This window comes from Peromyscus leucopus, chromosome 9, assembly GCF_004664715.2.
Source record: "Peromyscus leucopus breed LL Stock chromosome 9, UCI_PerLeu_2.1, whole genome shotgun sequence".
Classification (NCBI taxonomy): Eukaryota; Metazoa; Chordata; class Mammalia; order Rodentia; family Cricetidae; genus Peromyscus; species Peromyscus leucopus.
Genome location: NC_051070.1, coordinates 54,040,169 through 54,112,257, shown reverse-complemented (window position 1 = coordinate 54,112,257; position 72,089 = coordinate 54,040,169). Strand labels below are relative to the sequence as shown.

Below are 72,089 nucleotides of genomic sequence, written 5' to 3'. Positions count from 1 at the left end.
TCTACAATACTCATGTCATATTTAATATGCCATATTGGGTGAGGTGATAATTTTAAGTGTATTTTTTTCTTATTTTCTTTTCAAATTTCAAGAAGATAAGAGAATGGCTTGGTGGTGATACTTGCTGCGTTAGCATGAATGTCTGAGAATGGAACCCCAGCATACCCAGATAAAAAGCATGTATCTGTGATTCTAGCATTGGGGGCGGTAGCAGAGAGGGGGATGGAGACAGATAGATACCCAGAACTGGACTAGCCAGTCAGTGAGATCCAAATTCAGTAAAAGATTATGTCTCAAAACATATGGTGGAGAGCAGTAGAGGAAGACACATGATATTGACCTCTGACCTCCAAATGTATATACACATGCTCACACATGTTCATGTATGCACACTGCACACATATACCACAAATAAAAATAAATAGGACCAAGGAGATGGCTCAGTGGATAAGGTGCATGCTATGAAAGCATGGAGAGTAGAATTCAGAATCCAAGAACCCATATAAAAGTAAAAGCATAGCAGCTGCCTATAATTTCAGCATTTGAGAGACAGAGGCAAGGACATCCCCCCATCACCCAGTAATTGGTGGGCTCTGGGTTCAGCAAAAGCCCCTGCCTCAATTAGTAAAATGGAGAGTGATCAAGGAAGACATAAACTTCAGGCCTCCACACACCCATACACAAGTGCATGCACACCCCCACACACATGCATGCATATCACACATACACACGTCCAAAAGTATAAATAACTAATAACTAATAAAGGATTTTCTAAGTTATTTGAGGAACAGATGTGTATATTCAGTTCCAAAGCAGCTGAGAGGAAGCAAGTATCCAGATGTTCCACCAACATTGGTTGAGTGATTGTCCAGTGAGGAATATTGCCCAACTACCCACGGATGGGATTTGTCTAGAGATGGGGATTTAAAGACGTCATAATGGCCTGTAATGGAAGAGTCATCCATTCCTCTACTGGACACACGTTATCATTTTGTTTGTGCCCCGCTCAGCAAAGTCTGCTTTCATATTGGGAAGAATGTGGCTGGTACAGCAGAGCATAAGGAATCACTCTTCCTAACGAGCCTCATTTCTTGTTCACAGCACCAGCATTATCATATGGTATATCTATTTGTCTCTGTGTTTCCCTGCCTCAACTGTAACACGCTGAGAGGTAAAAACCATTCACCGCAGCCCTGTCTATTTCTCCTAAATGTCTATATGACTGCCCCAGTTCCATTCTGGTGTTATAAAATACCCCGACATAAAGTGCTCTCAGGGATAGAAGGTTTGTCTATTTGCCTTGAAATTCCAGTCCATCATTGAGGGGAAGTCAGGGCATGAACCTAAAGCATCACACCCACAGTTAGGAGCAGAGAGAGAATAAATGCATGGATCCTTTCTTGCTATTCTACATGGAATTGCCTCTGACTGAGGAATTCATACATTTCACAGCCAAAGCAACACAGCAGGAACCACGAATGATGCTGCTTGCTCTCAGGCAAATAGACAGGCTCACATTCTGCTAGCTTTCCTATACGTGTAATTGAGGATCACCTGCCTAGGGAATGGTACCACCCACAGTGAACGGATCCTTCCCATATCAATTATCGATCAAGAAAATCACACACACACACACACACACACACACACACACACACACACACACGTTGCTGGAGGGCTTCTCTCCAGGTTCCCCAAGCCCCGCAGTCCCACAATCCACGTATAAAATAATCACTCAGACGCTTATATCACTTATAAACTGTATGGCCATGGCAGGCTTCTTGCTAACTGTTCTTATATCTTAAATTAACCCATTTTTATAAATCTATACCTTGCCACGTGGCTGGTGGCTTACCAGCATCTTCACATGCTGCTTCTCCTGGCGGTGGCTGCAGCGTCTCCCCCTCAGCCTTCCGCTTCCCAGAATTCTCCTCTCTCCTTGTCCCACCTACTTCCTGCCTGCAACCTACTTCCTGCCTGGTCACTGGCCATCAGTGTTTTATTTATATAGAGCAATATCCACAGCGCGCGCGCGCGCGCACACACACACACACACACACACACACACACGCTCACAGGCCAATCTGACCTAGGCAATTCTTCAAACGAAATTCTCTTCCCAGATTATTTTAAGTTAGGTTGACAATTAAAGTTAACCAAGACAGTTACTTATGACTTAGATATGTTATATTTCAAATACGTAATTTCTACTTCATCTTGTCCTATTTTACTTCAAAAAATTAGTGAACATTGACTCCTCTCTAGTAGAAGTGGTACCACTCTAAACTCTCCCATAATTTAGCATGGATGCGGGGAATACCTGACCAGGAAAATCTGTTTATTTACAAACTTTGTGTCCATATTTTATCTAGCAAGTTTTCTTTGCTTTTAAGGCTGATTTTCTGATTCATCCAGTATCTAACCTCTGGATATTCTTACCATACAAGGGTCTCTGATGGGTCCTATTTTTCAACATCCTATTTTTGTAATTCACCAGCTGGGTTTTCATTCTACCATTTACCTGCTAGCATGAAATTGTGCCCAAGAGCTCTGTCCTTTGGCCTAGGGTGGCCTGGCAGAATAAGGCTCTAGTTACCCCTAAGCATTGATCATCTAAGTGGCATGATAATTATCTTTTTTTTTTTTTTTTTTTTGGTTTTTTGAGACAGGGTTTCTCTGTGTAGCTTTGCACCTTTCCTGGAACTCACTCTGTAGCCCAGAGAACTAGGCCTCAAACTCACAGAGATCCACCTGGCTCTGCCTCCCGAGTGCTGGAATTAAAGGCATGCACCACCAACACCTGGCTGATAATTATTATTCTTTGTTATCATATTGTACAATTAATATACAACTAAGCTCTACAATGGTGGAAATACGCTACCCCTGTACTATCCAATCTGGTAGCCACTAGCCACACATAGCCCTTGAATTCCAGGACTGACACTTGAAACTGATGAATTTTTCATTTCATTTAAGTTTAATTAACTTAAATTTAGACTGCTGTAAAGGCAATGGCATCTGTATTGGTTAGTGGAAGGGGGAGACCAATGAGTCAACAGGCTCTGTGTAGTGCGGGGTCACTTGCTGCTGGAGGCTGGGGAAAATTGGCGTGGCCACGAAACGACAACTTAGAGGACAAAGAACATTTCGTCAGACTAAGAAAACACCATGAATGACTGCTCTAGAGGAAAGACGTATCATTACAACACAAGGGTTTCTGGAGAACAGATGAGAGAATCAGCTGGAAAGACTGATCTGAGCTAAAGAGTGCTAGAGATGTGCTAACAAAGGTAGCACACACAAGCCACGCCACCACTTAAGTTACAGGAGAACTACTCGACTCATCAGCTGTCCCAGCTTCCTTTCCAAAACCCACTAGCCACCTGTGACTATGGCTGACATGCTGGCTACCACAGAAACACCCACTGGTGGGGCTTTTCTAACAGGTTGGGCTGCTACAGGGTTTAGCATTTGTTTATTGCATTTTTTGTTTTGTTATCTTAGTAAATTCTGTTCTTTCAAATTTTCACTCATGTAAACTAATGTCTTTTGGTCTTTTCTACCTTACCTATCCTCTCCCATAGCTTGTCTACCCTTACCAATGCCCTCTCCTCCTCCCTACAAATTTCTTTCCCCTACCTGCAAATTTAGCTTTGGTAGTGTCCCATGGAGTTTATCTAGGACCATGTGACCCTGGTGGACTTTGTGGGTAAAGAACTAGGCACCATGCCTCCCCAGCTCCAAGAATCTGTTGGTTGCCAGCATATCTCAGTGTGTAGCTGGTCTCATGAGTCCCCTCTTCTCCTTACCTAATTGTTAGGATGCCCGACTTCTGGGGACTCAGTGCTATAATGCTCTATGTCATGATTGTGTCCTGCTTAGATAGTATTAGCCAGCCCTTCTCTCCATCGTGTGGCTCCCCCATTCTTTCCAGCCTCCTTCGCCAGTGCTCTCTGAGCTTTGGAGGGGTAGTATAAATGTTTTGTCTAGAGCTGGGCCCTCGAGTGATGAAATAGGCAAGCAGGAAACAAGAATCAGAGATTGAATAAAAGAACAGTGATTGAGAAGGGGTATGTGCTTATTATTTAAGAAAGAGTTTGAAAAAGACAGGAACTAGACATGTGCCGTTTCAGGAGTTGGAAAGGAAGCATTTCAAATGCTTTTTCTGGTCTTCTTTCCCTTTTAGCATGAAACAGCTTCACACTAACCCATAGTTAGCACATGTTCCTAGCTTTCAGTGGACTTGATTCAGGCAAGCAGTCTTTTATAGTGGAGTGTTGACTTTCAAGGACACACTAGATACTCTGAAGCTAAATACACCCTAGTTTCTGAGTTGGAATTTTGTCTTTAAATTCTATTTTGTTCTCCTACTTAGAGAAGCTCAGTGCAACCATACAGAATTCTGTCCCCCTTTTCTCCTCCCTTAAATGTAAAAGAGCATCTTGTACAGTAGGACACTATGGGATAGTGTCTTACGTAGTGAGACACTTGGGGGAGTGCCAAGGTATCAGTGGGTCTGTGGTGTCATTCCCAGATCCCATGATGAGCTAGAGGAGAAATTACTGACACTTTCCAGTTGACACTTGATGGATTAAAAAGCTGGTTACAGAAAACAGGACCCCAAGAAAGACACGAGGATCGCCCAATGACGGAGAAATGGCTGAGATCTACATGAACAACCTGGACATGAGTGGGAGCAATGAAGGGCGAGGGTCGAGGGAAAGAGAGCGGGAGATCCCAGCTGGATGAAGAACAGAGAGGGAGAACAAGGAATAGGAGACCATGGTAAATGAAGACCACATGAGAAAAGGAAGAAACAAAGTGCTAGAGAGGCCCACAGAAATCCACAAAGATACCCCCCACAAAAGACTGCTGGAAATGGTTGAGAGACAGCCCGAACTGACCTACTCTGGTGATGGGGTGGCCAAACACCCTAATAGTTGTGCCAGAAACCCCATCCAAGGACTGAGGAATCTGGATGCAGAGATCCACAGCTAGGCCCTGGGTGGAGCGCCGGGAGTCTAATTAGCGAGAAAGAGGAGGGTTTATATGAGCGAGAATTGTTGAAACCAAGGTTGGATAAAGCACAGGGACAAATAGCCAAACGAATGGAAACACATGAACTATGAACCAAAGGCTGAGGGGCCCCTAACTGGATCAGGCCCTCTGAAAAGGTGAGACAGTTGATTGGCTTGATCTGTTTGGGAGGCATCTAGGCAGTGGTACCGGGTCCTGGGCTCGTTGCATGAGTTGGCTGTTTGAAACCTGGGACTTACGCAGGGACGCCTGGCTCAATCTGGGAGGAGGGAACTGGACCTGCCTGGACTGAGTCTATCGGTCGATCTCAGTCCTCGGGGGAGGCTTTGCTCTGGAGGAGGTGGGAATAGGGGCTGGGCTGGGGGGAAGGGGAGGGGGGCAGGAATGGGGAGAACAAGGGAATCTGTGGCTGTTATGTAGAACTGAATGGTATTGTAGCTAGAGTTTTCCTGCCTTGCCCACAGTCAGGACAAATCTTTGTCACCCACCAGTCCCACAGCCGCTCAGACCCAACCAAGTAAACACAGAGACTTATATTGCTTACAAACTGTATGGCCATGGCAGGCTTCTTGCTAACTGTTCTTATAGCTTAAATTAATCCATTTCCATAAATCTATACCTTGCCATGTGGCTGGTGGCTCACCGGTGTCTTCACATGTTGCTGGTCATGGCAGCAGCTGGTAGTGTCTCTGCCTCAGCCTTCTGCTTCCCAGAATTCTCCTCTCTCCTTGTCCCACCTACTTCCTGCCTGGCCACTGGTCAATCAGTGTTTTATTTATTGACCAATCAGAACAATTTGACATACAAACCATCCCACAGCATGGTATTGTAAAATAAAATAAAATAAAATAATAAAAAAAGCTGGTTACATGACCCTGCTCTTTCCTAAAAGTAGTGATTGATCTGCAAACACAAAAACTGAGTTAGCATCACCTCTGCAGAACCTCTCTATTGTATACAATCGATTGAACTGTCCGCATGGCTTAGCTTCTACCAGTTAAGGATCAAAGGAGATGATTTATATAAACGTTTGGCAGCAAACAGAAGTTGCGCCAAACTGTTCGAAGGGTCGAACAACTTTTAAACATCTTATGTTTTATCCTAGACCAACTATGTTCCCATTCACACTGACGACTGAGATTGCTGTTTACTTAGCAGGCATCAAAGACGCGACACTGCACTCTCTTAGTGGGCCACATTCAATACTAGAGGCTTGCAGGGATGAGAGATGCCTCTTTTAACTGGGGAAGATGGTTGATAAAGCAGGAGAAAGTGGCAAAGTTCTTAAGTGTTGGCCTCTGAGGTTCCCAGCCCTTCAGGATCAGGTTTTGCAGAATGGGGACTTTGCAGCCCATCTGCCTGTGCAGCCAGAGGCTCACAGTCAATTCCAGAGCCTTTGTGGGGTTCAGATATGAGCGCAGAGTCACATAAAATGTAACATTTTTACTTTATTAAAAAAGAAAAACCCGCCAGAACACTATGGGTTTTTTGATCTGTGTATTTAGAAGGCATTTTCTTAAAACCCAAAGAAGTAGACCTGCTATTTACAGAAAAATGACCACCAATATTTGTTATGAATGCCTTTTCTTATGTGTATTTTTTTTTAATAAAACCAACCAATCATTGAAAGGTGGTCATGACTCAATGAATCACTGGAGGAAGATTACAAAATCTTGCATGAATCGAGTTTTATTTGAAGTGGACAACAGATGGTGTCAATTTCAACTTTGTGGTGTACAAAAATTCACTGATGTGGTTCAATATTCCCTATTGTGCTAATCATTCAGAACTCTATTGTAGGGCTTTGGTGATGTAACCTTTCTCTAAAAGGTAGAGTAACCTTTCTCTAAAAAGGCTGTTAAAATCCTTCTTTTTCCAACCTCGAATCTGTATGAGGCTTTCATCAAATGTGCTTCAACACAAACACTGTATTTCAGGAGCAGATAAGATAAAGCCAGTCTTCCATTAAACACCCCATGAAAGGATGTTGCAAAATGGAGTTGTCACTCTACTTATTAAATAGCACATTCTACAAATGCACTCTTTGTATTAAAATATGTTTTCCAGTGACAATATCCCTCGGAGGCAGCAAGTGCTCTTAACCATTGATCATCTCTCCAACCCCAGGACGATAAGTGTTAGTACTGTACCACCCTCTTCAGCAGCCTCTAGGTGAGGGAGCCTGAGACAAGGTGAGCTCTCTCCCTAGGCTGTGTGCTCAGAAACCTCCAAGCAATACTGCATTTGTGGAGGAAGAAAATGTTGAAAGTGATAGTCCAGAAGATCTTTATTCTGTGTTGTGAGAAAATCTGTGTGTGTGTGTGTGTGTGTGTCTGTGTGTGTGTCTATGTCTGTGTGTCTGTGTCTGTGTCTGTCTGTGTCTGTCTGTGTCTCTCTCTCTCTCTCTCTTTCTCTCCTCTCTCTGTCTCTCCCCCACCTCCTTCCCTCTTTGGCTTTCATTCTGATAAAATGTTGCATTGTTACCAGACCCTGTTAGCCTCAGAGCCAGCATTAGCTGATTCACAGTTGAACAAGATGAGACATTTTTGATACACCCGTATGGGGCTCTGGCATGTCTCCAAATACACTGTTGAAGGATGTGGATTCCATACAAAGGACACAAAGGGAGTCTTGTACTAATAACTGCCTTTGTCTCTACAAGGTATGTTGAATGTCCAGCACCCTGGTGGGGACATGCCCCCATTGTTTGGATGGGGCAGAACTAATGGGAAATCTAAAGCCAAGCCATGCTGCTGCAGCAATAAGTAGTTTTCCAGGGAGTCTGCTCCAAGGGCCTGTGATTATGATTCTGTCTCCAAGAGCCCCTCAGGAAAGGTGCCATTTCTCGTGTGGCATTTTCCAACTCAGGAAAGCTCAAGCTAAGCCCCTTCTTAGCTCGGTCACCCTGACCCTTCTCTCCCATCCCTTAAGGAAACCACTCTTGTAGGCTTTGGCACCCTGGCTGGGATGGTGCTCAAAGCCTAACAAGTATCCCTGTTTTATTGCCTCATTGATCAATTTGATACTTAGAAAAAAAAAAAACAAATTAAATTTGAGATACCCCATCCAGTTGGGGGAAAGAGGAATGATCAAAGAACTGCTCCAATTAAGCAACTGGATTCTGAATTTTAAAACTTACCTCCATCAGTCCACTTTTCTGAACCTCTAAATGAGTTGTCCAAAGGTTCTGCCTAGCCCAGCTCTCTGACACAAGTTGAACTGCCTTTTGAAATGTTCCTACTGGTGAACTATAAACTTTTTAAGTTTATAGCTGAACGTGGATGTGTGGCCTCTTTGGAAGCCATACCTTGTTAAAACGGAATGTGTAATGCTACCCCACCATGCCGTACCCTCAATGTATCAAAGGTTCTCTCGGGATGAACTGTTAGCTAGCATTTTTCACATCTAGTTTCCTTGACAAGACAGTTCTGAATTTGCAAGGAGATAGAACGCTGCATTTGAAGAAAGGTCAAAGAGGCTTTTGGACGAGGACCATCTTGGACACAAGGAATGGTACTCTCTTTTGGACCTCTAAGCACTAAGGGTCAACAAAGTAATCAGACACTCTAGGGCTCCATTCTGGACCATCCCTCAATTCAGAGGGAGTCTGAGAGGGTAAAAGACAAAGTAGGAGCCAGGAGAGCTCAAAGTGTGGCCGTGGTCAGGAGAAAGGACAAATGTCACTTTTCCCACACAAGTTTCACATTGAAGTGTTCAGGTTATATAGCACACATTGCCTTAAGACTAGTGTACATGCATGGTGAGACCATACCTCAATCCCCAGTACCAAAGTAATCAGTACACAGGTGAAATAAGGGACAGATTCCATGCTTTATCTTATATGTTGGATCTAGATTTAAATTTATACATATATGTGCATATGTATGTATACGTGTGTATGTATATGAAGGCTATGAAATTAGAAAGCAGATAATAAGATAGGAAGAAATGATCTTAAGGAAAGGGGGAAAGAGGTGGCTATGGAATGTCTGTGATGTGAAAACAGAAGAAAAGACAAGGTAGATAGGAGGCGAGCTAAGGGTAGTATGGGAGAAGGACAAATTAGAAAAAAATGCAATGACTTCCGAGCATGGTAACACATGTCTTCAATTCTAGCACTTGGCAGGCAGAGACAGATGAATCTCCATGGATTCGATGCCAGCCTGGTCTACACAGGAAGTCAGTGTCATAGTAAGACTCCTTTCCCTGAAGAAAGGGGGGGGGGATATAAAAATGCCATAATGAAACCCATTACCTTATATACTAATCTCACAATCAATTTAAATTTTAAAAAATGAAACAAGTATCTGCAGAAAAGAGTGGGAATGGATGGGGATATTGGAAGTAATGAGATTTCTTTGAATGTCTTTTTATATAGTTTTGATTCTAAGCCCATATTAAATGGTTTACATGTTCAAAAATAAGGATAAATTCTGTGCTCTAAAGGGATGCTCAAGGGGCTACAACATGTACTGTTCTTTTTAGAGGCCCTGAGTTCTGTTCCTAGCACCCATGGAGGAAGACCTGGGTTCTATCAGAACACCAGCAGTCAATGAAAGAGAATAAGAAATGTAGAGACCATAGGCTGAAGGACGAGGTAGCCTTGAACTAGTCCTGAGACCCTTTCCAGCAGTCAGTACCCAGTGAAAGTGTTCAGACCCCTTCCTGAGGATGCAAAATAATTGTCACAGGGAAAAAGAAACCACTACTTTGAGAACTGAAAGTTGATTATCCTTGCCCCACTGTGCTGCCCATATAGCTATTGGACCTTGGGCAGGTCACTTTATGTCTAGAATGAGGCTCTTTCATCTTTAAAATGGGTGCATAGGATTATACAAAAATGCCAAGTCCATTTAGACTTGTGTTTTTTTCCCACATATATACTGCAGCATACTCAACTAAATTGGCCCTTTCTTCCAGGCATAGTGACCTAAACAGGAGTTCTGACATCAATGTGGATTTCCTTCTGCTATCCTGTAAGCTCTCTGTGAGCAAGGACTTTACTTCATTCCTTTGTCCCCACAGCAAACTGGCTAGCAGAGAACAGGCATCCAATGAAATGATGACGGATGAGTTGAAGTCCACAGCTCAGTTCACATACATAAACTCTGAAGACGTTACATCAGAAATGAAACCTCTGCACGTGGAAAATATCTCAGGCTAGAATGCACTTAGAACACCTGACCTTATAAACATTAGTCCAGCCTGCTCTATATATGCTCAGAAAACTTCCACCAGCCTGCATTAAACAAAGTCAGCTAATACAAGAGCTAGTTTGTAATCCAGTGCCCAGTATCAAATGATATCAATTTATTTACTGTCCTGGACCAAGTAACTTACAGATTCACTGCATAAAAAAATTTTTTTTACCCTTTTCACCTTAAACAGCCATTAGCTGCCCTTGCCAAGGCCTTTCATAGTGTGGGAAACTCCAGGCTGAAAGCCCAGCCCTTGAAAAACCTGTTTTGTTGTTTTCTCTTTGAAAAGAACATACTGCCTTTATTTTTCCTTTAAGCCAAGAATGAAATAAAAGCTTTATTAAGTCTCCAACACAGGGACCTGAATGGGTTTGGGGTGTACTAAATCAAACCTCAAGCCAAAGCTATCTCTGTGATGAGAAAGGTAGGATATGAAGTCAGCCCCTTTGTCCTTACTGTGTCTCCAGCCACGCCCATCTCTGCATCCTGGCTCAGTGTTCTCAGCAGGCATCTGTGCCCTAAACTGTAACATAAGCAACTGTTAACAAAAGCTGGTTTTCAGAACTGCACTCGGCTTTCTGCAAAGCCAGGATCCTGGGGCCCTGACCTAGAGAAGGCCCGGAGGAAAACTACCAGCCTGTCTTAGTCCACCCATCACCAGCCACCATGCAGCTGGTGTTAAACAATCCAGGGAACTTGTACAAAGTCATTTCTCAGGCAAAACGAAAACAGCCAGGTGACTGACCAGCAGTGAACAGGAGCTACAATTAATAATAACCAAGTCTTCGAGCAGGAAGGTTTGGATGGAGTTCAGATAATTACCCACAGGTTGAAAGACATTCTCAAAACCTTGTGGGATCCAAATTTAGAATGCCACTTGGCTGAGAACAACTTGAATGACATTTTCTTGGATGAAAGCCATAGTTTCTATTCCAGGTTGGACTCAAAGACAGGCAAAAGACAAAGAAAAGGATAGATTGTAGCAGGTAGGATGAAGTGTGGGGGTTGAATAACAGTTTAGATTAATAGACGATGGCTAGATGGATGGAGGACTAGTGCTGTAGGGTAGACCTTGAATGTCTTTAAAGGCTCTTATGCTCCAGACCTGGTCACCAGCCTATGGCTCTATTGGGAAGTCACAGATGATACATAATAAACAGGTAGGTGATAAATTAGATAGATAATAGATGATGATGATGATGGAGAGAGAGAAAGAGAGAGGGGGGCATCTTTATTTTCATGTTCCTCAGCCATTCCAGGGTATTCATACTTAATGGAAATGAATGAAGCTAGATCTTGGAGCAAAAATTTGAAAAAAGGAATTTAGATCAATAAACTGTCATGGTAAAAAGTAAATAAGTAAGGCTGGGAGGTGGTTGTGCATACCTTTAATCCCAGCACTCGGGAGGCAGAGCCAGGCAGATCTCTGTGAGTTCGAGGCCAGCCTGGACTATAGAGTGAGATCTGGGCACCAAAACTACACAGAGAAACCCTGTCTCGGAAAAAAAAAAAAAAAAAAAAAAGGAAGTAGCATAGAAAGGCCAGCATAGATACAGGTATCTATGTCACTATAGTTGTAGATATCAGATATATTGTTAGTTGGAGGGTAGATAGAGATCATTGCATGTCCACACACATTGCTCAGCCCAGAAGTATGGCTTACAATCCTACCAAACTCAGAGCAATGGCCTAAGGAGATCATTCATAGTTCTAGATCCAGGTATTGGTCATGGTCTTCCTTGCCCTGAGAATGCAGTTAAGAACAGTATATTCCCAAAGGAGGGAAGAAACTGCACAATGCCTAGAGTGTGTGCCCAGAAAATTCACACTGAGGGGAACACATCTGCATGACTCTTTGTTTTCAACTGAAGACTACAAAATTACTATAATAATCTAAGTTTTAGTATTTTAAAATAGGCAAAATACATTGTGCTGGCCACCCAATGAATCAGACAGAGATTTCTATTGCTGTTGGGTTATTTGAGGGTTGTTCTTCCCATTTAAAAGACAAACATTTAAGTACTTTAAATGGAGATACACCCAGTTAAGGGTAGCTGGAACTAGAGCCCAGAACCTCTATGTTAGACAATTTCTTTACTCGTTGTAGTATATCCTATGATCCAAGGAGTCCCCAGAAGGTGACCCTTGGAAACATTTGAGCTGGAAGTCATGCACAGGAGGTGTGCCTGTGTATATTTGCTCATTTGGGTGATTGTGTTGTTGTTGTTGTTTAATATGTCAATTTAATATGTTTAATATGTAATCAGAATCCCACCATTTCCTTTACTAGGTATTTAAGCTTCTTTACCAGCTTCTTCTTCAAGTTGAGCATCAAGCTCAGTGTTGCAAAAAAAAAAAAAAAAAAAAAAAAAAAAGTAAAGATAACATGTGCTTTCAGACTCAGAATCAACTCACATCTTAGGAGCATCTCATATGTCGGGTAAAGCAGATGTTTGCTACCTGATCCCTACAATGGCCTTGGAATGTACATATGGCTTCCCCATTTCCTAGAGAAGGAAACTGAGACTGAAGAGTGGTGACTTGTTAAAGCCAACCCATGTGCCAATTGCTGTGTACCATTAGATGTCACGGTCAAACTCATGTAAATGCCATACCCCAGAGAGGTGGAACAAGAGTGGACATATATTCTAGACTATTTGACACTGGAGGTGATCAAGGGGGAAGATAGGTAGGCAAAGGGAGGCAAACATGGAAAGCAGCTAACCAGCAGGATCTGAGCTCTCTGAAAACCTTGAAACACACTATTAATGGCAGTTGCTGTGCTTTGTGAGAAAATAGAAGAGTGAGAAGCAAAGACGTGTCTCTAATGTCCTGAAAGACTATTCTGCTGGTGTTTATTCTTACTCCTAGGGTTCAAATGTTGTCTCTCAAACCACACAGTAGAAAACTACCCCTCATCCCCAGATCCATGATCTGTGAATAAGGAATACAAATAAAAAGTTATACTGGGGAGGAGATAGCAGAATTTAAGTGAGATAATAGTAGAGGGGGGATAGTGGGGGTAAAAATATAAGTTGGCATGAGGGCATGGAGATGTGAAAGATGAGAGTGGTGGGTTAACCAAAACCAAGGATACATGCTAAGGCCTTCTAGAATCATACTACTTTATGAACTAATTTTTAAAAGGCATTTGAACAGAGGTGCCTTGCATGAGTAGACAATGCTTTCCCCCAGAAAACATGGATTATTAAATGAAAATATCAGTGCTAGGCATAGGGTACTTCCCTTTGAGTAATAACTGGGGTCACAGAGGCCCCAGAGAGCAGAAAATACACTTTGTTTGAGGGACACAGATAAATCAAGCTGGAGCTGAACTGAAATCTCCTCTCTGCTGGCTAGCTTTCATGGTACTATAAGAAGCTATGCATTCTGCAGAGGGGAGGAGGTCATCAATAATTTCACCCAATGGTGGACCCTATATACTATAACTATACTAACCCACCAGGCAACCATGTGCCCACTGGTACAATACTGGCATGGCTGTTATAGGGGTAATCAACAACTTTCGATTGGCTCTGAAGCCTGTTCCAGAGGAAGGAATTCTTGCCTTATAAGGTAAACCTGGTCAAGCGTTCATGGCTGGAGAAGTCATAGGTCCATCCATAGGAAGGAACCCACTGTTGTTGTTTAGATGAGTAAACATATTGTCAAACTTTCTTCTTAATACTAATGCTTATATCTATAGATTAGGTGTGCTGCTTTCAACTTTGGTCTGAGATGCTTCTGTTTTAAAGTAGTGGAGAATCATAAGAAATCAAAGTGTTGATAATCAGTGACTGTTGAGTGCTCAGTTCTAAACATGGTATCTAACACGAATGCACACACACACACACACACACACACACACACACACACACACAACTCAAAAACATCTCAGAAGGGAGCAAGGGTAAACAATGTAAGAGCCAGGGGATGTGGATGAATACTGTGGAATGTTGTCTTCTGGACATATCATGACCATTTCACTCATGAACCCACAGCAGCTGTGGTTACCTGCATAAGACCCATACAAGATTAAGTCATTGAGCAAAGTGGCAGTGGCACACCCTTTAATCCCAGCACTCGGGAGGCAGAGCCAGGCTGACCTCTATGAGTTCGAGGCCAGCCTGGTCTACAGAGCAAGATCCAGGACAGGCACCAAAACTACACGGAGAAACCCTGTCTCAAAAAAACAAAAACAAAAACAAGATTAAGTCATTGAGCATCTAGCATGAATAAAGTAGTTGGTGACTATTAAGAGAGGAGGAGTCATTTTCCTTTGGGAGTGTGGTCAATAGGAAATTTCCCATGATCAGTCGATGACAGCACTCCTATTGGCATGTGGGCAGCACTAACCGGACCCCCAATGTTACAAAGGGGACATAAATGTCAAATGGTGTGTGTTGGGAGGGTCCTGGAAGGGGTGGGAGAGGGTCTTGGGGATAGATCTGATCAGGATATACTATATACATCTATGAAATTGTCAAAGAATAAATAAAGATATTCCTTTAAAAAAAAAAGTTGTGTGTTGCTATCATGGGTAAGTTCAACGGAGTTCACTATTTTAAGAAATTTTGAGACAGACAAAACTGAACTAAATTGCACAAGAAATGAAGAAACATGTAGATATGCTGGGCAGACATGTACTGAGTAGATGAATCATCAAATTCAAAGGTTAATCATGTTCAAGAGACAGTAATAGGGTGTTCACAGAGAAGTGAGGGAAAGAAGCAAAGCTAAAAAGTGGGATCAAAGCCATGGTCAAGTTTCATCTCTTTCCTTTGATGATTGCTGAATTTCTTTAAAGTTTAAGAGGGATCAGCACGATGGTTCAGTGGGTAAAGGTGTGGGCTCCAAGCCTGATGACCTGAGTTCAATCCCCCAGGACCCACAGAGTGGGAAGAGAGAACTGACTCCCACAAATTGTCTTTAACCTCTTTAAAGAAGACACTCTGTCATCTACCCTGTGCATTAACCTGATGGTCATTATTGCTAAATATTAGTTTTTAATAGTCAACTGGGTACAACCTAGAGTCACTAGGAGAGGGGAAACCTTAACTGCAGTGTTACCCAGATCTGACTGGCCTGTGGCCATGTCTGTGAGAATTGTCTTGATTATCTATTGACATAGGAGGGCCTAGTCTACTGTGAGTGAAACTATTCTTAGGGCAGGTATCATGCTCTATAAAACAGGCTAGCAAGGAGTGAGTCAGTAAGCAGAGTTCTTCCCCTGCATCTGCTTCGGGTCCTGCTTGATGTCCTGCCTGACTTTGTTCAACTATGAACTGTGACCTGGAAGTATAAACTGAAATAAGCCTTTCCCTTCCCCGAGTTGCTTTTGGAGTCATATTGCCTATCACAGCAACAGAAATAAGTAAATAAACTTAGCATGGAAAGGCAAATACCAAATGTTCTTACTTGCAGGCAGACTCTAAAGGACAGAATACAGACTGAGAATTACCCACAGGTGTGGGGTGGAGGGTATGGAGAGATGTCAGTTAAAGAGCACCATGTTTCATTTAGAAGAGAGGGAAAAATAAGGCCTTGAAAATAGATTCTTCTTGCTTTCTGTAGATATTCTTTTGTCTGACTTCTTGAGTTTCTCGGTTTAATTCTGTTCCACTCTTATTGTTCATTTCTGAATGCGTTCGGAGTAGTGACATTTCCCGTGAGAACAAGGTTGGCATGAGTTTGATGTGTGCTATCCCATTGTTGGGGATTTTCTAAATGGTCTATTATTGCAGTCATGATCTCTCTGTTAACCCAAGTATTACTTAAGATCATTTTTTTATTTATTTAAAACTTGTACTGGTGATTTTAATGTATATCATCTTATAAGTCAAGAAACTCCTCCTCTATTTAAAACCAGTGGGAAAATGTTAAAAGAAACCAAATATGTGAACAGCTGTTGTAAGTCAAATTGAAACACACACATGGGGGGGGGTGAGGAAGGGAGGGAGAGAGAGATCCATCCTGCAGTCTTGCATCCCTGCAAGAGCTCGCTGCCAGCTGTACAGCTGCTGCCCTGCAGCCAATCTGGGGAGGCAGCTGAATACTTTTGCAAGGAATTATGTGGGAACCTTTCTCAGAAACCCCCATCTGTTCACTCTTGAGACTTGCACAGGTTTTTTCACTCGGTTTTCTCCCCTTCCCAAGGAGGTGGGTAAGAAACTGAACACAAATCTGTGTTCCAGGAAACCCTTTCTCAGGTTGCAAGATCCGCTGCCAGCCTGATTCCTGGGCTTTCAATGGAAAAGGAGGTAATGGTGTTCAGGGCAAGTAATAGTCGTGTTCCACAAAGTAGAAGCAAGATTACTCAGATGCCCAGTGGATTGTAGAAGCTGTCACCTGGATATATATATATATATATATATATATATATATATATATATATATATATATATATATGCATAGACAGAAGGACATGGGAAGAAGACAAGGCTTCAACGTCTGCCTAGTGCCTGAGTTATATGGGAATTTGCAAAGACTCTCCCATGAGGTGACCCCAAGTGGCTTTCTAATATCAATAGTTTCCCCCTTGAAATTCTGCCATATCCCTTTCTAAGGAAACAAAAAGTTCAGGCAGGATATCATTTTAAATGCGTGAGTTTGTGCCAAGTTCTGCTCAAGTCGAAACGAGAGGTCAGCTAGGGACCTTCTGCCCCTTTGCACTAACTTAAATTCCTTGAATGACTACACTCCACACACATTGCATCAGATATCAGTCTGGGGGAAGTGTAGAGTTGGTTTCCTACCCACATTCATCCCTCAAGATTCAGGGATGTGACAGAGATGGGCAGACCCCAGATCTACCTACCCACAGAAGCAATCTCTCCCACCTCCTGACAAGAGTCCATCACACTAGGCAACTCTGAGCACTTGAGAAGTCAATACATGGGTAGAGGTTACACCACCAAGGGCATAGAACCTGCCATCATACTCAGCATGGCTCCTTGTCCTTTTCTCTACCCAGGCCTTGCCTCCTTCCTCCTGTTCCAAAGACTTTACGCTCTGCTATTCAAATGATCTTTCTCTTTCTGAAACCTGGGCACTGACCCAGAATGTTCCATTTCTATCCCAGGTGGGTTTAGAAAGTGTTTTCCTGGGAAAGGAACCAAAATGTTGCCTCAGAGGGATTCTGACACCTGCCGTGAGATGGAATCATTGGCTCCTTTTAATTAAAGGAGGAGCACCAGATTCAAGAAACAGTCATGAAGCTATTCTGTAGTTAATTTCTACCAGCTGCAAGGCACTATTGTGGAGCCTAGCAGTGCAAGGTGGCCCTGTCCTTGAGACTCGACTCACGAAATAGGCTATAGGGAAGCAGTAGGTCAAGGAGACGAGTGTCACTTCCTTCTGTGAGCTCCAGGACAATGAGTCTGTTTGGGCTGGTGGGATATCTCCACAGTTAAGAGCTCTGATTGCTCTTTCAGAGGACCTGGGTTCGATTCCCAGAACCTACATGACTGCTTACAGCCATCTATAACTCCAATTTCAGGGGATCTGTCATCATCTTCTGGCCTTCTCTGACACCAGGCATGCACGTGGTACACAGACATGCATGCAAGCAAGACACCCATACAAATAATAAATAATATTGAGGTGACTATGAATGTGCTATAAGAATCCAAGGCTCAGCAAAGAGTCTCAAGTCAGGTTGCATCTGACTGTTCTTAGTTTAAGGTACTTTGATGCACGCACAGAGAAGCACATTGGGGTTTTCTGCTGAAAGAATTGCTCATCTTTCAAAACAAAATGGGAGTGAGCTTTGGACGTGAGAGAATGAGATACATCAGAGTCGACACAGCTACAAAGGGTCAAAGGCAATGGTAGTTAACGGCCTGCGACACAGCCTTCCTGCAAAGGGACCAATAGCTAGAATCAGTGACATCATGGGTGATGCAATGACCTGTAGTTCTAGAACCTTGGGTTCTTCTGTGTTGAGACAATTTGGATGGTGTAGTATGGAGATGTGAGAAGAATGACTATAGTGCAACAGACAACTTCTCCTTCATGACCCTGGGGCAGTAGAAATGGCCTTCAGAGTAAATATAATGGAATGACTTTTAACACATTCTTTTGTTTATTCCTTTTTTCAGTTAGCATACAAAACGACAGGCTTCATTGTAACATTTTTATACACCTATATCATTGTATTTTGTTCACATTTACACACTTCCACCTTCTCCTTTAGTCCCTTCTCCCTCACTCTTGCTTGTTTCTGCCATGTTTACCTTCTATGAGATGAATATAACAACATCTCAATTTATGGGTAGAAAAAAACATGAGATACAGTGTATGGATATAACTTCCCCAAGTCATATGGTATAGTCTCTGGAAGACGTGGCTGGATTTTCACAGTGGAGCTGCCCTACTCCAGAGCCTTAGACTATGAGCATCTAACAGGAGAGTGTGACCCACTCAGGAGATTATGAGAAGTATATTTCAAAAGAATAAACAATTTGTGTGACAACTTTCCTGGACAGGAATATTAATATTGCTTAATAAAATTAGTACTGAGCCAGGCGGTGGTGGCACACGCCTTTAATCCCAGCACTCGGGAGGCAGAGCCAGGTGGATCTCTGTGAGTTCGAGGCCAGCCTGGGCTACCAAGTGAGTTCCAGGAAAGGCGCAAAGCTACACAGAGAAACCCTGTCTCGAAAAACCAAAAAAAAAAAAAAAAAAAAAAAAAAAAAAAAAAAAAAAAATTAGTACTGAGCTTGGAGTATAGCTCAATGGCCCAGTGCTTGCTAGGACTTGTATGGTTCTAGGTCCCATATTCAACACTGACAAATATAAATAAATAATTGTACTGATCATGTTATAACAGAACAAAGGGAGAAGACACCAGAGACATGAAAGAAGAAGTTACTGAATCTACTTTTAAATGAAGGAGAAACCCAAGTTAAGACTAAAGACCATCTCCTTGCTTATTAGTTCACTCAAAGCAAAAAGCATCCTCAATGTGTCATGAGAATTTTTCAAGTTCAGACATTCCCATCAGCCTGTGGTGTATTCTTACAGGAAAATCTAGGGGCCACAATGTCTACAAAAAGGAGCTCTAACCTGGATGATTTCCAAAATCTCTGCCTGCCTTCAGCTTCAAGGGTTCAGCACCACACCATGGTTTCCATAGACCATCTCACATAGAGAAGAGTCCATCTGAGATGAGGACCTTGCAGGGCATGACCAACCTGCTTTTTCCACCTGAGCAATCCGAAGTTTTCAGGCTAGGGCCGTTGTCAGGCTGCCCATCAGATACAACATTCCACCTCCCAGGTGGATGCATTTCACCGGGTCGCCAATAAGCTGCAAAGAAATCCCTGCTTCCATGATCAGATAGTCTGAAATAGCACAAGTATTAACAGACTGTTAATTGTTGACGCAGCTCCCCTGCAGAATCAAAAGTTAAGTGGGCATCCTGGTGCTGTTCAACATGAGTCCCATGTTTGGTATTTAAACTCCAGGATTCTATGCCACTTGTAATTAAAATTTGGGTTTTCCCCTACTGAACTTCATTATCACTCATTCACTGATGGCAATAATAATACTAATAATAAGTTCTTACGTCAGTGCATTTCAGCTTTTCAAATCGCTTTGCCGTGCTTTATCTGCATAAGGCAGGCAGTGTTTATAAGTAGGACAAATATTATTATCTCCATGCATGCTAATAATAGCTAATGTTTAGGTGGCCCTGTGCATTTCCGGAGTGCTTTCATACATACTTTCTCGTTGTACTAGAGGCTGAATTCCTGGGCACAAGGGCCAGGTCTTACCTGCAGTGTATAAATGAGGTCACGCAAACACAACTCACTTGATATACGCAGATAAAAGTTTAAACTCATTTGACCATCATGCAAATGCCACTGGTTGCTTTGGAGGATGGTAGGTAAATCCTTTTTCCTAGTTTTCAGACCATAAATTTGAGTCTCAGAAAGTTGAACATGTCCAAAGTCACACAGAGAGTATCCAAACAAGAAAATGGTAGTTTCTAAGTAACCTCTAACTCAATTCTTGTCTCCATACTAGTAGTTATCACACTTGAACATCTAATGTGTTGCTTACCTTCCTTGTGGCAGTGATCAAATATACCTCACAAGAAGCAACTTAAAGGAGGGAGGTTTTATTTTGGCTCATAATTTGAAGTCCATCATGGAGGGGAAGGCATGGTGGGGGTGGCTGCTTGCTCACATCTGGGCAAATCAGGTACCAGAGAGAAATTAAAGAAACCTAATACTCAACTTATTTTCTCCTTTTTTTTTTTCTTTTTGATTTGGTGCATAGCACAAGCTCCTGGAATAGTGCTACCAATATTCGGGGTGGATCTTCCCTATAGTTAAACCCTCACAGACATGGTGAATCCTAATCCAGTAGACAGGGAAGATTCACCACCACGCCTAGAAATGTTGACAAAAATGGAGATTGGATTCAGCAAGTGGGGCACAAGAGTTTAAATTTCTGCTTACAGGTGATATAGAGCCTGCTAGTTCAAGGACCACTTGAGCATCCATAGCCAAGATCATTCAAGTAAATTTCCCAAGGCCACACCCTGAGTGAAAAGTAGAAACAAAGTGATCTTCATTCTGCCCTGAATACACGCAAGACATTCACCCTCATGAGTCAGTGAAAGGGTCCTCAAAGGACATACTTTGCCATATGATCATAGTTAGAAAGTTCCTGGACCACTGACCCTTCACAGGGTCATAAATAGCATCTCAAGGCTGCTTAAAGAAAGCCAAGAACTCTAAGGAGGGCAAAAGTTGTATTTCAAGAAAGCAGGTTAGATTCCTGTTGTGTTAGTAGGCTATACTAACTTGCTAAGGCAAGCCCCTATTGACTACATCCTTAAAAAGAACAATCACCCTACTGCCCTGTGCTAAGAGATAACAGAGTCCCTAATGGTCCCAAAAAGTCCTACCTGAGAAACACAAACTAAGTGGGATCCAACTCATGGTCACACAATGCTTGAGGACCAGAAATTCTGATTCCACCCAACAAGAAGCACAAGACAAGTGATGATCAGGCACCAGGCAGGACCACAGGCACTGCCTGAGATCCTTCTCTGGGAGCCCTGTATCTTTATCAACCACAGGGACATAACACCAGGTCTCAAACTATTCTCAGGGCTATACTCAAACTATACTCAGGGTCTCTCTAGAGACCAGGCATATTAGGGTCTCTGGAGCAACAAAACCAATAGCACACATATATATGTACATGTGTGAGAAAGAGAGGGGAGGGAGAGAGAAAGAAAATAATTGTAGACTTTAGGTCAGCAGGCTCAAGAACCAGAGAACAGTGATGTCTCATTTCAGGTTTAAAGCAGGAAAGATCCAAATGTCCTAGATCTAAAACAACCAAGCATGAAGAATTCTTCCTCACTTGGATTAAGAAAGCCTTTTGTTCTATCAGGGGTCTCAACTGATAGGATATGGCCCAGTCACATGAGGGAGGGCAGTCTATTTTCCTCAATGTTCTCCAATTTAAATGCTAATGGCATCTAAGTTTCTTTCCTATTGCTGGGAAGAAACACCATGATAGAAGCAATTTATACAAGAGTTTATTGGGGCTTACCAATCCAGGAGGTGAGTTCTTCCCCAAAACAATTCCACCAACTAGGGATTAAGCATTCAAATATATGAGTCTGTGAGAGCCATTTTTATTCAAACCACCACAGGATGATATGGAATGATTAGGAGGTGTGGCCTTGTTAGAGGAGGTACATCACTAAGGGTGGGCTTTGAGGTTTCAAAAGCCCACACCAGGCCTAGTCTCTTTCTTTCTCTCCCTCTCTCTCTCTCTCTCCCTCCACCCTCTCTCTTTTTCTGCTTGCTGCCTACTGATCAGGATGTAAGCTCTCAGCCACTACTCCAGCTCCATACCTGCCTGTCTGCCACTATGCTCCCCACCATAATGATCATAGACCCACCCTCTGGAACTGTAAGCAAGCCCCCAGTTAAATGCTTTATTTTTTAAGTTGCCTTGGTCAAAGCATCTCTTTCACAACATTAGAACAGTAACTAAGACATATCCAGAAGCACCCTCACCGACACACCCAGAATAATGTTTGACCAAGTATCTGAGTACCCCATGGCTCATTCAAGTTGGCATGCAAAGCTAATTCTCATTCCAAGGAGCCAACCTGTTCAGTTATCAAAACAGAGTGCCAAGACTCCAGCACACCTGTCACCTGCCACTCTGCATTTCTGAAGAACCTTTTTTTTTTTTTCTGAAGAAATGTTCTACAAGCATGGCTTCTTTTTGAACACCAGATGTGTTCCTTTTAAGATGGAACTATTTGGTGCTGAAAACAGACAACAATCAAAGCAGCTTCCTGGGCTTGAGACATTCCTAACCCTGAATTCCTTCCCTCCCACCACTGTAGTCTATGAGGTCTTCTGGTAGGAGCTGGGGATAGAAGAGTACAGCAAAAGGCACACTTTCCCCTCTTTATATAATACCCTGGTTATGAGAGTACTGTCTGAATTTCTCTCTGTTCTGACCAAGCACCTAAGAGAAACAATTGAAGGGGGAAAGGATTTATTTGGCTCACAGATCCAGAATTTTCAGTCCATTATGGCCAGAAGGCTGTGGCATAGCATAGTGGCTCTCATCTGGAAACTGAGAGACATGCTAACAGTCTCCAGCTCTGTCCTTTTATTTCATCTGAGTCTCTACCTTTTGAGATGATGCCACACATATTCAGGGCAAGTCTTCTTTCCTTAGTTGATCCTCTCTGGGAACACTCTTATAGGTACACACAAAAGTATGCTCTACTAATCTCCTATGTGCCTTCAATCCAATCAAACTGACAGGCAACATTAATCAGCACATACCAAAAGTCTTTCACTGTAAAATATAACACAGTGAGCCATTGCTGGATAGAAAAAGCAGCCAAAACCTCCAAAGACATTACCACAAGGCAGTTCTGATGAGGACATGGACAGTCATTGCAATTGTTCACACTGAGGTCACAAAAAGACAAGACCATTTCATCTGAATAGAAAGCTAGTCACTAACATAAAGTTTATCAGGTAGCCATACATCTTGTAGAAACATGATTAAGTGGCATCACTCCAGATAATATTTTCCAAACAATGGGTTGTGAAGGAATGAAAGGCAGGTTTGTGTGCTTGGGTGTCCTCAGGCACCATGGGATAAGCAGAATGAGTAAAAGATTTGTTCTAGTGTCTCCAGGAGTCCATGGTTGAGTTAATACATGCACTCAAGTTACTATTAGATACTAAATAACTGCAGTATGAGGCTTGCTAGGAACACAGATGGAGTTGAGTCAGACTGAGAAATACCAGTGCAAGAAGGAAGTGGAACTTGAGCTATACTTTAAAGAAGTCGGAAATTTTAAAGAAAAAAGGACATTTTTTTTTACATGACAAACAGACTCTGCCAAAAGTGCAGAGGGGGGATTCTTCCTCCAAATGAAAGTAAATAAGAGAAAAGATCAACCTAAGATGGGGGGCTTTGTGTTATAGAGATCAGGCAGGTCACACAAGCTGTCCTCACCTAGTCAGAAGAGCCTGGCCTTGACTTTGGGACATTGTGGAGCCATGTTATAGCTATTTAGATTCCGGCATGAACTCACTTCATGGTTTAGGAGTGTGTTTGAATTGCTACTGTTAAAGAAGAATGAGCCAACATTTGCTAAGTGGTCTGTAGTACAACAAACCTTCTTTTGACTTTAGTAAATGTACTTTAGCAATGTACTTGTGGCCTTTTTACTTCTGGGCACAATATGATGTCGTCTTGAAGTAGAGATTAGCTTAGCCAGGTAGTCATGGTAACCAATTACAGAAAAAAATACAGCAAGGTAGCTAGGTTCTTAGTAATGGTACCGAAGGTGTTTACATTCCCTACTGGAAAGAAGTAAGGTGGCATCACCAGACCCTCACCTAAGATTCTAGCCAGTATTCCTTTATGCCCCTCCTAGCAGCTGCAAGTGATCCTGGGAGATGCTAGAGTATATAGAAAGTGGAAGGTAAACTGAAAATGAGATTCTGCAATGCAGTTTCCATGAGACTGCCATACATGGTGGAATGGGGCTTTGTGATGGTGATCTGTGCGCTACAAGAAGGCCTAATAAACTCATTAGCTCACCAAGGTGACTTTTGGCAGAATCATTACTTTGGATTGTCTTCAGTACCCTATCTTTGGTGAACGGACATTTATTCATATCTCCCCAGAAAAGTTAACAAAACAATACTAATCACAGTTCTCCAGAGTAACAGACTCAGTGAATGCACACACAGAGAGAAAGAAGTTTTAGAAAATTAGCTAAATTTAGAACATTTGGCTTATTCTGTTGTGAGAAAAGCAAGCCTGGTAGGTCAGTCCTGCTATCTAGACACTCAAGGAGGGATGGATATAAGTCAAACCTGAAGACAATGGCAAAATTCCCTCTTCTTCAGTGAATCTCAGTCATTGTCTTTCCAAGACCTCAACTAATCAGTAAAGTCACTCACACTCACACACACACACACACACACACACACACACACACACACACACACACGCACACGCACACACACACACAGTGAGAAACACAATCTGCTTTATTCAAAGTTTACCCACCAGTTTAAATGTTAATCTTATATATAGAATATCTTCATAGTCACAATAATACTGATGTTTGACAAAACATCTGGGCACCATGGTCTAGTGGAGTTGATGTGTAATATTAGCCACCCCAATGAAAAAAAAACAAGGAGAAAACTGCCAACTCTCATTGGACCAAGAGGCGAAAATATCATCCTGAGTGAGGTAACCCAGACTCAGAAAGACAAACATGGTATATACTCACTCATAAGTGGATACTAGATGTAAAACAAAGGATAACCAGACTGCAACCCACAGCTCCAGGGAGGCTAGCTAGTAAGGAGAACCCTAGGAAAGACACAGGGATTGCCCAGCGACAGAGAAATGGATGAGATCTACATGAGCAAACTGAGGGGGGTAATGGAGGGCAAGAGTTGTGGGAAAGAGAGCTTAGGGGAGCAAGAGGTTTGAGCTGGATCAGGAACAGAGTGGGAGAACAAGGAAAGAGATACCATGATAAATGAAGACACGGTAGGAATAGGAAGAAGCAGAGTGCTTGGGAGGTCCCCAGGAATCCACAAAGATGACTCCACCATAGACTACTGGCAATGGTTGAGAGGGTGCCTGAGCTGACCTACTCTGGTGATCAGTTGGCTGAATAACCTAACTGTTATCATAGAACCCTCATCCAGTGACTGATGGAAGCAGATGCAGAGACCCACGGCTGGGTCCCAGATGGAGCTCTAGGAGTCCAATTGATGAGAGAAAGGAGGGATTCTATGAGCAAGAGATACTGAGACAATGATTGGAAAAAAGTACAGAGACAACTAGCCAAACTAGTGGAAACACATGAACTGTGGACCAATAGCTGAGGAGCCCCCATGGTACTGGACTGGGCCCTCTTCATAAGTGAGACAGTTATTTAGCTTGAACCGTTCAGGGGGCCCCCAGGCAGTGGGACCAGGACCTGTCCCTAGTGCATGAGCTGGCTTTTTGGAACCTAGTGCCGATGATGAGACACTTTGCACAGCCTTGGTGCAGAAAGGAGGAGCTTGGACCTGCCTCAACTGAATGTACCAGGCTCTGCTGACTCCCCATGGTAGGCCTTGCCTTGGAGGAGGTGGAAATGGGGGATGGGTTGAGGGGTAAGACTGGGGGGTAGGAGGAGGGAGGACAAGGGAATCTGTGGTTGATATATAAAATGAGTAGAAAATCTCTTAATAAAAGAAATAAAATAAAAACAAATCTTAAAATAAAAAAAAAACTTTTTAAAAAGAAACAAGGAGTCTCCATCTTGCTAAATTGTCTTCTCTGGCCTGGGTGTCAGCTTCCTGCTTGCATTGGATGTTTCTATCTTTCTTGAAGAAACATTAAAAAGTAAATGTTCAGGCTGGTGAGATGGCTCAATGAATAAGGCTGCTAGCCATCGAGGCTGATGATCTGAGCTCAATCCCTGGACCCCATGGTAGAAGGTAGAAACCAGCTCCCACAAATTGTCCTCTAACCTCTACCTGCACACTGTGGCACATGTGCATACACATATATACACAAAGCAAATAAACAAATAGCACTATTCCACCAACGGGAAGTACAGTCAGGCCCTCTGCTTCAACAGAGCCTCCCCCCCCCACCCCATCTTCCAAAAAGTACTTCTTTAAGATTCATGCTAGCTTGCCTCCTGCCATTTGGCAAATTAGTCCCCACATCACCTCCGAGAATCCAACCTGTCGTAGGAAACAGCCTGGCAAGACACTTCCCATTAAACTCATGCTGTTTTTTTGGTTTGATTCAAAGATTTCTGAGCCAGCTCCCAAGCCTCCGTGTAGCTTGTAATTCACTGTGGTTTGACATGTCTGATGTGGGTGGGAGAGGGATGACTTTCATTTAATATTAACCAAGCCGCCCTCTGCTACTTACTATGTTCCATTGTTCACTTCAACAAACAATGGAGTTAGCGAGCTGTTTTAAATCAATGGAGCTCAGAAGCATTTTTAGAGCCATTCTGACTTACACGTGGCCTTCTGATGACTTTTATTCAGCATGTGTTTACACACACACACACACACACACACACACACACCAAACACACAAAACCCAAATAAACTATACATTGTTCCTCAGTTAATGGTCATAGGGTAGTTGATCATTCTTGAAGGGGGAAATACTAAAGCCAAAGGAAGATAATTGTTTTATCCTAAATCACTCATGTTGAACAGAAGAAGAAAAAAAAAAACATTGAAGTAAGAAACATTAACCCACAATTCATAAATCCTTTGTAGCTGAGTAGGAACCACTGATTAAAGACAATGTGCAAAACTTCCTGGTTAAAATGGAACCCAAATTCCCTCTGATCTGCCACTGAAGAGAGACACAGAGGAAGAGGAGAACTTACTATACCAGAACCTAAGATCTATAGAAAATGTAGCATCTGACTGTAAGGTGAGGAGAGCTGAATTAAGAATTTCAAATCAGATCTTACCTCCTGGCAAAACTGGCCTCCACTGCTTGAAAGACAGTTTTCATAAATAAGTGGGCTAAAGGGATTACTGCCTTCCAGGAAAGGGCATGAGTTTCTGTACACTAGAAAAAGAAGAGAAATTCCAGAATCAGAGCTTCCCACTGTCTATCAGTTCTGTGTACACACATTAAAACAAGGTGATCCTAGATTCTAGATCCTAGATTCTGTTCTACAATAAAAGAATGGGAAAGATGTGCTAGTTAGGGGGCAATAACTAAAGCAGGGCTAGCTGTGTTTGTGGCCAACAGACTAGAATGCCGAGTCAAGACCCTGAACATCAAGAGAGATTTCCAGCACAAGGAGCATCTGAATGGCACAGATGATCTTCAGCACTACACTGGACTGCAAAATACTTAAGCATGTAGTCTTTACTTCAAGGGCTGGGAAGATAGCTCGGTAAAGTGTTTGCCATGCAAGCATGAAGAGCTGAGCTCAGATCATCCCAAGAGCACGTGTAAAGGCTTGGGTTGGCAAAGCAGCCAGCCTGTAATCCTAGCCCGTGGGAGGAGAGACAGGAATCTCTGCAGAAAGCCAGCTGCAGTAGGAAGAAGGTTAACTCCAGGTTCAGAGGGAGATCACACCTCAATATACAAGGTGGAGATCAACCAAGCAAGACACTTAACTCTTTTCCATTGTGTGGACCTGCAGGTGCACACACACACACACACACACACACACACACACACACACAAAGATGCATATACACATGTACATATATCACACACAGAGAGATAGAATCATCTAGTCACAAAAACATGTGTGTATTTGATCATCTTTTAAAATATCCCAGGCTGTGTAATGGAGCATATTAAGAAAGGATGTCTATGTTTCTCGTCATTTGATAGTAGGAAATCAGGACAGAATTGTTACTCTAAGATAGCAGAAACATGTCTTCTGGGAGTCCTTTGTCATATTTTTACTCAAATGCTGGATGCTTAACCAGGGAAAGTTCAGTTTCCAGTGAAATCCTCCCAGTTCAGACACTTCTGGATAAATATCCATGGAGGATAAAGAACACACCTCTGGAGTGGGTCTGTTGCCATAGAAACAGGAGTCATACCTACAGGCAGCTTACATAAATGAGAGGGCCAGGTGGGAATTTTACAAAATGCAAAGCTCCAAGCCACCACAGAAGCAGCCTCATTCTTGTGACATGACAATGTGGTCCCAATATTGTCAAACCTTCCCATGGATGAAAGGAACCACAAATCCAGACTGGTATTTTGAGCATCATTCATTGACTCTGAGGAATACATTATTGTCACGGTTTTTAAATCAGGACATATCTTACAATCAATAGTGTCCAACAATTATAATTAGCAGCATACTTTCTCTTCCTGGCAGAGTATAAAGTAAGAGTGTGTCTCTTAATCAGTTGTAGCATCTTAGATGCTATGGAATATGGAATGTAAGATCTTCAGATAGCTAAAAGTTGGTAATGGGTGCATGCAAAAAGTTAATGAGAAAAAAAAAAAGAAACACTGTCTAGGCCTTTATAGGCCAAACAGGATCAATGCATGTGTGAGCTACTAGTTTGCAATCTTTCTTTTAAAACATCTTTGGAGCTGATGAGGTGGCTCAGTGCATATAGTGTTTGCCGTGTAGGCAAGAGGATCTAAGACTGAACATCCAGAACCTATGAAAAAACAAGACATAGTCACTCCCTTCTGAAATCCCAGTACTTCTACAATGAGGTGAAGGATGAAGACATGATTCCTGGAAGCCTCCTGGACCAGCTAGTCTGGGATACACAGTGCCAAAGAACAAAAAACTTTATCAAAAGATAGAAAGTCAACACCCAAGGTCATCCCCTGACCTCCACACATGTAACATGTCATGTGAGTGCACACACACACACACACACACAGACACGAGGAAAGGGATATCTGTTAAAGGCCGTTGGCACTCTTCTCTGGAACACAATTAGCAAAACTTATGTGATACAATTTAAGAGCTCAAAACCCACCCCACCCACACACAAATAGAACATCTCTCTTATTCCAGTGACCAGAGGATGTATGAAGTTAACCTGGCATCAAAGTTTGACAAAAAGTTACTCAGTTGCAAAAAGTAGTAGAAACCAAGGGTCAGAAAACTTTGACCCACAGACTAACTCTAGCCCTCCATCTGCCTTTGGATATAAGGTGTAACTGGAAGTAACAACTTGCAACATAGATTATGTGCTTACAAGTTGTCTATGGCCACTTCCTGACCAGACAAAGAGATGGACACAAAGTATCTACAAAGACCTCCTACAAGATCCATCATAGAAGCTTGCCCAGCCCCATCTAGATCAAGACCTATCAACACAGTATGAGTTCTAAAACATACACACCAAAATAATTATAGCAGTCATTTCAATTCATGAGGGAAAAACAGGAATTAAAAACCCAATGATATACAGTACAGCAGTTTCTATATAAAACTAGAACAAGGATCCACAATTACAAATGGTCTCCAGAGACAATAATATATAAGCAATATTACTAAGCTAACAACTGGGATGATATTGTTCTCAGGAAAATCATTTCCCCAAGAGGCTTTTCTTACTAGACAATAAAGGCTTCAAATTGCCAAGGAAAGATAATTTGTGTGATTTTCAAAATATCCCAAGCCATAAGAAGCAGTAAACAGCTAATTGGCAATGTGCTTTACCAGGTTACCTGAAAATGCTGCGAAGCTGTGCGGCCGTCTTTCAATGCATGGCTATACAACAATCCTGGTGACAAAATGCATAAGCAGAAATTCTGAGAAAAATTTCAGTTCCTCTTCCAATCTCTGTGACCTAATGCATGACAAAGGTGGCTTACAGGACGAAGGGCTTGCTCTGGCTCAGCGGGTTAGGGCACAGTCCATTATGGTGAGGAAGTCCTGGCTGCAGAAATGTGGGACATCTGGTCACACTGTGTCTGCAATCGGGAGGCAGAGAGGCAGATGAGCGTTTCCCTCTCCTTGTTTCCCTTCTATTCAGCACAGTGCCCAAGCCATGGCATGATGCCGCCCACAATTCAAAGTGGGTCTTCCCTACACACTCTCAAAGACATGCCCAGTTGTGTGTCTCCTAGGTGATTCCAAACCCGGTTAAATTGACAATGAAGGTGAACCATCACAAAGGTTCAGGTTTAAATCAATTTACCAATTTATCAGAAAAAAAAATACTATAACAAATTGAGTTTTTTCTTAGCTCATCCCAAAGCTCTCTCTGCTAGACCCAGAAATACACAGTTCCACAGTTCCAAGACATGGATCCTCTCCATAAAGACTCCAGCTTGATGTTTTATCTAAATCCTTATATGCACAAACACACACACACACACACACACACACACACACACACACACACACACACACCAATTAGACACTACACCTTCATTAAAAATATCACAACAATGATGCACAAATATATAAATTTGACAAGAAATGTGCTGTTAACAAATACAAAGTAAATAAACTGGCAAATATATACATATATTGAATAGAATGTCCTTGAAAAGATGAGCAATCTTACAAAATTTATAAACAGAATGCAAGTTGACTTTAAAGTTAATAGAAAAGAAATGATAAATGGTACTATAATCATGGAAAAATTACTTTGGCCTACATTAAAATGTACTGTAAAGTCAGAAATAAACAGTAATATACTATTACATGAACAGACAGAGCAATAAAACAATGCGGGAGGCCCAGAAATACACTGAAACAAAAGTTAAAATACAAGAAGTTACATAAAGTATCTCATGTAAGTTGTTAAAAATGACAAATTTTCTTAAAGAAACAGTTTGGGGACTAGAGAGTAACCATCATGAGGGAGGTGAAATTAGCTCTATATTTCATAGTATACATCATCAAAATCATTTTATCTGGGATCAGAAATTAAACTGTTTTAAAATTAAAATCATAAATAGTGCTATAAAAATATGGGGTTTTTATTGCCATTTCAGAACAGCAACAGTTAGGCTAAATATAACAAGAAACTGAGAATCATAAATAAAAGTATTGATGGGACTCATGGCCATAGAGGACTAGCTGGTATCATATCAGTCTCTGCACCATAAAGAATTATAAAACTTTAAAGTGTGTGTGTGTGTGTGTGTGTGTGTGTGTGTGTGTGAGAGAGAGAGAGAGAGAGAGAGAGAGAGTGTATGTGTGTGTGTGTGTGTGTGTGTGTGTGTGTGTGTGTGTGTGTAAAGAAACCCCTCTGAGCCACTGGGTGGCAGGCAGAACAAAATCATAATTTCTGAGAGTTGGAAAATTCATAAAGTGAGTGGAGCTTGACTGTTCCACTGAGTTGAGGAAGCAGATGTCAGAGTTCAGAGGACCTATAGAAATCTATCGAAAATGCATAAAAGAGCAAGGAAGATGTATATAGAGCTGGAAGTTGTCTATGTCTATAAGTCTGTGGCGAGATCTGCACAATAAAAAGCCTTTCCAGAAGGTAGCTACATCAGGGCTGAGGAAGGAGCAGGAATTCCAAATATCAGGTCATGGTGAGATAAGAGCAGTATTGGAGAGTTCTGACCCTGCCTAGTTGGACAACTGTTATTATTCTTCATCAAGGTCAATTACAAAAAAATACCTCCCTAAAGAATAGGCCTGCCTAAAGTCACAGGTGTGTAAACCCATGCCCAGATAAGATCTTCCTAGAAGAGAAACTTTAGAAATTGAGATCCCTTCTGTTCTGGATAACTCCCTAGACTAGGGACAAGGGAAGTGTATCCACCCAAATAGGCATGAAGTCAAGCTCGCACATGTTCAAAATTGATAAGCCACTAATTTCACCTTTCACTACCTGCTATAATATGCATTAATAATCTTCTAAGAAAGATAACAAAACCCAGAGTCTTCACATTGCATTTTTCCAATTGTCCAGTACTCAATAAAAAGCCAGTAAACACGGACAGAAACAGGGAATGTATCATAAAGGAAAAGAATGGCCAGTGTGGTGGTCTGGGTGAGATTGGCCCCCATAGGCTCATATATTTGAATGTCTGGTTCCCAGTTGGTAGGATGTTTAGGAAGGATTATAAAGTGTAGCCTTGTTGAAGGAGGTGCGTCACTGGGTGTGAGCTTTGAGGAACAAAAGACCATGCCAGGCTCAGTGTTTTTGTCTCTCTGTCTCTCTCTGTCTTGATCGTGGTCTCTCTGCCTCTCTCTCTCTCTCTCTCTCTCTCTCTCTCTCTCTCTCTCTCTCTCTCTCTCTCTCTCTCTCTCTCCTGTGTGTTGTGTGCTTGTGGATCAGATGTAAGCTTGGCTCCAGCTCCAGCACCATGCCTGCCTACCTGCTGCCAAGCTCCCCATCATGATGGTCATGGACTGGCCTTACCTCTGAAGATGTATCAAGGCCCCCAGTCCCATGCTTTCTTTTACAAGTTGCCTTGGTCATGGTGTCTCTTCATAGCAACTGAAAAGAAACTAATCCAGCAAATAAAAGCCAAACCAAAATGACCCAGGTAATGTATTTAGCAAAGACTCTAGACAAGGATAAAGAAAGTATTGTGTAATTATCACAGCAATATTGTCTCCCATCCTTTTGACTTTTCCCAGAGTGTGTTTATTAATCTCCAACAGTCTAGTCTTGGGGTATTTTGACCAATAGGTTGCATTATGGGATATCTTTGGCAAGGTCATAAAAAGTCCTGTGTCTACCTGTGCCACCATGGTATAAGCTATCAATACATAGAGACACTACATGTCATGTGCAGGTGCTGGGCTTGACAGTACAACTAAGCCAATAGCCTCATTTAAATTAGCTCCAGTTCACAACTGGCGTGAATTTTTTCATATGAATATTTCATCTGGAATATCTAGCTCAGTATAAAATAAAGTAATAGAAATTATTCAATCTATTTGACAGGATGAGGGAGAATAATACTAAAGGAAATAAATATATTCTTGGTGTCTTGAGGGGAAATATCAAATAATCTTTATACATGCAATAAAATTCAGAGGAATAGAGTAAGGGTGAGACAGGAAGAAAAACGCTTGGGGAAAAAAATTACAAAAACTTTCACAAGTTGATTTAAAAAGCAAAACCATGATTTACATGGCCAAGAAGTTCAATAAACTGAAAGAAGAATTAATTATAAAGAAAGGCATATACAGGCATAGCTTCGTAATAACTGTGATGGCTAATTTTATGTCAACTTAACATAAGCTACAGTCATCTGAGAGGAGGAAATCTCAATTGAGAAATTACCTATGATTGGGCCATAGGTAAACCTGTAGGGCATTTTCTTAATTAGTGATTGATGTGGGAGGGCCTAGCCCATTGTGGCTGGTGCCACCCCTGGGCTATTAGTCATAGGTGCTATGAGAAAGTAAGTTGGACAAGCCAAGAGGAGCAAGTCAGTAAGCATCACTCCTCCATGGCCTCAGCATCAGTCCCTGCCACCAGATTCCTGCCCCATTTTGAGTTCCTACCTGCCTACCTTCCATGATGAACTTTGATATGGAAACATAAGTGAAATAAACCCTTTCTGCCCCAAGTTGCTTTGGGTTATGGTCCTTTATCACAGCAATAGAAACCCTAACTAAAACAGTAATCTACAACTCTCTAATTGGACTTAAGACCTGCTCAACGAGAGGGAAATCATGCCTGCTACTGGAAACCCAGCCAACTACCAAGGGCTAGTGAAGTCATGGATCTTGGAGGAAAACTTAAAACCACCGCTTTACTAAATTAACATAATACCTAATGCCATTCTAAACAAGTCCTTATGCCCACAGATAATTGAAGTCTTCCTCTCTCATCAAGGAAACCCCTCTTTGCAACAGGATACCATTACAACCAAACAAAATGCAGAGTTGTGGAGCCCAGTCCTAATGGACACATCTACAAAACACTTCTGCACCCAAGGCTCAGGCAACACTGTGGAAGAGGGAGTGGAAAGATTGTAAGAGTCAGAGGATCCAGAGCTTTGCTGTGAGAGTCTGTCTCCTACTAACATCAGAAGCTACACCCATAAACTCTCACCAACAAAGCTGCTTAAACCTTAGCTGAGCAAGAACAATAACAAAGATATGCTACAGTGAACAGAAGTAGGGGGCAGGGGGGAGAGCCCATGAGGTCTTATCCTTACACAAAGAACTACAGGCCACGAAAGGATGTTGAGAGCAGGAGAAATAGTCTTACCTAAGGAATATCACACAACTGATTATCCAGTATCCAGCCCTGAAAACACACATACAAGTAACATTATACAGATTGAACAGGGTGTATGGATGTATTTAGGAATACATACATGTATATGCATGTATGAGTGTAACAATTAATGAAAAAAGAGGCCATAAGCCATGACTTTTCAAGAAAGTAAAGAGGAGTAATGGGGGGGGATGATGTAATTACATTATAATTCAAAACCTAAAAAAATAAATAAATAAACCTTTCTGAAAAAGTCATATATTCAGATGTTTATCATAAAATTACACCAAAAATTGTCAAAATCAGCCAGAAAGGGAAAGACACAAATTCTAAACAAGGGAATACAGATAATAGTGACTAGAGGATTCTTGTTGTGGGGGAAAAATGGAGGCAGGAATTTACTAGAATTACAGCTTCAAATTACTAAAAGAGGAACTGTTATATTCAGAAAAAAGTGATCCTTAAATGTGAGGGTCATATATAATATTCCAGAAGATCCCAAGCTAGACTCTGTTGCCCATAGAATTTTATTAAACATAATGACTGCAGGTGACCTTGGGTCTAAGAGAAAATGATGGCAGATCTGCACATGGAGATCTATAAGAAGAAAGGAAATAAAAAATGACAAGGACGTGAGAAAAATGGGAAGTATGTCTTCTTTCTCCCATCTGTTCAAAGAGGTTTGTTTTTTTGTTTTGTTTTGTTTTGTTTTTTGTTTTTTTGTTTTTGTTGTTGTTGTTTTGAGGCAAAAGTAATAACCCTGAATGGTGGGACTCAGAACACAGAGAAGTGAAAGATACAACAGAAAGTTGACACAACAGGTAACTGGAATTGATCACATTTTACATAAATCGCACAGTAATAAGTGTGATACAAACAACATCAAATATGTGATCACATTTTAAAGTTTTGAATATTCTCCAAATGTGTGCTCAGCACACAGGCAACCATTTGTTCAGTGTTAGCCTGCAATTTCTGCATAGTCAAACTAGTAGTGTTGATAAAAGATGAAACATAAAAAATCTGAGTGTGCTCAGATACTGCCCTTCTTTTTGCATCAAATACCTATGCAGTACTTAACAACACATACTTCCTTCCTATGCCTGCTGATGATCTTGTCTTAAAAACAATGTAAGTGCAAAATCTAAAATAACATAGACAATCCTATTCATTCCAATAATTTGAGACTTTAGGAAGGGTAGCTACAAGAACAAGGTCTCACTATGCAGCTAAATTGACCTTAAACTAGAGATTCTCCTGCCTCAGACTCTCAATGGCTTGAATTGCCATCATTCCCAACTGTGGTGGTAATCTAATTGTACTGAAATATTATTTTGATTGTATGTTAATAAATAAAGTTGTCTGGGGGTCAGAGCTATTAGAGCCATAGCAAGAGTGTGGCGGTGGTGGCACACGCCTTTAATCCCATAAGATCTCTGTGTGTTCAGGGTCAGAGCTATTAGAGCCATAGCAAGAGTGTGGCGGTGGTGGCACACGCCTTTAATCCCATAAGATCTCTGTGTGTTCAGGGATACAGTCAGCATTGGAGACATATACCTTTAAGACCTAGGGGGCTGTACATTCAGACAGTGACGAGGCAGTCATGTGTTTGGGTTTACAACCAATGAGAAGGCAGAACGACATACTATAAAAAAACAAACCGACAGGAAGTAGGTCTCTTTTCGCGAAGCTGGGACAGCAGAAGGAAGGGTGAGATTTAGCTCTGAGCTCTGACCTCTCGACTTTCTCTTTTACATTGTTTCTGTGTTTCTTATTTAATAAGACGGTTGGTTACATCAATACCCAACCACACTCACCTCAATTATTTGCCTTTCAACGTATTTGTCATGTCAGATGTCTATAAAGCCTGGTGGATACAGATATGCAAATTTCTGTCCCCTATATTAGTCCCTAACAAACAATTAGAGGCATAAGATTTCAAACATAAGAAGCCATATATACAAGGGGGAGGACCCTACTGATGGACAATTGGCTGGTTGGTGGCAGGGTCAGCAGGAAAACTCCAAAGCCCACTCCAGTGCGTTCATATGATTGGGAGCAGCAGAGGACATTCCCACCTAGAGCAGAAGCACTTGCCTGAGGTTCATTCCCTTTCTTTGAAAGAATTCTGCCTAGCTGAAGGCAGGGCTTACCAGGACCAAAAAGGAAGCATACTATTGGTTTCCTAGAGCAATAGGTGACATATTTGGGAGGCATGGCAGTAGAACAAAAAGGGCTTTAGTGTGTCCTGGATTCTCACACTGGTTATCTCTGGATTCGGAGCATTGTTTCCTTCTGTGAGATGCCATCAGTTAGAATCTTGGCCTCTTCCATTATAGAAAAGAGCATGGCAGTGCCTCAAAAAAGTGTAAAGTACAACTCCCAAATGACCCAACAATCTCACTATTGGGAATACATTCAAAGGGAAGGAATTCAGTGTGCTGTGGGACGGTCCATATGTCAAATTGCTCTGATTGGTCAATAAATAAAACACTGGTTGGCCAGTGGCCAGGCAGGAAGTAGGTGGGACAAGGAGAGAGGAGAATTCTGGGAAGCAGAAGGCGGAGGCAGAGAGACACTGCAGCCACCGCCATGACCAGCAGCATGTGAAGATGCCGGTAAGCCACCAGCCACGTGGCAAGGTATAGATTTATGGAAATGGATTAATTTAAGCTATAAGAACAGTTAGCAAGAAGCCTGCCACGGCCATACAGTTTGTATGCAATATAAGTCTCTGTGTTTACTTGGTTGGGTCTGAGCGGCTGTGGGATTGGCGGGTAACAAAGATTTGTCCTGACTGTGGGCAAGGCAGAAAAACGCAAGCTACATCAGTGTGCCAACATGATGCCTCAACTCCCTGTTTGCTGCAGCACCACTCACAATAGTCAAGCTGGAATCAGCCCACGTGCCCAACAATGGACAAATGAGATAAAGACAATCTGGCATATGCATGCTATGGAATAGTAAGTCATAACAGGAAATAAAAAGAGCCAGATACAGAACACAAATACTGCATGGTCTCACTCACATGTGAAAGCTTTAAAAGGTAAATTCCCAGAAGGAAATTAGTGCAAGGTAATCAGAAGCTAAATTTATAGAGGATGCAAAGAAGAAGAAGAAGAGCTAGTAAGTACCAAAACACAGACTTGAATAACAAATTCTAGTAAAATAATCATCTATTGCATATTTTCTAATAGAAAAGTTTAGGCTCTCCAGTGGGGGTCAATTTGATGGTATCTGGAACCTGACAGGAAATTACACGATGGATTAAATGAGAAAGATCCTCCACCAGAGCAGGTGGGCCTCCTTGACATAAAGAGGTCCAAGGAAAAATCAATGCAGCCTGTTTGCCTGTCTTCATTTCTTGCTGGTGAATGCATCTCTGTTGCTACTGCTGCTGCTGCTGCATCCTTCTTTGACTTCAGACTATAGGCTCTTTGGGTTCCACTGTAGACTGAAGACCAATGACTTTTCAGGAATCTTCCCAGCCTTTGGCATCAGATTGAGATTGCTGAGGCACCTGGTCTCATAGGCTGAGCAGCAGTGGGTTTCTCAGCCTCTCCCACCACCATATGTAGACAGACATTGCTGGGCTACTCAGTCCTACCAGTAGAAAGCCATTCTAGTAAACTGTGTGTGTGTGTGTGTGTGTGTGTGTGTGTGTGTGTGTGTGTGTGTGTGTGTGTATTCTTATTCTACTGGTTCAGTGCCCCTGAAGACACTTAGATCAAGTGGAGCTAATTGTGAGTAGGACTGTAAAGAAAAGCAGGTACCACCGCAGAAATGAAAGCCGGACCAGAAGAACACTGATGTAGCCCAAACAACTTACCAGAAGGTAAGCCTTTAAGTCAGCATTTCTCAAAGTCAGTACCAAGAAACATGAGTTCTGTGGGACTTTAATAAGCATGGCTTGATTTTCAAAACAAGGCTTTCTAAACCAAATACACTTGGGGAACATTGGCTTCCATGATTTAAAATAAAAGCTTCCTTCTTCCAGGATTCTTAGATGACTTCCGTACAGGAATGGATGCTTCTAGCATGCTCCATACTGGGATGAACTTGGGCATGAGGTCTGTTTTTCTGGTTCACGTCATAGAACTACAGGGGCACTCCGGAAAAGTAAGTGTGAATGAAGGGGCCTCTGGTTCTCCTCTCACGACTCCCCCATGAACTCAGAACCCAGGACCACCCTATTTACAAGATACTGTGAGACGGTGCCCAGCATCTATGAGCTTCCTAAAGACTTAAATGTAATTGAGATTTGGAAGGAAAATTGCTGATTCCTTAGGAGGGTAAAATGGCCAGAAGAAAACTGAAAAAAAAAAATGTGCACTAAATATTTAGATAAATAGATATTTACCTAAAATGTAATGCTAATAACTATTTAACTGCCATTCAACATAGTAAATATGATCACTTAAAAATATAGTTATCCCAGCACCTAAGTACATTTTAACCTAATTGGTAAGCTGTGATTTGGGGGATCTACTAGAATGAAAACCTACAAGTCCAACTGTTATAATTTAGTTTCTTTTCTGTGACAAATACTATGATTAAAAAGCAGCATAGGACAAGAAAGAGTTAATTGCATCTTACAGGTGACAGTCCATCATTAAAGGAAGAAACTATGGAAGAATGTTGCTTGATGGCTTAGCTAGCTTCCTCATATATCCCAGGACCACCTGCCAAGAGAATGGTGCCACCCGTGGTGGACTAGACCCTCCTATATCAATCAATAATCAAGATAATTCCTACAGGCCAACAACTGAGGAATTGTTCAGTTGAGGCTCCCTTTATCAGGTGACTCTAGGCTATATCAAGCTGACAGTTGAAGCTTACTAGGACACTAGCCTAGTGGTATCTGTAATCTGAGCTAGACAGGAGACTGAGACAAAAGAATTCCAAAATAAACTTTGCATTGACTACAGAATGAGCTCAAGGCCAGCCTAGGCAACTCTGAGAGACATTTGTCTCAAAATAAAAAGTATGAAAGGTCTGAGGTTAAAACTCAATAGTAGAATACTTGCTTAGCATGAAGAAAAAACAAAAAGAAGGAATGAAAACCTAGAACTCAGAAATGACAGTGGTGGTTTTGATAAGGACTGTCCCCTTAAACTGTACACACACACACACACACACACACACACACAACCTAGAGCTGAAAAATTTCTAACCAATAAAAAGCCAAGACACACCCCTGTCACTAGGGCAGTGTCTGAATCCATTCAGTTTACCCAGCAGTGGGGTAAGGCTGGAAATCTTTCATTTCCGTCTTCCATGGCCCTCCATGCCCACGCTCACTACTCTTCGTATTCTTCACCACTGAGTATTCCTTTTTGGCAATAGCTGCTGCGCCCTGTAGCAAAGCTCAGCTCTTTCCCAGTAAGCTGACCCCTCCCTGTGAAAATCCATCAGAGCACTTAGCCTACAGCCAATGGCTTTCCGTTGACCTTCTTAGAGAAGCTGGGTCTCTCTGGCTTCCCTCCACAGAGATAGCTAATGGTAGCATTTCAAGGAGTGTGGAGAGGGACTCGGAGGATAATCCCATGGCTTTGAAAGCTCTTCTAAAGAAATGGCATTTATCTGAAACGATTTGTTCAAGCTATGCAAAGGTAGGCACCCTCAGAGTTTTGGCCACTGTGGACGAGACCAAGGGTAGTGGAGGTTTCCAGGGAGATGACTCTCCCTTCCAGGGTCACTGGAAAGATGCTGGGCTCATGGATGAGCTTCAGCTGTCAGTCAGCATCTGTACTACTTTGCAGGGAAAAAAAATAGAAAGAGAGACAGAGACTCTGACTTTTACAAAAGCTCATTCTTTCAAACAACCTATTTTTCAAACTCTGCTAAATATCACAGCAGGAACTAGACTCTTCTCCTTTCTCATGTTTGATTTTAAATGGAATGACTCATTTCTCATTGTCTCCCATAATCCAAAGTCTGTTGTGAGTGATTTCAACACTAAATGAACACACACTCATATAATCACACACACACACACACACACACACACACACACACACACTCACACACACACATATACACATGCACATGTTGGGGGGAGGGCTGCCCTTCCTTTGTTAATCTAATAAGGAAAAGTAGACGCAGTAGAGGATGACTACCTGAAGAAATTATTGTATGCACAAAGAGGAGAGAAACTACGGAATTATCTTTAAATTTTGCTGAACAAAGGGACCATGTTTCCAGTGCCCCCTCCCCCTGCCTTTTTAACGTTTTTTTAAGCTAAATTTTCCTATCCGTGAATCCGTTGATGACATTTTTTGCACTGAAGGAAGAATTTCACCAGGTCATCTAAAATCCTCCCCCTCCTGCGTCTCCTCCTCTTCCTTCTTCTCTCCCTCCCTATGACTGTCTCTGGAGAGTGCAGGATGACCAGTTCTCTAAAATGCTGACCTGGAGGGCAGAGCAGGTTTCCTCTGCATTTGGATTTCCATTTATCCCACTAAATTTCCTTACAGTTAATTTTTAAAGAGAATGAAAGAGTTCATTTTCTTGAATAACTGACAAAAAATGTGTTCTGTGGTAAGCAAATGAATTGGCACTTGGTGACCATTTATTGCCACCATGATAAAAATCCCTACCATGTGAAATCTCACTGGGCAATCTGAACTCTGCTGCTTTAATAGAATAATTGATCAAGTAATCAGGAAATACCAATACACCGTTAATACCCATCTAGAGCCAGCAACTGCTGTATCTTAATCCTACTCTCGCCTAGAGTATATTAAATGCAGCTTAGTCTGAATCACCTCAATAAACCTCTTGGCAGGATTTGCAAACATCAAGTAAAAATCTCTGCTCTATTAATCTGGTCCTTCTGCCAACTTGTCAGATGACTTTGTATAAAAGCCTGCCCTCCCCCCCCACCTCACCCCATACATGCACCTCCTTTCTTGGCCAATAAACTAGCAATAATAGATGTGTCTAGCACTCAGAAATGGCTGCAAGACTCTCCTTTGTATTTGGACAGCATTTTGCAAATGACAAGCTGGCTTAAGGCTAAAGATGTCAGAATGATACTTCAACACCAGTTGTGAGAGCAGAGCGGGCATTTCTTTTCTTTCTATTTCACTAACTCTTAACATCCTTAACCAGCCCTGTCTTATGGGATCCATGGGCAGAGGCTGCTTTGCACTCTGGTTTGAGCATTCATGACCTTCCCCACAACTCCACCACACCCTCACAATACTAACACAATTCCATACACGGTCAGACAGAGGAGATGATGCCGCGTGATAAACCTTGATACTCTCACTGTTAAGAATTTTCCAGCAGCTTCTCAAATATAGGCAGCATGAGAGTCAGCCCCATTCCTGGGGGTTCTAAATGGGCTCCTGCACCCAGCGAGATACAAATCCCTTTGTAAAGTCGTAGGTGAGCACACAGCTGTGCCCCTTGGCTGCTTCTTGTAACCCCATGGAAGACATCTAAGACACCAGGAGATGACAGCAGTGCTGTGACAGGCTATTCAGCCTCAAATAGAAATAGCTAAAAGAAAAAAAAATACTAAACAGAGAAATGGGTGAGAAACAGGCCTTCCTTTCCTTCAGTATGGGAAAGTAGAGCTCACTCCCACCTTGAATTAGAACCTCCTTTGTAAACTGAGGAGTTCGAGGATGCCGGTGTGATAGCTGATATACCCCTTTCAACCGACCTACACAGTTTGGACATAGGGATGGAGGAAAAACACTTACATGTGCCTAAGGTTTATTTCTCTAGGGGACAGCACTGGGATGGTATATGTTGGGACACATGCAAGCACATGGACTGCACATTCACTGTAGGTCTCAGGGGATGGTCCTCAGCAAACAAGCATATCTCCTACCCTACGAAGCATCCTCCGGTCCTGAAACAAGAGCCAGTCAAACTGAGCCAAGGCTCATAGCTTTTTCTTTTTCTCTTTTTATTTTCTTTCTTTTACCTCTCTCTCTCTCTCTCTCTCTCTCTCTCTCTCTCTCTCTCTCTCTCTCTCTCTCTCTCTCTCATTTAGGAAACATCTCCACATCGTCAGTTGGCTTGAGCGCCCTCATGCGTCTCAACAAAGGAATGTCACTCAAGGTCTTACAACTGGTTCTTCTGAAGGACAAGCTGGATAACACACCTCTTCAGGCTTGCTTCTTGAGTTTCTCCATGGGCTAAAGATTCACGGACTCTCCTGGGTCTGGGAGGAGCATGTCCCCCATGATAAAGAGTGACATCACAACTTAGACCTGGAGGGAATGAGAAGAGGAGGGTGGCCAATTTCAACTTGTCTGTTCTGGTTTAAGCCTGTCGGGTCATCTTGTCTTTTTCTCTTTCCTAACCCCATCCCAACTCACTGCACCTTGAGGAGCAAGGATCCAAGCATGAATGCTTTTCTCTGCAACACTGGTGTCCTTGCTACTATAACAAACAAATCTCAGATTTTTCCACATCCACAGCATCGTGAAAGTAAGCCATGCTTCTTCCCTGGTATGTTCTCTTTGGGTCCCGGTTTCCTCTTTTCTCCTGGCCAATATGTTTCTGCAGCCATGCCTGGCATACAAGAAAAAAAAAACCGCCCAGTAAATGATAAACAAATCCAAATCTATATGCTTTGCTCCAAGCCACTTGCCTTATAGCATTTCCAGAAAACACTTGCAACATGCATCCCTTAGTAACTAGCTTTGAGTCTCCTGGAGCACAGGAAAAGGCCAAATCAGTCTGCATTCTCCATTATTGCTGCCTAGAGCTGGGCACACAGTGACCAGCAGAGGTGGGGATGAAGGGTGTGGCAGGTGAAGGGGCAGGTGCATAAAATAAGTTTGCCTTCCTAATATACTTCTTTCCTTGCTTCGTCATCCTTGGTAGAATTTAAAGTAATCTGCAATGTGCAAGAGTCAGACTCATTTGGGAATTTAAGGTCTATACTGAAAACACTGAATCTATATAGGAAAAATTTAAAAAAAAAAAAAAAGGAGGAAAAATATTTTCCCCTCAATTTCCTCCTTCCATTTCCCCTTCTTATCTTGAGGTTAGGAAGGCATGAGTTAACAATCCAACAGAAAACACACAGACCAGGAATCGCCAAAGGAAAGTGGTCCAGCCTTGGTCAGTATGTCTGACCAACCTTGCAGGGCTTTGAATCCTGTTAACAGAACATTCACCAAGAAACAGGCGGGCTTGGACTCCTCTCACCAAAAAGGCAAAGAGCTGTTCCCTGCCTAGCTTGCAGCTAGCCAAATCCAACAAAGCCTTAGAGATTTTTGGCTTAATCTTCTCACTGAACACAAGCCAGCTCTCCACGAGTGCAGCCAGGACACCGTCACCAGCCTTCGCTGTTGGCAACGTCTCTTTCATGCTTCTTAGCACTTTCTTGGCTTGGGGGCAACACGCAGAGGTACCTTCTCTTCCCGCCCACTGCCCCCACAGGCACCTCCAACTGTGTAGCTTGGCTTTGGAAGGCTCCCCACCCACTGAAAGTACAGTCAAGACTCTTGTTAGGTAATCTACAACCCTATGTGAATGCCAGAAAACGCCTGCCTTATGGAAATGCTAGATCTTTCTTGCAATTAAAAAAATCATAGCCAAAACTAGGGCAGGAAAAGTCTGATGTGCATGACTTACCTAACTGCGAGAAGGGTCTTTTCCAAGAATGTCTTTAGTTTCATTCCTAAGATGAATTTATTCAAAGCACCTCTCATATTGATCCTCCATCCTTCCCATCACCATAGCAATCTCAGCAACACAAATGCCCATGAATCTCCAACCCTTCTTCTCCAAGTCACTGTCTGTATGATGACAAGCCCTACCCTGAGCAGAATCTTCCTGTAAAGAGTCTTGATGCCTCCTGTTATAAGATAAATTTCAGATTCTGAAAACTGACCTCCAGATTCTTCTGGCTTCTCTCAACACCCCGCCCCACCCCCAGGAAAGTTGCAGAGGAAGCTATATATCACCCCCAGAGTTGCCAAGAGTTCTGCCCCTGCCATCTCAAAGTACAGCACACAGCACGGTGATGGTGGATGTTCTGATATCCTCAAGCTGTGGGCTTATGGGGAGGAACTTGGCTTTGGGTACCTGTGCTTGCTGTCAATCCCCTCCCTTGACAAGTGCAGTGGTACTTGTGCACTTTGCAGTGGTGCTTGCATACTAGCTTCATTAAACTAGTGTAGCTGATCACCATTATATTTCCTTGAATGACAGCCCACCTGCCATTGGGAAGCACTTGGCACCATTAGAAACTAACCTCTGGGTATATAGATAGAGCTGTAAGTGAGTAAAATAAGGAGTGAAAATTCAACATCACACACACACACACACACACACACACACACACACACACACAAGCACAACACATCCTGATACTTGTAGGACATTGTGTTCTCGTAAGAGCTTCAGAGAGCTGGAAAAAGAAACTTTATTGTCAGAGGAAAAGCCATCCCCCTTCCCAGCTGGTGGACCAGCCAGAGGTCAAGTGTAGATCCTTGAGCAGCGCACAATGGCTGAGGAAGTAAAGGCTACTCAGAAATGGAAGTCAAGACCTTCTGGTAGAATCTGCACCTGTCTTCTTATTCCCTCTTTGAAAGGTAACGTTGAGTGATATATTCTGCAGGGCATACATGCTTTTTCCTGCCTAAAGCCATCAACAACCAACCTCAGAGCTTTCTAGAATAAGAATTTTATGAGACACAAGCTAGCCCCACTTTTCTACCTTAAAAGTTCACTTCCTTCTTGAAGTATGGAACCTTCCTCAAATCTCTAGCTGTCTCTCGGGCAAAGTCATGACATTCTGAATTTATAGAAAGTATCCTAACGTTGGTCATCTTTCCAATGAAATTTCAAGTGCCTCAGGTCAAGAATTATGTTTGCCTTCTAGATTTCTTCACTTTTATCCTCCCTGAGACACTGAACAGTATTATGCCTAGAAGGTACTGGAGAAACAATACCATTAACGAACAAAAACTGGACTGACAAGTTAAATAGTTTGCACATTTAATCAATCAAAAGATGAAATTAACTAATTGAAATGGAAATCTTTCCAATTTTTAACATATTTTCTCTGTCTTTTATTCCTTTTAGCCCTTGTTATAGCAAACATCCCTGCTTCCTAGAAATTCTTTTTTGCAAAGGGTGGGTTATAAGTTATTTTAACAAACCCGCTCCCTACACATAGACACACACACACACAATCACACACTCAGAGGTAAACCTGATTCTTGGCTTGACTTGTGAGGACAGAATTAGTGTTTGTTTGTTTGTTTGTTTGTTTTAGCTTTCATGTCAAGTTTCAGGATTGAACCTGAAGCCACTGGCTCTGTGTCTTTGCAAGACCATGCTGTCCAAGTCTGTAGAATTGCCAAAGGCTCGCTCACTTACCTCCTGAAAAATATTCAAGATTTTATTGTTGAATCCTCTCACCTCACCCCAGCCCTTAATGACCACCTTCCTACCCTGAGAAGTCCTCTCAAGGATCATTAACCTCCTTCATAACTTACGGACAAGCCTTCTTGTTGCCTACACTCCACTTATAAGAGAATATGAGCTGCTATGCTGGGCATGATTTGTGATTCCACTATAATTTTCCCATTAAGTCTCCAGTTTATCAGTCTCCTCTCCTACACATTCTGGTCTTTCCCTACCCTTTCTTCCCAGTCCCGCCTCCCCCCCTTCTCCCCCCTCCTCTTCCCCAATCTCCAAGAAGTGAACTGGTTTACCCAGCAGGGTTAGTCTTGCTTTGACCAGCTCATTGTTTCAACGTGATTATGAAGCGACTGGGCTTGAATACACAGTTTATTAATTTTCAGGCATTTGCCGTGTCCCTCGGTGGAGTGTGGTGTGAGTGAGTAGGTGAGCCTGGGTGTACAGACAGTAACCAACACTCCTGGAGTTGGCAGGGCCAGTGGTGACTATGAAGACAGTGTTGATGGGTGATCCAGGACTAGGGATGCAGCCAGTTTATACAGCGCAGGCCAGGATGCAGAAAACTGTGGGTTTGAACACCAGCACCACATGGTGGCAGATTCCTGTCATTGCAGCATGAGAAAGATGGAGACAGTGAGAAGACCAGGAGTTCAAGGTCACCCTTAGCTATGTATCAAGTTCAGCCTGGGCTACATGAGTCCTTGTTTCAAAATTTTATGTTCCCCGGGAATCATATCTCTTTGTAATTGTGTGGAATAAGATTTGAGAAGTGGAACAGCAAGGTAGAAGGACACGGCCAAGGTCAGAAGTTTAATAAATACCCCAGGATTGCTGAGGGAACAGCTGGGAGCTGTAACCAGAGCACCTCAGTTCACTAGGCTCTTGCACTCACATACATCTTTCTGCCATGGCTTACACATATCAGTGAGAATTCAAGATGCCTCCAGATCACAGCAAGGAATCAAAGATGCACGCTACAAGTGAACACACAAATGTAAAAAAAAAAAAAAAAAAAAAATGATGTTGAGCTCTTACAGAGAACAGCCTACTAAAATTAGAGAGCTGTTATAATTTGATTAAATTCTAATCTGTATCACATCTCCCTATCAAGCACTCAACATCCATTTTCTCCTAGTGGTTCACTTAAAAAAATATATATAAGATGAATTTCACAAGTACCTTGAAGAGCTTTTCAAGTGATTTTTTTTTCCTTTCAGTTTGATCAATACAGAGTTGTCACTTCAGCGTGTGAAAATAGCTTTTTCACACATCCCTGCACACACAGCCACACACACATATAAATCATTGGCAGCAGGTACTTTCAATTTGCTGGAAAATATTTCTAAGAAGTCAAAAAGCTCCAGCTGAATAAGCGTGCCCGCCTATTGGCTAAACGGACCAGTTGAAGGATCTGATTGGTCTATGATCCTGAGGACCGATAAGACGGCTATAAAATCCCTGGGTGCAGCTCTTGGGCCCCCAGTTTGCAAAAGCCAGAGGTGTAAGAAGAAGCAGCAGCAGCAGCAACAGCAGCAGCAGCAGCAGCCAGCCAGCCAACCAGCCAGCCAGCCACACACACAAAAATTCTTCCTCAAATCCTCACCTAAGCTTTCAGTATATCCAGATCCACATCTTAACTCAAGCCGGGAGAGGGAAAGAGGAAAGGGGGGGAGGAAAAAAAAAAAGCCAACAACTTAGCGGAAACTTCTCAGAGAATGCTCCAAAACTCAGCAGTGATTCTGGTGCTGGTCATCAGTGCTGCTGCCACGCACGAGGCGGAACAGAATGACTCTGTGAGCCCCAGAAAATCCCGGGTGGCGGCTCAAAATTCAGGTAAGCCAGCAAACCCAGGACTGGTTTCTCCCCCAAAGAGCTGTCCTCATTTGCCTCTCTCACTTTTGCATGTGTGTCTGTGACGGCTGATCTCGGTAATAAATGTGCTTCATGCCTGGTGGTAATGAACTGCCAGTGTAATCCAATAGCCTTAGGAAGTGGAGTTCCTTTGTTTAATAAATTGCATGCAACTAACGAAGAAGCTGGGCGCTCTGCTGAGGGTATTTCATTGCATAAGCCTAGCCTGATTGCCTGAAATCTGGCACGTACCCTCTTGTTAGGGGGAGGGGGCGGGGAAAGGCTTGAATGTTGGCATGCCTCACAGCTCTCCCTACTCCACGAGCCGGTCTTAAGGTGATGCGCGGCTTACCTGCTGCGATCCCTCTCTCTGCTCCTTTAAGACCTTGTAACTTGACTTCTGTACCTCTTCAGAGAGCACACAGGCAAGCCCCCTCTCCACTGATTTGTGGAACCATAGTCCTCAAGTCTGAAAAAAAAAATCCAGGGCGGATTCAAAAAGAAGGGGGGTGGGGGGGAGGGACCCACACACCCATTCCCTACAGGGCTGCCTGTCTCCTTCCTTGCTCTAACCGGCTCCATTCAATCGCCCAGGCAGCCCAGGGCCCCTAGAAGGAAGTGCATTTGTGAACCGAAGCAGTTCTTTCTCCAAGGGGAAGGTCTTACTTTCGGCCTGACTCCTGTACCAGTTAACTGTATATGGTCCTGGCCTCTGGAGGCCAAGAGGCATCAGGAGCACTCTGCCCCTTGACTTTTGGCTCCCCGCTCATTCCTCTCCCCAACTGTCAGCAGAGATGGGACCGCAGGTGTCAAAATGGGGCAGATGCTCTCCCTTGGAAGAGCGCAGGTCCCTGCCAAGAGGAGGCCTCTTGCCTCGCTTCCTTTTGTACTTAGTTGCTATAGCGATGCCGTGATTCACAATTCAAGCTTGCCCTAAAACAATAGCAGCCCTAATGCATATTAAAACTGCTTAAAGCAAAGTTATAATTTGAACCCGTGGAAATATATAATTAGGGAAATGACTTGTAACATCCCAGAGGCTGCGGGTGGTGGGAGGGGGGGGGGCGGGGAAGCCTAGCCTAACCAAACCATGCTTTTGATCTGGGAGGAGAATCCTACGGTATGAAGGCTACAGATCATTGCTTGCCGAGCTGCCTGCCAGAACACCCCTCCTTCTGTGGGAGAGAAATTACTTTTATGGCAGATCTTATCCAGAATGCAGAAAGCCTGGTGCAAGTTCTTTGCGGTTTTCTTCCAGCCTTGCACAAGGGTCGCCTTGGGCTTGTCGCTCACACCTGGGTTTCTCTTTTTTGAAAAGAAGCCTTTTTAATATGAGAGCTTATTCATACCTCTAAGCACTGGGCTGTGGTTGCGGAGCTAAGGGTGGATACAAAGGGCTCGGATTCCTTTCTGCCAATGCCATCAAGAGTTAAAAGCCCTCTTTGGGAAGGGTCTCCTTCCGAGTGGACTCAGCAAATTATTCTCTGCCATTTGGACTAAAATACCCATGCTTTTTACTCCAGACTGCATTTTTCAAATGGCAGCTGGATTCTCTGGTCCTCCCCTGACCCCATCGGGAGTCTGACCTTCAGTTACTGCTTTCAGCCTACCCATGCTTTCAAGTTCCAAGTGACAGTCTTTGATTCCTGTCACCGCCAGAAGGCACTGTGCATGACAAGGTCTCTAACCTTACTTCTCTAGCCACCAAAATGCACAGAAGGGTGAGACCCAGAAAGCATGTACCTGAGGGGGAAGTCAAAGTCATCTTTTCTTCTCTGACTCTTAAAAGCAAAAGGAGCCTGCCCATCCCCTTTCTCACGCCCCCCCCCGCCCCCACTTTTCTTCAAATTGTTCTATCTAATGGAACCCAAGGTCAAAGTTCGAGGATAAGTTCAGATCCCGTGCCCTGGGGTATTGGCCTCTATTCCTACTGGATCCAGAGCCCTTTGGCTTGACCCAGACTGGTTCTGCTTGTCTCTTTCAGCTGAAGTGGTCCGCTGCCTCAACAGTGCCCTGCAGGTCGGCTGTGGGGCTTTTGCATGCCTGGAAAACTCCACATGTGACACAGATGGGATGTACGACATTTGTAAATCCTTCTTGTACAGTGCTGCTAAATTTGACACTCAGGTAACGCGACCTTGACCTCTGCCTCACTGGCTTCTTGTCATTTGACAGGGTGCTCGGTACTGTTCTTAGGAGCCTACCTTGTAGGGAGACAAGCATGCTTCCCAGCCTCCTACTCAAAAGGCCCATCCCAAGGTGTAGAGAGACAGACAGACAGACAGACAGACACACACACACACACACACACATACACACACACACGTGCGCGAGCACATGGGGGAGGTTTGCGGGGGGGGGGGGGGGGAGCAGTTTAGACCAGGAGTAGGGAGTGGAGAGAGGCTGGCTTAGAACAGGAGAGATGACTAGCAGAAAAGCATTTCTGCTTTGAGAGGAAATAAAAATGTTCTTCTCTGAATGCCCTAGCATGCTGTCTGAAATTCTGAGTTACCGAGAACATAAAACTGATTGGGACCATCTTTACACCTCAGAACAGTTGATGATGGCTTCCTCCCATCACATTTCCTTTCTTTGGAGCTGCATGTTCAAGAAAGTCCTAGGGAGAAGGGCTTTTTCTTTTTTAGCTCTTGGCCTCGCTATGGAAGCAAGTCTCCTTGAAGGTCCCTGCAGCATAGACCCAGACCTCCTCTAATAGGGTACACTAATCCTTATCTTCTTGTCCCTGACAGGGAAAAGCATTTGTCAAAGAGAGCTTAAAATGCATCGCCAATGGGATCACCTCCAAGGTCTTCCTTGCCATTCGGAGGTGTTCTACCTTCCAGAGGATGATCGCGGAGGTGCAGGAGGAGTGTTACAGCAAACTGAATGTCTGCAGCATCGCCAAGCGCAACCCGGAAGCCATCACTGAAGTCATACAGCTGCCCAATCACTTCTCCAACAGGTACGGGGGGGAGAGGGGGGGCTCGTCTTCACGATCAGGGACATGGAGGGGGACTGGCCAGCCAAGCCAGAGAAGAAATTTTTCCCTCCAGTGTTAAAATCTTCCCATGCAGCTAGCAGAAAGCTGGTTTGCAGGAACCCTGGGTGGATGCAACTCTGTCCAATTCTTACCATAAGCCTGAAGCAAACAATGAAGCTTCTGGAAAACGCCTTTCTGAGACATCAGGTTTGGCTGAAACCATGACAGTTCAACAGAACAATAGGCCATGATAATCCCCCCCCCCCAGGTCAAATGTCAGAATGCAGACTTTTTTTTAAATCTGTGTATCTTTCAAATCAGTCCCAATGCCAAATATTTCAGTGGCTAATCCAGAGCAAGTCATCTCATTTCCCCAGAACTTGGAGTTGTCTCTATGAAAAGTGAAATGGCTTCAGGGAACCATTCTCATGTTCTCTTCAAAGCCTCATGTCATCCCAACCCTCGAGTCTATGATTCCCTAGAAGGAAAAGCTGGGAGCGACCCAGATCACATTTGTAACTCAGGTGATCCAAAGCCATTGGATTCACATCATCTGAGCTCCAGGTTTTGCTGGGTCTTTGACTTTGAAGTCTTTGCCAAACTGGAATGAACCCCTGATGCATAAGAGACCTGGCATCCTGGTCCAGTATGGGTATCTTGGAAAGATGTCTAGCGAGAGGTAAGGGATGCAGCTTGGGAGGACATGGACAGATAGAATCAGTAGTAATGCAAGCTAGTTAAGGATAGCCTATGGATGCTTCAAGCCAAATCCTATGCTTAAAGTCAGAAATCCTAAAATTCTCTGACTCTCCCACCAAGTCTGCGTGCATTCACAAGGAATAGTTGTGTTACTCTTGTCCCTAAGAGTTATCACACACTCAATCTGATAAATTTCCTAGCCAAATATCCCTATCCTTTCTGAGAGTAACAATGGTCAAGTCTATCTGAGCTTTGCCCCAACATGAAACTTCTGTGACATACAGGAGCCATTCTTAACTACAGGTTAGTGGCCTACAGAACCACAAGTCACCTTATGGAAATCGACCATGCAGCCCTTGATTGCAGCTCTACCAGAGCTCTTACTGATTTTTCTCAGAACAGGAAACAAATCAACTCTATTTTTTCTCAAATGACTTTTCTCTCTAGACCAACCTCAATTTTTAAAGTTCTCCTAGAAAGATTTTTGTTGAAGGGGGGAAGGGTTAACACTTGGCCATTTATTAGAGACTACCCCTTTGCCCTAGGGGAAAGAAATAAAGAATTCTTGGTAGGACGATGGCTGGGGACAAAGGATGTAGTTATGTAGTTTTAAAAGAAGGAGTATTAGCAGACTCGTTAGTACAAGTTTAGATTGTTAAAGATCCCAGGACACATGATCTATAATGTGTCAGGTGACCAAGTTCAAAGCTATACTCAGCTGGCTATTTCAATTAAAGTGGCATATTCCCTTGAGATTCACTGTAGAAAGGAAGCTACAGAGTTTGGACCAACGATTCCCACTACCCAAGAGGAAACTTAGGAAAGGCGTCCTTAGCCAGACCATTATTCTTTTTACAAAGTGCCTTGTTTGCAACGCCTTCAGAAAATGGTCCAGGCACAGTCTCCTTATCTCCTCTTGCTCACGTTCAGAAGGAAAGGTCAATGGGGAAAGGGTGGCACACTCTTAAACACCAGAATCTCTCATGCAGCTCTTACCTTTTTCCAAGTATTTCACTCCGCTGTTCAGGACTGGAGCGATTTCCGTTCCAGGAGGGGCTTGATCTGCTTGCTCTATTTCAGCTCCTCACCCGCCTAAAACATCCTGCTTTCCCAGCCTCAGTCCCAACATAGACACACGCAAAGTCCCTGCCAGTTGGCAACAAATTGCAAAGGGAAGTAGTTACAGGTTCATTCCACCTTCCTGTGGTTTGTCTAGCATGAGATTTAGGTCTGGGAGAATCCAAACCCTGTAACTGGACTGAAAGGCAGAACAGAAGTATGTGTACATGAGAGAGGTGCATCCAGAGAGAGGAGGTAGCTGGGAGTGCCCCCTGCCTTGATGGGCAACCCACACCGTCGGTCTTGAGGGGAGCAGGGAGAATTGACGAAGTGGACAAGGCACCACGAAGCTTGGGAACCAATGAGACACAGATCCAAAGTGGGAAAACTGGCAAAGCGTCCAGCTCTCTAGGGCATGGATAGGGAACAGGAAACAGAAGAATAATATTGATCAAGGGAAACAAAGGACTATTTATAAACTCTCACACAGAACGTTCCTAGGCAGAATGCGTGTATTTGGGTAAGCATGGCCGAAACTGTAGCTATGGAGAATATCTGATCTTATTCTTTACCAAGGGGTGGCGGCGGTGGCGGCGGGGAGGTGCTGAGGATAGAATCTGCAAAATAAGAAGAAAGACATGTGCTTTGTGAAAGGTCCTTCCAGGCTGTGAGACCCAGAAGGCTTAATCTGCTACCCCAGTTCAGTGTGTAGCCTCATGCCATAAAGGCCGTCGGGCTAGAGAACAGAATTGCCTCAACTCCCCCTGCAGAGGAGGTACCTTCTGCTGAGTTGTACTGGCTTGCTATCCTGAGAAGGAAAATGTACACTGAATCCTTGGAAACCAAATACCATAGCTGAAGGTGATAGTGATTCAGATCCTACTGCCCCCATCTAACTGACTGAAGGACAGAGGTTCAGAGAGATGAGCAACCTGCTGAAGGTCTCACAGCTTATGAGTCACCAAATAGAATCCAGAATTCACATGGCCTTGAGCCAAGCTATTTTGACTTCTACTTCAAAAAAAAAAAAAAAAAGCAGCTAGAAAAACCCTGCAAGAAGTTCCCGCAACCCAAAAATAGAATACCATGAATAACTAAATATACAAGCACCATGGTGTTCAGCAAGGAATTCTGTGTGTGCTCTCTCCTAAAAGAAAAGACACATCCCTCCTCATAGCTAGAGTAACTATATGTTCTTAGTACAAAAGGGTGCTCAATAAACACATGGCAATTGCTAAGTCAACTTTTGCTGGAGGCACAACCTCTTACAGCATCTGTGTTGCTTAGCAACCTGTAGTAAAAGTCTTCTCATTGGCCTGCATAGTCGAGTTGAATGCTGCATTCCAGTCTCATTGGAGACAATAGGGTTAGCTGAACTGGTGTCGGGCAGCCTGGCATGGGCTTCAGCCTTTGAGGAGCTCCTAATGGAGCCATGTATAATTTCCTATTTTAAGATGTTCCCTTAGCCTACTCCACTGAGTTACCAAAGCCCCCTCAGGGAAACAGAAGAGCAGGCAGGCTGACAGAGGTCAGAGGTCGTTGCCAAGAAAACCCAAGAGCAGGTATTCTGTTTAGCCCATCAGAGAAGGCAACAGCAAAGGTAGGTGCCCTCAGAATCAGGCACCAGTGGATCCTCCAAGCTGCCGGCCTGCCAGATGAATTCAGTTTCTTTAAGGGGTTTAGAGTTCTCCATCCGGACAAGAGTTTCCAATGCTGTCAAAGAAGGAGCTTTCCATTCATTCTGTTTCTAAAGAGCAATCACATTTTCTAGCCCATTTAGGGGCCCATGTGTCATGAAGAGTTCTTTCTAGATGTGAAAGGGTTAACTTCTCCGAGTTATAAAGTCCTTTACGGAACTGTATTGTCTAAGAACTAACTGCCCTCTAAAATAGACTCCAAGATGTAGGGGAGCTAATTCCTGGGAGAGCCCAGGAATTAGTAGATGCCTAGAGATCAATGAGGGTAGAGATGGCTGAAGCTGTTGGGGGCACAATTTTTTTTCTCAGTTTTTCCAAAACTACTTTTCTCCCCATTTCTCCATCCAAGTAAGCTCAGCTTGACTCATGGGCTTTGTAATTCCAAGGGCTGGAAAATGTCCCTCTGAGCCAGAGCAGCCCAATTTCACTCACAGCTGGATATAATTGTCCCTGAAAGGAGGGCTGTAGCCAGGACTATGGGCAAGCCAGACACTGTTCCTCTCTCTCCATCTCCAACTTCACCCTCTCGCCCAAAGAAGGGTGACCGCTTCGCTTCATCGCTCACGATCTGCCCTGTTTACTGTCCATCCTTCAAAGGACCTCTCTAGGAGGTCAAGTTATTCCAGCAAGATGCTTGCTCCTGTGCTCTGGGTGTTGAGTTAAAAATAAACAGGAACCCTCCCCCTCTGATGATCCTGTGGCCCCAGTGACATCCTGGCTACTCCTAGAAAAGGGTCTCTCCACATCAATACAGCAGGTCACTGTCACCAGGAGAGTCTCCTGTCAATGAGCCCAGAGCTAATAGGTTTCCACAACCATTGAGTCAGAAATGCCCCATCAGTTTGGAAAATACCTGAACTGTATGAGTTGTTTAGAAGTTTTGAATATAGATGGTTCCATCCTTTCACAGCCATAACACTTGGCAGCACTGTTTGGGACATTCAGAGAATTGTTGCATACATAACAGTCACTTATACCAAACACAAAGGTCTTTGTCTTTAGGGTTTTTGATTGTTTGCTTACAAATCTGCCAGAACCACAGATCATTTTTCTTCAGGAAACTGAGATTTTTTGAAGAATATTTTTATGTTCTTTTCATTGATGTTAAAGTTCAGTTGATATATTAAGAAAATATTTCAGTATAAATATAAGCATAGGGGCAGACAGTGAGACCTAAGAGAAGATCAGTGTTATGCATGCAAAGCAAAGGTGGATGTAGTCTTCTGAGGCAAGAGAGTCACCTTGTTATTTAAGTTCTGTTTCCTGGGGGGGGGGGGATATAAAATTTAACAGTGAATTATTGAGCAGACAATGCAGCCTGATGACACTCAGCCACTTGGATACAAAGAAGAAGGACATCCACCCTGCCCTTGAGATGTTTTCAAAATCAAGCCAGGGGAAAAGGAATAGTCATACTGCCATCAAATGTTGGTGTTTGAGGTGATAACTAAAGCCTGTGGGGAAGCCAAAGAAGGAAGAGGTCACAAAGGTGTGAGCAATGTGAAAGGGTTTCATGGACGTACAGAAGCATGAACTTTAAAGGGGCATTAATCTTTCCCTTTAAGTGCCCTTGCTAACTAGTGTTTGGCTGCAGAAGGCTACTGTATGCCTTCAAAGGAAGCCTTAAAACAGTCACAGTCAGTCAACAGCCTTTTCAAGACTACCTGAGTGGGTGTAAGGAAAGATTTCACAGGAAAATGCCTGGCTTTAGACCAAAGCTCAGTTAGAATGAGCACACACACCAAGGCAAAGGCAAGTTGCAAACAGACATCCAAATAACTGCTAGTCCATGTACAGTGATTCAGTACTAACACAAGGTTTGAGTTTAAGACCTACCTATTGTACTCATTTTACACGAGTATAAATCACAGGTATAGTACAGTGGACATGACTAAGTCCACTTCTGCCATTAATTCATTGTATGACATTGAGCACAATCCTAGTTTCTTCTCTACACAATGACAGCATTTTGTGTTGTCCCATTTCTCCCTAAGGGTCTTTGTTTTCTAGAATTTCAGACATTACAGTTACCCTACTACTGTTTAGTTTGGTCTACATCTCTTGAAGTATAAACCTGGAGATGGACTTTCTAGTGTTATATGGTGAACCCAGAGCTTGGAAGGAAACGAAAGCCACCTTCAGCTTTGAATAGCTTGAGCACTGATGTCAGGACCTGATCCTTACATGGCTTTCCCTAATAAACATTCTCCCAATGCAGATACTACAACAGACTTGTCCGAAGCCTTCTGGAATGTGATGAAGACACAGTCCGCACAATCAGAGACAGCCTAATGGAGAAAATTGGGCCCAACATGGCCAGCCTCTTCCACATCCTGCAGACAGACCACTGTGCCCAGACACACCCCAGAGCTGACTTCAACAGGAGGCGCACAAATGAGCCACAGAAGCTGAAAGTCCTCCTCAGGAACCTCCGAGGTGAGGGGGACTCTCCCTCCCACATCAAACGTACCTCCCATGAGAGTGCATAACCAGGGAGAGGTATTCACAGCCTCAACAAACTAATAGCATTTTAGGGGTGTTGACACACCAACTTTGAGTGTACTGTGCCTGGTTTGATTTTTTTTAAAGTAAGTCCTATTTTCTATCCCCCCCCTTAAAGAAAATTGCATGAAACTAGGCTTCCGTAATCAATATCCCAACATTCTGCAATGACAGCATTCTTACCAACAGAATACATGTGATCATTCACCCTCTCCTTGAGAGAATGTAGCCTCTTTCATCCCCTCTCTCTATGAATTCTTTTCCCAGATCCCTATCAATGCTTCTCAAACACAAAACGTTCATGTAACTGCACAGTCATTGTAATCTGAAGATGCGGAGCCCTTTAGAATGGTCACCTAGTAGAGTTAGCCAATATAAAACAACTTTATTTAAATGCATGTCTTAAACGCTCATAAATATGTTCAATGGAATTCGTGTTATGAATCTGTGCTGGCCATGGACGAATATGAATGTCATGTTTGAATTCTTGATCTCTAATGACGCTTATGGTCTCTATCCTCCAATGTCTAATTTCCTTTCTGACATATTGACCAAATTGCTCAAGCCTGGTTCTCCAGCCAGACTTTGAGCCAGCATCTTCTTGCATCTAATGAAAAACAAAAAGCTAACATCTTTATGTACTGTAACTGCTCAGAGCTTTAAAAGTATCTTTAACAATTGTCTTAAAAACAGAGAATCTTAAGGTCTAACTGTGGAATATAAATAGCTGAAAACTATTGTACTGTACATAAATTCCAGAGGACTCTGCTTAACAAAGCAGTCTATAATAACTTTATTGCATATAGATTTAGTTTTGTACCTTAGCTTTATTTTCCTTTTCCTGGGAATGAAATAACTATCTCACTTCCAGATATCCGCGTTCATGCTCCTTGTGGCCTTTTTTATAACTAAGGGGGTAGAAGTAGTTTTAACTCAACATCAGAACTTAAGATGGGCCTATACGAGATAGGAAAACCCAACAGGTTATCTGAAGGACCCCAGGGAAAATGTTCATCTCCCAGCCCACCTCAACCCAGAGGCTACATTTGACTTAGGTGTATCCTGAAACAACTCTGTCACATCCAACTGGGAATTACAGGAATCAAAAAGATCATCGCTTTGGGCTTGGACACCGAGTGTGACAAGGCCTACTGTCCCCTTGGAAGTGGCAGTTCTTGGCTCATCACCTTCCATCAGTGCCTGGAACTCCGGTAAATGATGGTGTTGGAGATTCTTCCACTAAGCCAATCAGGAATGAGTCAATCAGCCTTTGGGTCTTTAGTCCGGGGAACTTGGGCTTGAGGGGTGTAAATAACCCTGGGATGTCCAGCCTTAATAGACTCCTCTTACATTTTTGTCCTGTAACACGCTGCCTGCCAAAGTAGTCCTGGCAGCTGGACCATCTCTGTAGGATCTTTAACAAAAAAAAAAAAGAAAAAAGATTTAAAAAAAAAAAAGAAAAAATATAGAAAGAATGAAGGAGGGCATAAGAGCTGGTGGTTTGATCATTTCCGCTGTAATGTTTACAAGATGGCAGCCACCAAAGCCAAATGATTAACCTGTCTACGAACAACAGTAGTTTCTCAGGGTCATTGTCCTTGAACCCAACAGCCCCTCATGAGTGTCACTGCTCACCAAAGGTCAATGCTGAGAGAGGAAGGGGAAGGGGCAGCTCCAAAGTCACGTGGGTAGAAACTATTGGTGCTTGACTCTCACGAGGCTACACCCCAGAGTTGACCAAATTGAGTGATAGGGACCCTGGTGGGAGGAGGGAGGGCACCTCTCCAGGGAAATAAAAAGCAATACAACTTTACCACAAAGCCTTTAAAACCAGTAACATAGTGCTCAAGGACCAAGTTTAAGTGCAGCAGCCGCCGCCACGGCAGCCGCAGCCGCTGCTGCTGCCTTTGTCCCCACACAGCCTCTCCGCGTGCTGACATCAGATTGTGAAGGGCATTTTTATACTCAGAACTGTCCCATCCCCAGGTCCCAAGCAAATGGACACTGCCTTAGCCTCTTGGAAATCAGGTAGCACATATTCTAAGCTAGATTCACCCGTCTCCCCCACGTCCCACCCCAGGCAAGGCTGACTTCTCTGAACCAGAAAAGCTAATCAAGTGTGTGTGTTGTGCATTTTGCAAACCCACTAAGCCAGAACCCCAAAGTGGCAAGTAGCTTATGAGAATTCCTAGTAAAATTCTCTCTGATCTTTAGTTCGGTAGATTTTCTTTCTCTCTTCTCTATTTTTCTCCTCTGTTCTGTTTTTTGTTTTTGTTTTTGTTTTTGTTTTTTTAATTTTGCTGTGACCTCTTCAAGTCGTGGTATAGCCTCTTTTCTCCCCACAGTGATATTGGTATATGTGTCAACAATACATATATCTACTACACATATGGAAAGAAGCAGTTCTCACAACGTTGCTAGTTTTTTGCTTCCTTTTCTCCTTGCCCCCCCTGTCCCCCCTTCCACCTCCTCCTTGAACTTCCAAAGCTTTGTTTCATGTTTGCTGCGGAGTGTTTCGGGGGCTAACCTAGACCAGTTTGCATGATCTCCTCTCTTGTGATTTGGTTGCACTTTAGAACATTTTTGTGCCGTTATATTTGCATTATGTATTTATAATTTAAATGATATTTAGGTTTTTGGCTGAGTACTGGAATAAACAGTGAGCATATCTGGTATATGTCATTATTTATTGTTAAATTACATTTTTAAGCTCCATGTGCATATAAAAGTTATGAAACATATCATGGTAATGACAGATGCAAGTTATTTTATTTGCTTATTTTTATAATTAAAGATGCCATAGCATAATTTGAAGACTTTGGTGAATTCCTTCTACAATAATAATAATAATAAAGTGTTATGTTTTATTTGTTTTTTTTTCCCTCCACGTCTTTCATTGTTATTCTTTAAAAACTTCTTGGGCCAGTAACATGGCTCACTGAATAAAGTACTTTTGGCCTCACAAACCTGATGACCTGAGTTCAATCCCCAGAATCCATATAAATGTAGAAAGAACAGACTCCAAAAAGTTGTCCTCCAACCTCTACATAGGCTATGTACACACACACACACATACACACACACACACACTTGCACACATGCATGTACAAATAATAATAATAATAAAAAGATGTCTTTTTTAAAACTTCTTGAATGGAAATTTAAGTGCGAAGTCACTGTCCTATTCATTTTCCTTAAAGTCACTAATTATGGGTCAATGTTACTATAAATGCAGTTTAAATCAGTATTTGCCAAAAATCTTTACACTCATTCAGTGGCTACCCATATCCGCATGATAAAATTGAAAACCAGGGGCTGGGGAGATGACTTAGACAGTAAAGGGTTTGCCACACAAACATGAAAACCTGAGTTCAGATCCCAGACACTCCTGTAAAAATGCTGGGCATGGCAGTATGTGCCTGTAGTTTAATACTGGTGAAGTGGATCCTTAGAGCTCACTAGCCAGACATTAGCATGAATTAGGGCACACCAGGGAATTAGGGTGCTCATGAGAGGTCATGTCTCAAAAAACAGAAAGTGGCCAAGGAAGAAACTAACATCAACCTCAAGCTCACACAGATGCATGAACACACATACATTAAAAAAAAAAAAAAAAAAAAAAAAAAAAAAAAAAAAAAAAAAAACTATACCCAAACTCCTTCCAAATCTGGAAGAAGCTTTAGGGGTCTATAACTACAAGGCAATCCATGCTCATCAGTCAATAACCTCTGCATGGCAGTGATGCAGGTACAGGGGGTAGATGCCCCATGCCCCTTCCAGGTGTATATGCTGTTCACACTTCCTCTCTGCAGAGACTGGGAGCACCTGGATGATAGGCATATCCCCAACATAAATAGAGCCCCTTTGCTATTAGAAATAAAGATTTTTGAATGCAGCAGGAGAGGAGGTGCAGATGGTCGAATGAGGTCAAGGAAAGAAGGGGAACAAATAGCGCCGCTCCCAGGAGATCAGACGTTTGCGATTGAAGAGCTGGCTCTGTCACTCACAAATGGCATGACCATGACGTCAGATGAGTCACTAATCTCCAAGGGCATCTGTTTCTTCCTTCCATGGGATGGCGATCCTGTGGAGCTGCTGTGGAGCGTTCAGTGAGCTGCTCCCAGCAGTCAGACACAGGTAACTCAGTGAGAGTCCACTGTGGCTGTATGGGGAGAGGAGAGGAGAGCAGCTCGCCCCATTTCAGAAACTTGAAAAGGATTCACAATCCTTTTCAATCCTGGCAGGCAGCTTGGGTCTAGTCAGAGGGGTTTGAGTTCAGTCATGGGAAAAGGAGGACTTGGGCGACAGAATTTTTTCAATGGGGATCTTAAATCGTTATTAATGAACAAATAAATTCTCCTTATTGTTTAAAATCAAATGAAGATATTTTCCCAACCATTTCTAACTCTGAACTGCATTTCCCCCATGTCCAGAGATTCACACAATAGTGAACCTACAAAATAATGTGTTGTATCATCGACTCTCGTTGGCCACAGAAAGAGTGGCCATTTTGATTTTTCCTCCTCAGCCTTCTTTCAATATTTGTTTGTATTGTACAGAAAGGTTGTATTGTAGGCTGCAGTGTAAAGAACTCAGACCTGGAATTTTTATAGTTGAGTTCAAATACAACTCCCTTCCACTGTCTCTGTGACTTTGGGCCAAAGGTCTGGTCTTATATCAGTTTCTGTATTTATAAAATTATTCCTATATAGTGCAGAATCAAATAATAGGTCTCATGTACAAAAATGGCTGAGAATTAAGTATGTTACATATAAAGCACTTAAAACAGTACCTGGCGTATAGGCAATACCCTCCAAATACTATGTATTAAGCATTCAACAAACATTAACTATCACCATTTACATTCAAGTCATCATCACCATTTAGAGTCTACTCTCACCCCAACATGAGTTTCCATATCCTCTTGGATGGAGGATTATTTTTCTTATTCTTTTTCCTTTTGTAGATTACTACTCATTACTGTTAAATCAAGACTTTTTTGAATTCTAAGATATGAAAACCCTCATAAGTGGCAAATTATACAATGATGAACTTGTCTCTCATCACCAAGCTAAAGGAATAACACAGCAGATTACACAGCCTCCTGTGAATGTCTCCCCAAGACCATTCATACTTTAATAGCCCATGGCTCTAAGGCATTTTCAAGAGCCATGGCTGAAAAGGGTAGAATTTCTTCCTTTATTGAAACATTTGGTGGGAGGAGGGGGTATAATTCCACACTTTCATGAGGACCTGAATTTGAACCCCTGAACCCACATAAAAGCTGAACACTGCAGCAACTCCTACTAAAAGGTGGGAGGTGGAGACAGAAGAATTCTCCAAAGTTTAGCAGGCAGCTAACTTGATGTACATCATATCTGTGAACAACAAAGAGGCCCTGCCTCAAACAAGGTGGAAGGTTACCATGGATACACAAGTAAGGCTGGCCTCCAACCTCTACATACACGAATGCAGAAGAAGGGAGGAGACAGAGGGAGAAAGCAAGTTAAAAAACTAATTTAAACAAAAATTTTCTTATCAGCATTTCCAAAAAGAAGTTCCAAAGATCATAAAATGATCTGTAGGTCTGGGGTATGAGAGAAAAAGAAGAAAATATCAGGTCATTCTTCCTATAGAGACAACACACATGTCATAAGGATCCTGTGTTGGTATTTCTTGAAATTATTGTACATGCCAGTCTAGGGGATCATGATAAAATTATAGGAATGTCTGAGTGGGCCCGAAAGCCATATCCCTAGCACTCCCCAAGGGATGCCGATTGCCCTGCATCCAAGAGTGTGCTGAGTAGTGAGGTCACAGCCATGGCCATGAATCACAGTCTGCTCTTAATCCCAATGCCTCCACACAGTCACAACAGGGATGCTGTCTTGGTTCAAATTTGATCATATCTCTTCCTCACCCTAATAGATCCACATTGCTTCAAAGATAAAAATCAAGCATGTTGACATCAAGCGTACGCCCTTTGAAATACAAAGTCATTTCAGTGTGTAATCCTCCATGTGCTACTGACAGGATTCCCTCAAAGACACTGGAACATTTCTGCCTTGTTACTTTTACACATTATCTTCACATATGCTACCATCACTTTTAATAAACAGTCTTCCCCCTTAAACTCCTTATCATTCACCAAAGCCATGGAACCCCCCAAGAAGCTTTCTCCAATACAGTCACATATATCCTCCTTGTATTATTGATGCTTAACACAAAGCCAGCATGCACTAAACATTCTTGAGAAGAGATAGAAAGAATTTTTCTATCTACCATCACCAACTAACCCATGACTTTTGCTCCAGTAAGACACGACGGCCATCAGAGGATGGAGAACACTGTAGTTGGAATTTTCTTTGGGCCGCCAGCCAGCTCCCAAATAAAGACACTGAGACATTATTAATTATAAATGCTCGGCCTTAGCTTAGGCTTGTCCCACTAGCTCTTTTAACTTGACTTAACCTGCTTTTATTCATCTACATTTTGCCTCGGTTCTTTTTACCTTTCATTCTGTATATACTACTTTCCTGCTTCCTCTGTGTCTGGCTGGCTGGCCCCTGGTGTCTCTCTGGCATCTGTTCTTCTTTCTTCCATGAGTCTAATTTCCTCTTCCTACTTTATCTCCTTGCCTGGAAGTCCCACCTATACTTCTTCCCTCACTATTGACCATTCAGCTTTATATTAGAACAATTAGATGCCTTAGGAAGGCAAGGAAAACATCAATACATCTTTACATAATTAAAAAAATGTAATACATCTTTACATAGTTAAACGAACATTCCACAACATAAGAAAGCAATACATCTTTACATAGTTAAACAAAACCAAAACATCTTTAATAGCTAAACAAATGCAACATCTTTGCATAGTTAAATATTCTAGTACAGAACACAACCCACTGACTCAACTAAGCAGTGTTCATATGAGTTCACAGAGACTGAAGGGGCAAGCACAGTGCCTGCAGGGGTCTGCACCAGATCCCTTGCATATAGGTTATAGCTGTTAGCTTGGTGTTTTGTGGAACTCCTAACTGTGGGAGCAGATGTGCCTCTGACTCTTTTGCCATCTCTTGGGACTGTTTTCCTTCTATGGAGTTGCCTTGTCCAGCTTCGTATGAGGGCTTTTGCCTTATCTTATTGTATCTTGTTTTGTCATGTTTAATTGTTGTCTCTTGGAGGCTTGCTCTTTTCTGATTTTCCAAAGAGAAACAGAGGGGAAGTAGATCTGGGGAAGGGAGAGCCCATAGTTGAGAGGAGTAGAGAGAGGGGCAACTGTGGTTAGGATGTATTGCATGAGAGAATAATCATATATATATATATATATATATATATATATATATATATATATGCCTTATCAGTGTGATTGTGTGTGCTGGGGACTGGCGGGTACATTGCCATGGTGGGTAGAAAAAAATGAATTCTAGCTATCAGTTTCCTGAAAGTAACTGCAAGTACTCAAGTCTGCCAGCCTGAGGCAACAATGCATAGCTTTGTTTCTTTCAGGTACCACCTATTAGAAGTGTACGGCTGTTGTTATTAATACTTTCTTCTGGTGGTCTGAGCAATAAAGGACTCATTAACAAACATGTCTCAGTATTACTAAAACTACACATAATATCATACTAGAAAGTAGGAACATAGAGAATGTGACCTTTGGTGTGTCACGCACACCTTGTTTCCTTGAAGTCCTGGTCATTTTGTAAAGCAGTTATAATTATGACACTGCTAAATCCATGGCTTACATTCAAGCTCTGCTATGAATTGTGTTCTTCCTGCACTTTTCACTTTTTTCTTCCGAGAAAGAACCAGAGGTCCAGGTGAGATGTCACCTAGTCCCTCCCCATTACTTTAAAATCTGAAGAGTAATGTCTATCACTGTAATTTTGCAAATAGATAACTGAAGCCCAGTTACCTAGCCCAATATCTGAGCATTAATAAGCACCATGTGCAGAGGCCAACATGTGGTATACTGGACTAAACACTCACTAATTCCGATCCTCGTCTGTCAGTTAAATATGTCTTGGCTTCCACTCTGTACCTGAGGGGTTTGTGGCTTCCAATGAGGATAGTATGGTATCCTCAACTCTTAACACAATTAGATTGCACTGCAGGTGTCCTCTGCTGCAGGAAATCCAGAAACAACATACGTCCCACAAGACACTGTCATTGTTTCCAACATGTGGTCAAAATCCTGGAACCAGTCCCAGTGGTGGCTTGGGATTTCGTGGAAACACAAGCACTTCAGGCCACAGCTCCCTCTCTCTCCTGCCATGCTCCTGTCCTCCCACTACTAGCCAACCAGAGAATGCTGGGACCTATGCTCTAGGAGCCTTGCATACCACTAATCCCTCCATACCTCATATCCAAAGGCGAGCCTCTCCATATTCAGACCCTGTCCTCTGCCCTTCTCCCCTTTGGTTTCCTGTTAGCACTCACAGAAGCAATCTCCCACTGCCGTCCTCCTTCCAGAATCTGCCCATTCCAGGGTAAACGAATTCTACTACAGTGGTCTCTGCATCTACAAAGAAATGGCTTTGGTAGTCCTTTATGGACGGCAATGTAGCATCTGTTCATGGCCTATGTCCATCCTCTTATATCTAGAATAATTACAATACCTAGATCACAACAAAAATTGCATATGTAAACAGCCGTTATACTGTATGAGGTAGGAAATAAAGACCAAAAGAACATGTCTAGCATTCAAAACAGACACCATTTTTCTTATGGGAATATTTTTGATTTGTGGTCCATTGAATCTATGGTTGTGGAAGGTAAGGATACAGCGAGCCAATAGGACATCTTCTGCTGTGGGATGGTCTGTATGTCAAATTGCTCTGATTGGTCAATAAATAAAACACTGATTGGCCAGTGGCTGGGCAGGAAGTATAGGCGGGACTAACAGAGAGGAGAAAAGAAAGAACAGGAAGGCGGAAGGAGTCACTGCCAGCCGCCACCATGACAAGCAGCATGTGAAGATGCCGGTAAGCCACCAGCCACATGGCAAGGTATAGATTTATGGAAATGGATTAATTTAAGCTATAAGAACAGTTAGCAAGAAGCCTGCCATGGCCATACAGTTTGTAAGCAATATAAGTCTCTGTGTTTACTTGGTTGGGTCTGAGTGGCTGTGGGACTGGCGGGTGACAGAGATTTGTCCTGACTGTGGGCAAGGCAGGAAAACTCTAGCTACAATCATCAGTTTTTGTTTTTATCTTCTCATTTTCTGTCCTAGCTGAAACCCAGTACCTCAAAGAAAAGTTCCTTGGCAAACTCCCAAATGGCACCTTACTTCCCCTAATGTCAAAGCTGTTAGATGCTCAGCAGCAGCAGCACCTCTGCATCCACCTGTGTCATCTGCATGGTAGGTATACATGAATGACACTCTACAGTCTCTCTCACAGCCTACATCAGTACGTACACTCACAACCATGGCCACAGGCTGCGCCAGTGACCTACAGCCTGTGATTAGTCATCCACATAATGTACCCTCACACACACTCAAACACAGACACACACAAAAGAGATAACTGTGTTCATTTTCTCTTTCCTACCCACCCTTAAGAATCTGACACTTACCTAAATTGAAATGTTTATCAGCTAAGTGCTGTGGAACAATCCTTTTCTACACTATGAATATGTATTACTCTCATTTGCTAATAAAAAGCTGATTGGTCAATAGGTAGGCAGGAAGAGATTGAGAACAAGAGCCAGACCAGGAGAATTCTGGGAAGAGGAAGGGCAGAGTCAGAGAGTCACTAGCAAATGCAAAGAAGCAAGATGAGAATGCCATACTGAGAAAAGGTACCAAGCCTAATTTAAGTGTAAGAGTTAGTTATTAACAAGCCTGAGCTATTGGCTGATCATTTATAATTAATATAAACCTCTGTGTGGTAGTTTGGGAAGAAGCTGATGGACATTTCGGAATAGGCAGTTGGGACAGGAAATATCCAATTATAGTTAAGTTTAAAAAACAAGCAAAAAATGTGGTGACTAAATCCAAAAAAAAAAAGGCTTTGTATCTCTCATCTTAATTGATTGATCTGTGTCACTTGGCACCAATATTCATGTTTTCCTCTACAAAAGACTTTCTGTGACAACTTTTATCTCTACATATTGCATCTCAATCTTTTCTTTCCTTTCCTATTTCTTAGATACTGGTTTCCTCAACTTTATATCTTAGCCTTTCTTTTCTTCTCATTTTTGTATGTGTTTCTTTGATATTATTGTCTACTTCCATATTTCAATTGCCATTTATGTGCTAATGACTTTGAATTTCTATATTTTCCTTGACAATGTGTTGGACTTCAGACCTACTTATTGAACTTGATGGAGGCCAGGCATTCTGATGCATGGCAGCCACCACAATCTTAACATGTCCAAGAGTGAACTCTCTAACCACCCTCACTTCAGACGTAGCCCTCTTCTAGTCACCAAATGGCATCACTGTGTACCACCTTTGACTCTTCCCTCTTCCTCCCCTCAGCAAATGATATCTATTAGTTTTTCCCCACTAGTTATCTTCTGGATGCATTTGTTCACATTCACAATTGACATTGTCTTGATTAAGATCCTACCCTCAATAGCCACAAATCTTCTTTCTCAGATTCTAGAATTTTGGTGTTGTACTCACAACTCCATTTGCCACCTTCATGCTACCAGATTCTTTCCAGAGAATCAATCTGATTTGGTCACTCTTCCACTGAAAAAAAACCATCCATGGTGACTAAAATATCAGAAGAAAGATCCACACCCTGTTGTATAGGTATCTGGTATCTTGGTCACTCAGGATGTGACATGCCATTCTGAATTTGGGTTTGAGAGGATTCCTTTCAATATTTTGCAAGGCACTGTAGTTTTGTAAGAAGACAAAGGCAAAATGTTGAAGAATCACAGATAAAAAGCAGGACTTGAGGGACTGGAGGGATGGACCAACAAATAAGAGCACTTGCTGTTCTTACAGAGGACCCAAATTCAGTTCCCAGCCCCCAGGTGGCAGCTGATAACCATCTGTAACTCTAGGCCCAGGACAACTGACACTCTCTTTTGGCCTTCACAGGTACCAGGCATGTGGAACACAGATATACATGAAAGCAAATCACTCATACACATAAAAGAAGTAAATCTTCAAAAAAATTTAAACAGGTCTTCAAAAATCAGTTGAGTTTTAGTATCAAACTATTCTAGTTTGACCTTTAAGGATCTGAAACATTGATAGAATGCTCTTCCCATGAATGTATATCAAAAACCTCAAAAAGGTAGCAAACTGGCCTTGTGTTTGTTAGTGATCCCCACCACCACCACCACTCTCTCTGGAGAGCTTGATTCCTTTAACATTTAAAGATGCTTGTATAGTCCAAGAAAACAGCTAAATTGTTCAAAGTCAAAGTCAATGTGATTCAGTGATTCAAGTAACACACACTACAATTGTATAGCTCCTACTGAATGCCAAGCCAAGACTGACAAGCATCCTCAACCCCACAAAACGTAAGGACTTACTGTTAGGACTCTGCCACTCCAGTTATACGACTGCTCATGCGCAGCTCAGTAGCTAAGCAAGGGGTCTTACGTCTTAGTCATCAGTGTGCTGCCTGATTGTGCAGATGCACCCAGCAGAGTCACGCAATCAGCACATGCGTGGCATAGCTCTGTAAACCCACCTGCGCATGTGCAGGGGAATCCTTAAAAAACCAGACACAGACTGCTCCCTCCTCTTCTGCTCTTTCCTCCCCGCCGCTCTTTCCTGCACATGTCTCTGCCCCAGGCCTGACCATGCTCTTCTGTCCCCCTCTTCCTCCTAACAAAGCTCTGATACTGGGTTTTGTTGTGCTTCTGACCTTTCCTCGCACGGTAACCAGCACCGTGTTTTTAAAACCAACACTTACCATCTTTTCTTCAGTTTTTAACCAGCAGAGAGTGCTTCCCACCAGGCTACAAGCCTACCCCTCCTACAAGATGGTGGAGCCCGTGGTCTCCCTCATAGGCAAATCCATTCCTAGCCCTGCTCTTCCCTGTGGCTCCTGCCTATGCTCTAGGACCAAAGTGAGTGTTTTCTCCGTGGCAATTTCTGCCTGTTCTCAAAGGCCTGAGAATCAAACAACTGGCCGGCTTGAGGTGAAAGCCATTCCTTGGGCCTCCTGTTCTGCTGACTAAAATGAACTACTGTCATGTCCTAATAAACTGAAGTCATTGGCCAACCTAGATGCTCCAGGGGAATAGCAGGCCTACAAGAGAGGGTGGTTCACGGACACCAGAAAAGAAAAAAAGGGGAAAAAAAAAAAAAAAAACATTTTGTGACAGAGCAACAGAAACACAAACAGAAGGGTCATCACTCCTAAATCTAGGACATCTGGTTTCAGAGGGTCCCTGAAACCAGCGAGAAGAGAGATGAAGTAGGACCTTGGAAACCTGTCCGGTGCCCCAATGCTGGACTGTAAATTTATCATCCCCAAGGACTTGCCCTGCATTATTTCCCCATCCCCTCCACCTTTCAGGAATATTCCATCTCTAACACTAAGAGTAAGCCCTGAGCTTAGAGCCCTGCTCCTAGGCTCCTCCCAGCTGCTCTGCGCCTCGACTTTCCAGCTCCAGCCTGCTCTGCCAGCACACGCCCACCCGTGGCCTGAGGCTCCTGAGCAGAAGCATTAATGTGCATGATCCTCCTGAGTCCAACCTCTCTTGAACTCCCTGACCCTTTTCTGCAAAACCTGCTGGACACCAAAGGCCAATTCTTATCACCCTCGAGATGGGGGTGGGGTGGGGGCGGGAGCACTCCCTCCCCTAGGTGGATCCTTACCCCTTCCCTGTTCTCCTGGAAGAGCAATGCATTATGTAACATCGACTGGGTTTTCTGAAGCTTGTCTGAACAACAGCCTCAGCACACTCAGATAGTGGAAATGATCTCCCTGTAAAATAAATTCATGGGGCCACTTAACAGAGTAGCTGCAGGGGCCTGGCAGGGAGCCGGCACCTCCTGCTGCCAGGAGCTAGCTTCTCTTTAATCTCCTTTCTTGTGCCACTTTCTTTTCATTTTAGGTTACAGGGCTCCCGGGGTTTTTAAAACAGGTGACTCCAGCCATGCTAATAAAGCAAGGTGTGATAGCATCTCCTATGACTTCAGATGTCAAACGCTGAAGAGGAGAGGGGAAAACACTTTTAAATGACCACATCCTCTTAGTTAATGTTCCAGGGGGAGAGACTGCTTATCTTGATTTTAATTTTTCAGTCTCCTTTCATCTCTCCCTCTAAAAACATAGCTCAGAGAAAGATCACCCAGGAAGAACTTATCAGAAAGACATGGCTAGCATTTAGTGGTTCTCCACCCCGGCGGGGGGGGGGGGGGGGGGGGGGGAGCACAGAAGAGATTAACGGGAAGGATTGCAGGGTGGGGGCGGGGCGACAATGAAGCCTGGTGGGAACACGCATTAGACTTCGGAAGCACAGTCACAGGTTATAAACACAAGCTTGAACAAATTTGAATTTTAAAGTAATGTGAGTGAGCAAAGCATGGCCTCAAGTTCACCTCCAGGTTCCCTCTGAAGCAGGCTAATCACGTGACATGTATGTGTAAGACAGATAGGGGTGAGTGGTTAGTTTACCTATGAAATTCCGTTGTTTCAATCTCTTAAAAAGCTTTGATGTCTGAACAGGTCATCCTTGCCTGGCCTTAAACCTAGGGCTTAAATGCCTCTTTTCCGCCCGGCATGTTCAAGACTTCTTGTAGGAGACATTTCATTCAAACTACCACAGGGCTAGTCCCAAGACTAGCCAGCAAGCAAGGGGAGAAGAGACAGAAAGACTTGATAGAAAGTGTGGACTTGAAGAGCCCATAGGTCAATCAATGCAGGGCTTGAGATGGCCAGAATTAACAGCACAGATCTGAAGTGGCTGTCCATTGGCCAAATCCAAAGTCCCCCAAGCTTCCTTAGAGAGGCAGAGATCTTTGCCACTATGGGTGCTTCTGTCCCCATTCCAGAAGCTAGAAACGGCGACAGATCAGCGCCCCTCACCCGGAGACAGAAAAAACCCCCACCTACACAAGGCAGTTTTCAAGACACTGGGGATTGCATTGCTGATCCCCAAAACATCCACCACCACCATCTCACTGTGAGAACTTAGACTGGGAAATAGGACAGAATGAGCATATTATCCACTCAGCGGATCAGGTCCAGCCATTCTCTCATTAAATAAATCTGCAGTTGTCTACAGAGACCATAAGAGCCACAAAACCCAACTGGAGGAGATATGGTACACACACGCGCTCATGCATGCACATGAGCATGCACACGCACCACACACACACACACACACACACACACACACACACACACACACACACCTGCACAGCACAGCACAGCACAGTGACAGCTGAGAGCAAGCCAGCAGCCAGTTTGCAGGCCAGAGCTGTCAATACTATTCCTGGCTGTCAGGCTTTTTCTCCGCAATGTTGGATAAGTGCCTAAATCTCTCTGTACTTTCATTCATTCATGAACAGTATGTCTAATCCCTGTCTCATAAGAATGCTATGAAAATTAATGAGCATATAAAAAAAACTAAACAGAACTGATGTAAAAGTCCTTCAAATACCCTAGAGATTCGATAAACGCCAGGTGATCTAATTTAAAATACAGATGTGTGCTTCCATTTCCACAAGAGAACATTCAGCCTCACCAGGCCATGATTATTTGGGTATTTAAAAAAAAAAAAAAAAAAAAAAAAAAAAAAAATCTAAACTGGAAGCAATACATCCTGTGAGTGTTTAAAAAAAAAAAAAAAAACCTGTTAATTGCTTGATTTAACATTTAAATATCAATAACCTTTTACTGAGGTCCCATAGTGTGCTAGGTGCCATGCTAAGCATTTTTTCCTCGGTTAATCTGGAGTAGCCCATTTGGGTGGGGGCTTCTCGCTAGCACTCATTTTACATATATCAAAACAAATTCCGAGCAATAAAATGATCAGCTGGAAGCTCTGTGGGTACTTTGTAGTGGAGACGAGCTCAGACTCCGGAGTACCTCACTTGTCGCCTCAGTGGGCTAAGCCAGACTACGTCCTTCAACACAGATACAGAACCCACAGCTCAGGGAATGACTATAGAATATTAAACACAAGATATAAGCTAAAAATAAACCTGGGCAGAGCAGCTAGGGAGAAGGCTTAGAAAACTTCTAAGTGCTAATTAGTACCAAGGACAATATATATAATAAGTTATCTGTGAAATTAGCAAACAATAGAAAAACAGCATGCAGTAGGGAAAACTCTTCCTGACATCCCTCCTCTGCCACTAAGTTCATTTTGAAACACCACCTTCATGATGGAGATTGTTAGAGCTCAGAGCTCTGTAGTGCCCATATGTGTAAGAGTTCTTGTCAACTAGGGCCAAGTCTCTACTAGCTCTAATATACTATACAGAAGGCAGGTCATCCTCATCTCTACAAAATCTAGTAGATTTG

The 72,089-nt window shown here is 42.8% G+C and overlaps 1 protein-coding gene and 1 long non-coding RNA gene across 2 annotated transcripts; one reads left to right on the top strand and one right to left on the bottom strand.

Annotated features, from left to right (window-relative positions):
- Nucleotides 1-42,449: 42,449 nt before the first annotated feature.
- LOC114702697 lies at nt 42,450-48,158 on the bottom strand. The gene is made up of 4 exons (XR_005092159.1): nt 48,048-48,158; nt 44,048-44,270; nt 42,786-42,976; nt 42,450-42,672 (listed from the first exon to the last, which is right to left on the bottom strand). It is a non-coding gene; the product is annotated as an uncharacterized LOC114702697 (long non-coding RNA).
- Nucleotides 47,336-59,305, top strand: Stc1 (stanniocalcin 1). The gene is made up of 4 exons (XM_028883186.2): nt 47,336-47,677; nt 49,680-49,822; nt 50,446-50,657; nt 56,349-59,305. Exons 1-4 carry the CDS (start codon nt 47,560-47,562, stop codon nt 56,617-56,619), a joined length of 744 nt encoding a protein of 247 aa, XP_028739019.1. The 5' UTR covers nt 47,336-47,559; the 3' UTR covers nt 56,620-59,305.
- The last annotated feature ends 12,784 nt before the right edge of the window (nt 59,306-72,089 follow it).

Excerpts from the sequence above, each read along its gene's own strand:
- Stc1 (XM_028883186.2), top strand. The coding sequence starts at position 47,560 with ATGCTCCAAAACTCAGCAGTGATTCTGGTGCTGGTCATCAGTGCTGCT. Across the intron at positions 49,823-50,445 it reads CTGCTAAATTTGACACTCAG|GGAAAAGCATTTGTCAAAGA; the intron begins GTAACGCGACCT and ends TGTCCCTGACAG. Across the intron at positions 50,658-56,348 it reads CCCAATCACTTCTCCAACAG|ATACTACAACAGACTTGTCC; the intron begins GTACGGGGGGGA and ends CTCCCAATGCAG.